The sequence below is a fragment of the Accipiter gentilis genome, chromosome 8, assembly GCF_929443795.1.
Source record: "Accipiter gentilis chromosome 8, bAccGen1.1, whole genome shotgun sequence".
Lineage (NCBI taxonomy): Eukaryota > Metazoa > Chordata > Aves > Accipitriformes > Accipitridae > Astur > Astur gentilis.
In genome coordinates, this window is record NC_064887.1 from 14,461,403 (window position 1) to 14,533,491 (window position 72,089).

At 40.0% G+C, this 72,089-nt stretch overlaps 1 protein-coding gene across 1 annotated transcript; it reads right to left on the bottom strand.

Moving 5' to 3' along the window:
• Nucleotides 1–5,928: 5,928 nt before the first annotated feature.
• Nucleotides 5,929–49,243, bottom strand: LOC126041919 (vitellogenin-1-like). Its single transcript, XM_049808304.1, has 37 exons — nt 49,204–49,243; nt 48,861–48,881; nt 48,485–48,636; nt 45,782–46,033; nt 43,433–43,594; nt 42,610–42,761; nt 39,676–39,826; nt 39,417–39,574; nt 39,138–39,303; nt 37,931–38,053; nt 36,140–36,358; nt 33,823–34,040; nt 33,643–33,740; nt 29,385–29,509; nt 29,202–29,303; nt 29,001–29,120; nt 28,552–28,741; nt 28,369–28,462; nt 28,074–28,259; nt 22,869–23,013; nt 21,073–21,292; nt 20,016–20,185; nt 19,079–19,376; nt 18,872–19,006; nt 18,438–18,742; nt 18,299–18,355; nt 17,186–17,437; nt 15,902–16,108; nt 14,722–14,864; nt 14,079–14,217; nt 12,765–12,900; nt 11,859–12,045; nt 11,340–11,437; nt 10,644–10,738; nt 10,379–10,538; nt 9,016–9,177; nt 5,929–6,047 (listed from the first exon to the last, which is right to left on the bottom strand). The coding sequence occupies exons 1-37, from the start codon at nt 49,241–49,243 to the stop codon at nt 5,929–5,931; spliced, it is 5,757 nt and encodes a 1,918-aa protein (XP_049664261.1).
• Nucleotides 49,244–72,089: the final 22,846 nt, after the last annotated feature.

Consider the following 72,089-nt stretch of genomic DNA (forward strand, 5'->3'; position numbering starts at 1 on the left):
CACTTCAATATTGTTTCATAGAATGTCTATAAAGAATGTTGTGTTTCTACTTGCGAAGGTTAAAACGATGCATGGAGGAAACAATGTGAAAAAATAATGGGGATAGGTTTGAGGGGTGCTAGTCACAACATTTCATGCATTTGTCACCACTTACTATATTTTGAAATTCATTTCATTACCTATGAGAAGATTTCAAGAGTCACGAAAGTGCCCTGAAGCTTCAGAATGAAAAGAGACTGTGATCCATTTTCCTAGTGATACAGAACAAAGATGTGGCAAAAGCCTGAGGACTGTTATTTCAGCACCCTAGTTTAGCACTATATTTGTTACAGTGACCCTTGCAGAGTTTGTGCAGGACTCGGGGACTTGAGGGTGCAAGTCTCCAATTAGTATTTTTCTCCAAAGCACTCACAATTTGCCTAAAAACGTGGCTGTGCAGTAAGAGGACCCACGTTTACTTGGACTAATAGTATGCACAAACTGATGAATCCTAGTTAGCTGCTACTGTAAAGACTTTGATTTAATTTTGCCTCTATTATGCAGATAGCAATTGGAGTAGTCCAGGACAATCCATAGAGGTCCTGGCTGTTCAAACTCCTTCTGGGCCCTGAACTCCAACCTTGCCCAAGACCAGCAACCCGCCTTTACAACAACCCCTGTGTCACTCACGGCCCTTAGCCTGTTTACAATCGCAGATGAGTGAAAGATAGGGCAGAAGAAAAGCACAGCGAGAAGAGAGACAGCAAGTCTGTGAAGCTCCAAAAGCTTCAGCAGGCTGATGTTCTAGCGTGGGGTGCAAAGTGAATTTGGAAGGGGCCCGAATAGCTTCTAGACGGGGCACGGTACACAGCTGCAGGGCTGCCTGCTTCCCCCGGGAGCTGGGTGAAGGTGCGCTGGGGTGTCTGCGTTTGTCCTGCTGAGAGAAGCTGAACAGGCCAGTGGACACAGATAAATAGGGAAGGGAAACTGGGACATCAGGGAGAAACAGGCTCCAGATAATGAAGGGAAGAGCTGTCATCAGAGCCATCTCTATGTAATTCCTGCTTCCCAAAACCCGTCTGAAAGTAAACTTAATAATATTAGGACGTATAAGTGTTCACTGTGAATTACAGCTAAGTGAACTGCAAGGGAAAAAAGAGGGAAAACCAGATATTTTTTTGTACATTAAAGCATTTTCAGGTACCAAAATAACAACCTTCTCAAACTGATTGAGGAAGAACCGTAAGTGCTATTTTCAAACAGCTTTGGATTTCCTTAGTAAACTGTTCTTCCAGCCCTGCTTGCAATGTAATTACTGCCTATCCAGCAATAACAGAAATGAGAATGTCTTAGGCAATGTCTTTTTCCTCCAGAGACAATGTGAAATGGTGTTCAGAAAGGTACAGAATTGTAATGTACTTACAGGAAAAAAAACCACATAGTAATCAAGTGTGGAGGTTAGAGGGAAAAAAACCCACCCCAAACCTTGATTAGAATTTATATAAAACTGCCTGGAATGTATCAGACCTATAAATAAACCTGGAGGAAAAAGATTTAAACCACTGTTAGTAAACAAAAAAGCCAGTAGATGGCGTGAGAGACCTTGAGATTCAGCATAAAGCTCAGATGGCTACTAATAGCTACTCTCTTCTGCAACCTCCCGTGCTGTCTCTGGTTTTAGCCCTAACTACTGTATTTGTTAGATTCCCGAGGTTTCTTATTCATCAGCTGCACTTAGATCCACACAGTACATTTATTTTTAGGGACAACTATAGTTCGTTTAATAACTCATTCAAACATACTGAGTAAAAGCCTGTCTCTGTTGAGTTTAACCATTGACTTCAGTGGGGTTAGAATTGTACACGTTATTTTTTGTTAATGCTCATGCTGCGGAGCAGGCATTTCATTTCCAGGAGGGGTCTGATATTAACGGTTTTGTCCTTTCCTATCATGCTGCAGCTCCTTTCTTTGGAGCAGAATGACCATGCTTTCCTGAGAGTCACTGTGTCATTTAAAATTAGTGAATCAAAAGAGCCAGGTCTGATGGACAAAAGGTTTGTTGTCTTTGCCTAGGATACAAAAGACTGTGTCTCCAACAGCCTTGTGCCTATCCCACTGTAATAGCAGGATCCAATTCTAGGCTTTTATGAATAATCCACTAAGGTTTAACCAAAGCTGACCGTGAACAAATTAAGTACATTGTTTTGATTTTTTCCAAATGTATAGTTATTTTACAGTTGGATGAATCTGAAAATGAAAACCTTCAACTTAGCAATAAAATATACTCATGTGGTTAGGCGATCTAGTGGAAAAATTTACTTTTCATCTCTAGAATCACTGAAGAACTTGCAAAAGACATACGGGACTATAAATTCATAAGCATTTCTGACTCCATCAAGTAGGTAAGTAGTCGTATCCTTCTGATGCAGAAAATGAAGCACAGAAATCCCCAGCCTCATGCAAAAACTGCATTACAGAGCTGCAAAGGCAAGATTAGGACTCAAGCCTGGCCTGTGCTTAGGCCTGCATCTTTTTTCTGACACTCATTTTTTTAAACAATACTGGAGTACTATAATTGCAAGGTCATATTCCTTGATTACTACAGTAAAGCCCAGAGTTCATTAATTCATATCGTTGAGAAGCACTAGGAATGAAAAGTAGAGTGCATAAAAGCTCAGACTGTGAAGTACACATTTTAATACTCGGTAGGCTACATAACTTTGGTGTGCTTTATAAGATAGGACAGGATGCTTTCCAAATGAGGTTTAAATCTGGACTGCAGATACCCTCCCAGATGGGTTGGAAATGTCTATGTGGTGCATTAGAAACTCCAGAAGAGCTTTTTTTACACTTGTACTGCTAATGCTCTTAATTTCTTTGGCAAAATGAGCTGGTTCTAAGTGTTCTGCTTTGCCGTGCCCACTGCCAACCTCAGGCTTTGCTAACTTTCATTATATTGAGATTCTCTACAGCTGCAACATCGGTGGAGTCTTTCAGTCAGGCAAAGGCATTCAGCTGCCTCAGCAAGAGGGCACTACCGAACAGGAACGGGACAGACAGGAACGCTGCCCCTTGGAAGTGGAAGTACGAAGAGCGGTGTCTCGCCCTGCCCTGCGCGGAGCAGTGGCAGGACTGGGCCTGGGTTTTGCTGGCGACTGCTTCCCCCTCTGGCTGAGCCTGCGCCCCAGCCCGGCTGTGTTACTGGTAGGGTGATGGCGAGTGAATTCCCTGCCCGCGCTCTGGCCCTGTGGGGCATTTTCACCTTGCTTTCCTTGGGTCTGGGATAGTGCGTGAGCTCGGGGTTTCTTTAGGACTTTCGGGCTCAAGCCATCGCGTGCAGCTCCTCGCTGTTGGGAGCGTTATCATCGCCTGCGAACACCACAGCCGGTGGAAAGAGCCAACAGGGGAGCTTCTGCTGAGGGAGAAGCATACGTGTGTGGTTTTAGCGTGGGCAGGATACCTTTCTCCAGGCATGACGATTTAGCAGCAAGAGACGTGGAGCTGTTCTGGTGGCTCCCCTTAACTGGGGCGCTGGAGGTGCCTTCTTGTTGGTGCAGGATCCAAAGTGGGGCTTCAGCAGGCTCAGGCCTGACCTGGCACGCTTATTGTTTTTTAACACTGTACAGTACCCATTATTATTATTATCATCATCATTATTATTATTATTATTATATATCGCCATTGTAGAATAAACTAATTTAGGACTGCTGATCAATCTCTGCCTTTAAGTTTTTCCCAACGACTCTAACAACCTGTAAATTGTTTCTGGGAGAAGGCATTTGCCTTTATGAGCTGCTTGTATTTTTTGTACTGTACATCCCAGCTTGATCATTGTTAATTAGTGTCATGCTTCTATGTAGATGACTGTGTTTTACTGCGAGCAGAATTACTTCTCTTACTAATGGCTCTTTGCTGTTACTAAATTCCTGTTCCAGTAGTTGAGCATGAAAGTTCATTTTTTCTTCTCTCACCACTACCTTTGTCTTATCTGAAGTGGTTGACTGGTGAAAGTTTCTCTTTTGTAAACAAGCGGATTAAAGATAAAGGTGTTGGATTAAAGATGACAGTCTGATCCTACAAAAGTCAATGGCAAATCTCCCATAAGCCACAGTGAGAACAATACCAGGAAAAAAAGGGCTCTCCAGGTGTAATATTAGTGTGATTTTTAAAGGAAAATTGAATGCAATAGTCTTCATCTCCCTTCTCATTTGGGGCTATCCTTTTTGCAGTGTAGTACTTCGGACGAGTTAGCAAAACACAGCTTTTGTACAGGGAATTTGTGTATGCTTTATTATGAATAAAAACACAGTGCAAGAACTTACGTTACTGGTCTTAGTTTGAACATACTTGCATGAAAAACAGCTGTTGAATAGAGCTCTGGCTATCTGCATATAGATCCGCTACACATGAAGGTTCTCAAATACAACATACGGACTACATTAAGGCTGGGTGAAGGCAAGGAGGCAGGTAACCCCCTTTTGCCCTTGTAGGTTATTCCCAGGAGAGAGGCTTAGGGGCAGAGGCAAACATGCTTGCCACAGGGTATGCACCAGGCGTCAGGGCTCAGCCTACTGAGCCCTGGTTTGAACAAACTCATAATGACTTACTTTCTTCTGGAAGTAATGAAGTGCAGTACACTGAGAAAGAACCCAGTCTTTTCTAAATTCAAGCTGGTAGCAAGCTGCAACTTGAGAGAGCGTGAAAGGAGTACTATACGTTACTCATGTTTCTGCTCTTGAAAGATTACTGAGAAATGTTATTCTGTAATTGTTCAGCTATTTAGCCTTCAATCGTCTTTCTGATAGCTCAGTTTTTAGTTAGAAAGAAAAGTATTTTCTTTAAAGACAGTTTCCTGGCAGCATTTGGGTTCAGCAGTACCTTGCCCATGCTCAAGGGTTCTCTGGAAGGACATGCTGGCTGCTAATGCCTGTTACGGAAAATGTATCATGGCTCACTGCACAGCTGATTCATGTACAAGGTGAAGAGATACCGTCCTGTTGCTTGGGGTTTGAAGGTGCCACCTATTCCTGGTCTCCTGGGGTAGGAGGGAATTGCCTTTCTGTATAGGCCTAGTGAAAGCTAGCAGATTGACACTTCACTGGTTAAACACAGTCTAACTGTCCTGCTTGTACTTTATTTTAGGTTTATGATGCTATTGATCTTCCATATTTTTCTATATACTACTTTTTTGGAGGTTTTGGAATGCTACCTGATGTATTATTGTTCCCTGAAGTTTTTGAAGGCATCATTTTCATAGATATACAATAAGAGATGGTAAACCAAAAAAAAGTTCCTATTCATACCTTTAGCTCATGAAGCAACAGCACATCCATTGAAATTTAAATGAAAATGGGGACTGTGTCACACACTATAGCTCTCTAGAAAGCTACAGTGGGAGTTTAGCAGTCCAATTCATTCCTTTGTAGAATGTACTAAGGCTAATGGTCTTGCTGGGAGTAAAATGTATTTTTTTGCAGAATGGTTCCAAGAACAGACTTTGCTCTTTACCAGAAAACATAAAAGAAAACAAATGCTTACTGTGTCTTTAGTATGCTAAATATGAAATTCTTTGCACAATGGAATGTTAGCAGTAGCTGTAATGATGTTTTCCTTTCATCACCTACTGAACATAATTTTAAGAGAGGACAGCTGTAATTATATTTCAGATAAAAGGAAGCAGAATTTCTGGATAATATTATAGTTGGTCTGATTGTTTTGTTGATAGGGAAAAATAGAGAGACCACATGAATACTTATTTAATGAACAACATATTTATTAAGCAGTGCAGACTGTACTTAATGCTTTTGACTTTGGATGCAGTGCAGTAGGCTTATTTTCTTCAAGCACATTTTTAAATATTTTACTACAGCCATTACATTCCCTTCTTATCTTTCCAGCTATTCAATTATTTGTATAGTATGTCTATAGCACACCACTAAAGCATTTAGCTTAACTACAGTCGCCAGTGCAGGTACAATCAATGTCAGCATCCACAGACTCCACAACATCCTCAGATGCAGATTTCTTGTCGCTGCTTCTCTGCCATTCCAGCAGGCTTACAGCAGTATCTGTCAGAGGAGCAAAGCCATTGTTAACTAGCATCAAGCAAATTAACACATTTCAAGGAAACACTGTTTTGATGGCTGCCAACTCCCTCATCAAGTAAAGAATGAAATCCTGCCCCCACAACTGACATCTTACTGACTCATTGACTTGGAGCAGGATTTTCATCCATGATATAATTACTATAATACTTCCCTAAAACCAAAATGAATAACATTTCATGAAGCACAAAGACAACAGGCAGGCAGCTGTAAAAGTGCTGGAGGTAGCCACCGTCTATGTAAGACCACCACATACCAATACACATCAGCAATCTCTTTTTATGTTAGTGCTGCATATCACTGTGTATTTCAGCTGACTATTTGTCGAAGTTCATTCTGAAGGATAAGCCCTTTGGAGAATTTTCAGAGGTTCATAAACTTCTAATTAAAGTTTCCCATATATTGTGAAATCTGGCAGAGCATTGTCAGTTGCAGTATTAACCTTACCACACTGCTTTATCAACAGCAGCTTGAATAAGCCATATCCCTTAATGCTGAAATAATCTAAATGGAATAATGATATTCATCCTCCCAATAAATATTCTTAGGTAGTTGGAGGTTTATCATTGCATCTGGAAGAATATTAGGACATCTATTCAGATTAAGTTTGTGTAATGAGAATGGGTAAAGCTTTCATAATTTTACCTCCATTTGTTTTATCCCTCAGTTGGACAATACATTTATAACATGCCACCTCTCATCACGGGGAAATCTGGAGAGCACTGTATGGGTTCAGGTTGTATCAGTCACTTATCTCCTGAAATGCTAACATTCTCTTTGGCTAAATTACTGTCCAACCTGAAGCACAGGTTTTGCATAACAAATGAGATAATAAATATTTCCCAGAAAGGTGCTGGAGATGCTTTTTCAAAATATATAATATGTTCAAGATGTGAAATGAGAAATGCTATAAAATGTCTGAGTTCTGTTTTTTATATACATTAATGCTTGTTATGTCTCTTACTCTTGGACACACCGTGGGTCTGATCACATTCATATCCGTGTAGGAAGTATATCTCTCGGCAAACTGGATCATGGCTGAGTAACCACAACCCCTATGGGTAGGGCTTGTGACCTGTTTGAAATGTGAACCACTTAAACTTGGAGCGACATCTGCCTCAGTCAAGATCCTAAGACTACAGTCTCACTGATTTGAGGACAACAGGGAAAATTGTGCATCCTTGTACTTCATTTTATCCTTGCTCCACTGGTGACAGTGATGGTGTGCCTCTCTTCTGAAACAGCAGACTGTCAGGTCTGACTTCTCATACAAAGAGCTGAGAAAAGGTCTTTGTTCAGTGTATGCAAATACATGTTCTCAGCTTGAGAAAGATGAGAATTTTGTTTCTGCGTCTTCTCCAAGTTGTCGAACAAAGGAAGAAAAAGAACAGTTTTTAAGGGCTGGCCTTGTATTCCTATTGATCCTTAGCCTGAGGAAAAGCAACTGCCTTGCTAAAAAAACATAAATGGCATCTTTTCCCTTCTTCTTCCTCCTCCTCCTCCTCCCCCTCTTCCTCCTTTTTCCCCTCCTCCTCCTTCTCCTCAGGAAAAATAAATAAAAAAGCCCTTGATTAGGAGTGCTGCTAGCAGACTTCCCAGTCTCTGGTTCAGTAAATGAACCAGAGAAGCCGGCAGTTGCTGTAAAAGCAGCACTGGCTGTGACAACTAACATATCTTTTTTTCTGATTTTCCTCTTTTCTCACACATTTTTGTGAGAGAAAGAGACAGCTTTATTATAGCCTAATATTCTGAGGCTGTGAGTGGCCTGGGGTGGTGACATTTCCGAGATACAGACTTGGACACACAAAAGAAATCTGTGAAACATGGATATGACAAGATTTTGGAAGGTTTTTTTGTTGAGGGTGGGTTTTTCTTTTCATAAAAGGATGCATCTATTCACATCTCAGGGAGCCATCAGAAAACTATTAGCACTCTCTCTGTGCTACTTGTTGAATAGGCTGTTGTAGATGGTTGACTATTATAGACAGATACTCATTGCAGATATTAATAACATGAGCAAAGTGCAAAGTTCTACATAGGATGTTGTTTAAAATCAGACATAAAATACTCCATTCCTCTCCAGTATTATTCAACACAGGTCCATTGGCTTCAGTGAAACTACACTGGATTATCCCAGCTAACAATGGATTTGGCCAACAATGGTTAACACAGAGAACAGACCACTTCAGTAGATACTCCCTAATGGTAGGTTTCCCTCTAAGGTATATATGTACTGTGTAACTTATGAAAAGATTTAGGAAGGAATGCACCAGAAAAATCTGTATGTTCCAGGCTGGATTCTCCTCTCATGCTTATATAACTTCAGTGTGAACCTGTGTTAGACAATGCATCACATCCATGACAAATTGGTATAAGTGAAAGGAGAAAAAGGCCCAGTATTTTTAAAAATCTGGGGCATGATTGTGTGTGTATAAAATACCTTCAAAAACAAACCTTTTTTTGGAACAATCTAGAGAACATTTCAGCAATGTGTTTTTTTCTGATGTGCAGTGGCATAGCATGGCAGCCTAATCACAGCAGTCATGTCACACTACTTGACTGACTTTCAACTGCCTGGCTTGCCCTGGTCTTCACAAAATTGCAGGCTGTAATGTGCATAAAAGGACTCACTGTTGCTTATCTCAACTTTATGGAGATCCTGAAAACGTGAAAAAATTTTATTGATCACTGCTGCCCCTTTTACCACCTCAAATGTTTTTCTCAGATGATGCTACCTGCCATCATCTAAACTAGCTTTTAGCTGGCCAGTACTGTCAGTGGTTATAGCAAATACTAATGGGATTAAAAACAGCAGCTCAGAGAGGAGCCAGAGCAATACAGGTCTGTGCGTTGGCTGTGCTGTGTTTTGTTCTTTTGAGTGCTCTGACAGAGCTCCTACAGTACGTGACACACAGAGAGAAAAATATCATACCTCTTGGGAAACAGTGGAAGCCAACCTTAACTGAAGTTTTTTCGATTGGAGTACAGTCTTTCATACATTTCAGTACTGGGTCAACAGAGTAGCACGTAGATTCCTCTCCATCAATAGTAGGCTTTCGATTCAGCTTCACATAACTGCGCTGCAGCTTGCACCCTAAGAGGAAAAGGAAAGGTAGTTAAAATTGTAGAAATAAATCCCAATCGATCCTTGCAATAATAAAGGTCCGTATTTTCTCTTCAGCTTTTATTAAAACACAGGTGCCTGACAAACCATTTTCACAGTAGCGAGGTTATCGAGATAGGATGATAATAAGTTGGGGGTTAGAGGAAAGAGTCTGAAAGGGGAGCTATTTTAAAAATCTAATTGCACAATATAACCCAAATGGAATCGTGTATACCCAGTTTTTTAGAACTACATAATACACAGAAAATAACCTCTCATGTCTGAAAGCTATTAAGAATAGATACTGGAAGCACAATGGCTACTTCATTGCATTAGGAAAAATGTCAACTGTAGTGACTGGATAAAAAAAAAAAGGCAGCATTTATATAATAACATCAAGGATAATTTTTGTATTGGATGATTTTTATAATGCAGCAATTATCTCACTAGAAAGGTATAATGTAACTTAACAGGATCCCAGCTATGACTCCGTTTCCTGACACACAGATAAGTACAATTCTGCTGCCACTGAAGTCAAGGAGAAAACAACCATTAACTTCAATAAAGTTATCTCAGGTCCAAGGTAAATGGAGACCTACAAAACAAAACTGTATTGATGTTATGGGAGGCCATCATTATTTTTCCAGCTACATGTGAGAGGAAGCTCTATTACTTTAGCAGTATTTCTAAATATTTCCCTGAGATTGCACCCTCAGGTGGTGCAGAACAAAAATGAAACTTTGTTGTGCACTCTGAAAATTTACATAAGCTTAAGATCTGATACTGCATTCATAGTCTGCAACTTGTTTGAGTAAATTAAGGGTGCAGACAACAGCTGAAACGGCTTTGATTCAGTGGTGAAAATCACACTTTTTTCAGTGGGAGCAAGATTAGGCCTAATTTTGTCTCTCCAAGAAAAAAGCTACTCAGTGTAAGAAATTATAGTAGAATCAATTATTTAACATTGAACTGCACATGAGACAAAGACTTCTGCTGTAGTATATATTCCCTATATTCACAGGCAGTGTTTTAAACAGTCAGTGGTTAATGAAGTTAAAATGGATATATATCGCTATTGTCTTTTCTAAGTAAAAGATACCTGATGCTTTAAAAAAAATATTTTCTCGCTATTGGCAGAGGAAAAGTGAAATCATATTCTCCCCAAGCATAAAGTGTTTTCAGAGCTACTCACCACCAGAGCAGGCTTCTTCTAGCAATATCCATGAATGAACAAAAGCAGAACAGCTGTGTGCCAGCTTATGATTTGGCATTAGGAGTTCATTGTGCTTTTCTCTGTCATTATTTCCACAAACTCCACAGGTCTTTCCTCTCATCCACGAAGCTACGGTAACCTATAAAATAGCACATCTTTGTAGTGAATACTGAAGTGTTGGTCTGTTACACTGCCAAGGTACTAAAGAGAAAGAAAGTAGCAACCTTGAAAGTAAGCCCAATACCTTAAGGATCACACCATCAAAAGTCACATTCTTCAGCCCGTGTGTTGGAACTTCCACACTAACTGTTTTTCCATTTTTATAAATTTTAACATTGTCTGTAAAAAGATAGTGAATCATAAGGTGATCTGCTTAATTTCAAAGTAATGGAGAAACTGAGTAGCACAAAATACATCATAATGCATTTTCCTTCACAATGGTCATTTTGCTGCTACAGTTGGAATATTTTTTTTTTTTTTTGTGGAGAGAGAAAGCAAAAATAGAAGAAATTATCTCTTCATTTGTAAAAATACCCTACTGCTGTTCCTTATTTTGGAATTGACTTTCGTATTCAGTCTGCTAAGTCTCAAAATGATAAGGACATTGGTGGTGCTCCAGCTAAATATCTGAACCAAAGCATCTAACTGTGACTATAACAAGAAATTTTTCTAAACAATCACCAACCTGTACATACCATATGTATAAGAAAGGGCTTTATTTACCTGTCAGTTATGCTGGAGGAAAGTAAGAATGTATATACTATAGGACAGAGGGACATAAGTCAATATAAATCTTAAGAAAGTAAAGTATCTAGTTTTTCTTTGAATTAATCCCGCTTGTGTTTTCTTTACATAGAGATTTTTCTGTGGAATTTATAAAAACATCTTGAAGGTCTTTAATTTCCAGGTCAGTCCTGGAAAAGTGGGTATCACAGCTTACCTTTTTCATACTCAGAAACTCCACTGTGTGATAGAACTTGTTCTTCATTGCATGCTACAAGGAGAGATGAATTTGCGGCAGGACAGATTGTGATGTTCCTTCAGAAAAAGAAAAAAAAAAAGAAAGAAGAAACTAGTGGTTAATTTAACATGTGAAAAGTAGAGATATTTGTGACCAAAGCTAGGAAAGAACCGATTTGAATATCTGAATTTTGAATGAATGAATGTTCTGTTTTCTTTCCAAAGTCTAAAATTCATTGGGACTTTAGGTTTTGAGATTCAACATTTAAAGAAAAGACAGGGTGGGGACTTAATGAGCATGTTATCAGACAATGGTGCCTTGAAGACAAGAGGAACTAAATCAAAGAGTCTTGGATGAGGATTCCTTCTGGAAATCCTGTTTCCTCAAATATCTGCTTGCAAACCAGTTTCACCTAGGAACTAGACGTCTCCCACCCCCCAACTAACTCCCTGAAACTTTATACCTAATTCCTGAAACCTCAGGATAAACCACACTTACGCTGAGGTTGTATTTATGTGAACCTCTCTTGAGGAAGACTGAGGATCAACCTTTCTTGTAGTAATGATGAATTTTGGGTGTTCAGTACAGTCTTGGACCACTATCAGGTTGCAGTTTTTATTGAAAGAATATGTACGGCTCAAGTGATCAAATGTTTTGAAATCTCCCTCTCTGACTTCACATGTGGCTGCAAAACAAAACCAGAAAAGAAATGGCAGATGTGGCAACAGCATACGTGTAGCTGCAAAGTATTGAAAGCCACCTCTGTGGGATCAAACTACCCAGCAAACAGGAAAGAAACTTCATCATCTCCTTGGCAGAAGCTTTCAATGCTGCCAGAGTCTGTAAGGACAGGATAGAACTACAGAATAACTGCCAGATACAGACTATACTAATATTGATTTTGATTACACGCTAAACACAAAACTCAAGCTAACAAGGACTAAAATGTACCAAATTCTTGAGAAACTAAAAATAGTAACTAACCATTATAAAAAGTAGTTCACATTGCCCACAGAAGTGCTAGGCACCAACCAGCTAAGACTCACATGACTCTTTTTTGAAGAAAATAAAGAGACCAGAAAATACACGATCTGTCTTGTACCCACCATCTGATGCCTCTCAATGCAGAGACGGCACCTTCTTAGAAGGGGCAAAAGACAACCTCTAGTCCTTGCAGATAGGAGTGATTCCTGAACTCTGAATATTTACATCAGTTTGAAGTCTCTTCTTTCACCTGCCAGCAAACATGCTTCTAAGTGAAGGAATGAGCTGTTGAGGAAGCGGGGTTAGAGATGCTATACTTCCCCATAAGACCGCTACAAGGAAAGGCAAGGTCCAGTCATGGCAGAGGACGGATCTGCGAACATTGCTTATTCATTAGACAAGCATGTAAGTAATATTTACATTGATCTTCTTGTGCTATTTGTGAAGCTATTTCAGGAAATAAATTCCAGGCAGTGATATCTTGAGTCTTGTAAGTTGGAGATGGGCCTAAGGGCAGAGTGAATGGTATTCGGAGTGCCTGATAGTAAAGTGTTACCTGAAAAAGCAGAAATGAAAACACATTAAGATAAATTGAACCATATTGCTCAAGATATGACTGCAAACAAAAAAAGGCTCTTGGAAAAAATTGTCTTGAAGATGTATTTATATAACTGCGTCTGTGTTAGTCTCCCAAGGATGCACCCAAACCTTAAGCTTTTGTGAGGAATCACTGTCTTCTCTTCTAGTCACACTTCTTGACTTTTTGAGAAATCGTTAAGGACATTGGAAAGCAACTGACATAGATAAAGTTTAAGTGATAATTAAGTCACTTCTTAAAAAATAAGGTAACAAGTTAAGTATCTGAGTAAGTTGATGGATGTGTCTGGAAAAGTGAACAGCATCCATTACAAGCTGAAAACTGGCATGATCAACATTGGGGTAAGATGCCTCACTGTAGCTACAAATTACATTTACCAAGAGAATCAAATTAATGCCTAGTGTGCCTACTTCTTCATTATCATACATTAAAGACCCTGCAATACTGAAGCACCATGGAAGGTTAAAGACACACTAATTTCTCTGTGTATGAATAGCTAGCTGTTATTAATTTGCCAGAGATCCATAGGGGAAATTTTTCAAAGCAGTGCATAGGGATTTGGTGGACAAGGACCAATTAATCAGTGGGATTCTTCAGATCCAGCCTGTGCAAACTGCTCTGAGAGTGTAACTAACTACTGCAGTTTGGTTAAGGCAGAGTTGTATTTGTGGCTGACATAACCTGATGGACCTGTCTCATCAAGCAGATGTGGGACTTGAGAGCCAACACAGATAGATGCCGATCACGGTTGCTATGGAGGGCGAGGTGTTCTCAAGGCCTCCATTATCTGCTCTGAGACCCCTATACATGCCGCAGAACTAGTCACACTGGGTAAAATGAATAAAGGTGTGAGTGCAGAGCAGTCATACTTGAGACAATTTGGGCCTAAGTGCTGTTCTCAGCATGGAAATAAGGTATTTGACTACAGTCTGATATTCAACTTATTGCACCAAAGCAGCAAAAAATCAAGAGTACTCCTGAATGTATTTCAAGACCCATGTAATTTAGTCAGGTATATAGCACCTTCTCTAAAGGGGAATGTTTTGCTTTCTTTTCCCTTTACATTTAGTATCAAAATGTTATTAGTTGAAAATCCATTCAATGTAAGGAAAAGGAAAATAAAAATTGACACGTACCCCAGGAGCTTTAATTACTGTATCAATTGTTCGTGGAGATGTTGCAGCTACCCTTACTATGAATTCATGAGATGGATTTCTCTGATCTGCTTCCGAGAAGCCCAACATGAGTGCTGCACCAGGAACGTATTGCATGAATCTAGATATAAACAAGATGTGACAAACAACTCAGGTAGGTGAGCAAAAGCAGTCATGGGAGGATGAGGACTAGTGGCAGTTCTGAAAAATCAGGAAGAACTGAAAAGTCAGAGAAATAATACTTTAGATCAAATTAAATGGTTGATTTTATCCAGAGGAAACACATTGGTTTTATTTTGCTCATTTTAACTGGGTATTTTTTGAGACGGAATAGAAGAGCGTTTCAGAAAAAAAAAAAGGCATTTTGAACAGAAATATCAAATCATTTAATATGGAAAAATGAAATTAAGCCTGTCAAGTTTTTAAGTATTTGGGGGATATCTTTTAATATGAAATGTGGAGAAAGTAGAGCAGATTCACAAAATATTTTTGTGCCATTGAACTTGTGTTTTCCAACCAAAAATACCCCCAAACATGTTTGGGTTGAAAAATTTTCAGTGTTTTTATAAAGCCAACTAGTGTAAGAAAGGCAAATTAACAATTTAAGAAAGAACAAATTACATACGCTGTGCTTGTCTTTTTTATCCAGGATGGAAGATTTCCCCATTGCACCTTTAGCTGTGCAGCCGGCTTCCTCGCCAGTTGGCCTGCGGTAGCCGTGGCTGCTATCCTGTAGTCCCGGCACTCCTTGCCCCATCTCAGTCTGGCCTTTATGAACAGGGAAACAAGTCACCCGAATTTCAGAAAAGAATCACAGAACCACCCTTGACCATTTCAAAATGCAAGCTTTTCTTCTTTCCTGAAACTTCACATTGATCCTTAATGTTTCCAAGTCTTTCTTTTGCTCTAAATAGGCTCACAGAGAAATTTTTACTACGTCTGGAAAAAATCTGAGGCATAATAAAAAAACCTTTTGCTAGGCTGTGCAGAACTACATGTACATGTTCCTGCCTCCAAGCAGCCCCTGAAACATCAGGTTTGTCACAATTTCCTGAGATTTCCTTAGACTTGGTAACTTCATAATCAATATATATTTTTTTCTAGAAGAAGACTGCACTTTAATTTCTATTAACCTTCCCCAATACCTCTTGATTTGAACCCCACCCTGCTTTTTTCAATACTGAAATATCATGCTGAATTTGTTAATTGCAGCTGTGAAAAGCAGAGGTTTGTAAATTGTTCTGCAAAGATCTCTTGTGTTAAAAGGCACGTGGGAAGTGCAGCACAGGGAGATGCAAAAAAAGAAAAGACCTGTTCCTTCATTTATGATGCTCTCTCAGGCATCAATCTATTACACAACTATACTTTTTCCGTCTTTTCATATAAATCCTAAGAAATACAACATTTCAAATGCGTTTGAGTTATGACTCTTTTGAAATTAATTTTATAGAAAAAACCAGCCAGATTTCCAGACAAGAAAACCATAGTAGAGCAAATAATAAATAGGTAGTAAAGCAGCAGTCAATTTTTCAAACATTTTTTATACTTCTACTGGTCATATTTTGACGTATCTTAAAAGTCAATATCTTTTTTTGGCAGATTTTGAGTGGATTTTTTTTATTTTTTATTCTTTAAATTTTATTTTTAATTCAAAAGACTGGCAAAAGATGGAAACATCTTCTGAAATTTCACAAACTTTGTAAAACATTTCAAAATATGTATGTTTTTCCAGCTTAGTTCTCCTAATCAGCAGGTGCTCTGGGCTTTTTAGATGTCTTTCTGGGCAAAGCTGCCTGTGTGCTTACCTGTGCTTTCAGAGGCAGTATTACAGCATCAGCACACGCTTTCCAATTGGTTTCAGCCAGCTGAACCACAACTAGTTGCACATCAACTTTGGCAGCATCAGAACGAACATATGCTGTAGCTTGATAACCTTGATTTCTGTTGTCACTCCTTACTGCCTGTGCCACAATCGTAATGCCAGGTGGAATTACGTCTCCCAGGAAGTTGCGCTGAAAAACAACCCCCAACCATCTGTGCTTAAGTATTTCTGTCTATTCACTGGAGACCCTACAGTCCAGTTTATATGTGCTGATAGCAGGAAGCAGCCCTCGTCCTTCATCAGTTTAGTCTGTGGTATGTATTTCTATATCCCCAATATTTCAGGATAAATTTGGTCGGAATCTTGATTATTTCATTACTACCAGGAATTTTCAAAGACATGATTGTTTTGATAAGGGATCCAAGACTCTTCCAAACTATCTTTATGCGTGTAGTAAGATTTTGTTCATTATTTTAATATTTCAAATAGCTGCCTACCGTATGTACTAGATATCTTCATAGCAGGATACACAGTCACAACGTATTTTACTCTACTATAGCTCCTTCATGCCAACTGATTATTTTGAAATCCTTCTTACTAGCAGAGTTCCCATAGACATTGCCTGCATTTGCAAGGCTATTTGTTCTATTATTACGTAGATACCTTTGCTCAGTACAATTATAGACTACTAAGTGTGTAATAAAGATAAAGATGATCTGTGCTTAATAGGACTTTACATTTACCAACCAGTAATAACCATGGAAGTCTGATTTAGTCATACTCTGCGTGCAGTCATGACTTCAGGTCTACATCTAAAAGTAATTAGGTGGACTTAAGTTAAAAAAAATCTTTAAATGAAGCCTATTTATTTTCTCCTCATTTTTACCATAATGCAATTTATTTTGCATTTTGGGCTTTCATAGGAAAAAGAAAATTCTTTCCCCTTTAACTTAGAACCCCATTCCCTTCAATATTTATAAATTCCAAATCCAGGCTTTCATATACTGCAAACACCTTTAGAAATGAAGGAAAACATTCAATCCAAGAAACCAGCAAACAAAACCCCAAAGCCAAGAGAATTTGGAAAAAATATTTTTGTGGGGGGAAAATATCTCAGCGGACTTTAGCTTTCCGTTTAGAAACTCGACTGTCAGCCTACTTCCTGAGCCTAACCACCTCAGCTGGTTAGTGTGCCACCACATCTACAGTTTCTGCTCCGCAGCCACCAAAGCCCGTCTGCTCGTTTGTACCACGCGGTCAGTGGTACCTCACGCGTCAGCCTGGACCCACGGCTGTGGTGGATGCTGACTCCTCTGCTCGGGTGGCTCCTCCTTGAGCTGTGGCCAGCATTTTCTCCATGGCGGCGGCGGCTGCTGGTGCTGCTGGTGCTGCTGGTGCTGCTGGTGCTGCCTGGGCGGCTGCTCCTGCTGCTCCTGCCACTGCTGCTGCTGTTGCTGTGGCTGCTTCCCAACTCAGAGGAAGATGACGATGAGCTGCTTGATATCTTACGATCTGGGTGCTATGAAACAAAAATAGGTGAAAAGGCTGTGACGTGGCCTCTAGTTTTACAGTGTAGACATCAGTATCAGAGCTATCGGCCTCCCTCTATAGGCAACAGACGGACTTAAACATATCTAGAGTGTTATTTTTATTATCATACGCAGACATGAAACACGTTGGGTAGGAATGTGCCTCAGATCCACCTGGACCTCTCTACTGACAGGAAGGCCACGTAGACAGTGATTGCAAATGGCAACATCACGTTGTCCAGCTCTAACGTTAGGGAAAATAAAAGCTGGTCCTTAGTAAGTGGTCAAATATATCCATATTTTTTAGAAATAAAAAAAGAGATTACAATTTAATTAAAACCACTGGAAATCATCTTCCTCTTTCACAAGCAGGATACATAATAACTTTACAGGTAACACCTACAAACGCCACTACATTATCATACTTCTGATATGTACATTAAATGCCTCTGGGCCGTAATGGATACTGAGCCTGGTTTCTGATACAATCCACATACCTGACGATTTTGCCATGATTGCCTAAGAACTGCGGTCACAGCTATTCCCATTATAAGATCCTGCTGTTCTATACCTCCCCCACCATCTTTGTTAACTTAGCTTGGCTGTATTGTACAGCATCTCGCCCAAAGGTGTCCTGACCCAAATTTGAGGATTGCGAGTGCTGCAACAACAGAAGGATGTAGTGTAATAGTATTTTAGTAATAAATCTGTTTGTTTTGGCCATTGTCAATGTTGTTATCAGACAGTATGGAACGCTCAAGTGAAATGAACCAAACAAAGCCCTCCAGTAATATGCTTGATCATATCAACTATAGCCACCATGGGAACGTGCACTTGAATAAGGGACCTACCCAATGGATGCGAGCAGACCTGAAGCGGAGCCGATATACTTTTGGAAGGTGATATTCCTGCAAAATTCCAAAAGAAGTTGTTAACTACAGCTCAGTAAGGATCACCTCCTAGCAGAAGTAAAGCATTAGAAAACCTTACCCATTCTGTAGAAATGTTGTAACTACTGTGACCGTTAAATTGGGACTTGACACGTTTCTTCTCAGCTTGTCTGTCATATTTGCTGTGGTGACGGGAAGCACCAGTACTTTCACTGCTGCTGCTGGTGCCACTGCTGGTGCTTCTGCTGCTACTGCTGCTACTCTGTGTTTTATGCTTCTGCTCACCGACACTCCGCTCTCCTTCAGCAGCGCTGGCTTGTGGAAATGGTGTGGTCTTGGACTGCTTCTTAGCTTTAGGCTTTATACCAGATGCTTTGCTACTGCTGCTGCTGCTGTTGCTGCTACCTGCGCTGCTACTGCTGCTGCCTTTGCTGCTGCTACTACTGCTACTACCACTGCTGCCCTTGCTGCTGCTGCTACTCCTGCTTTTGCTGCTACTACTGCTACTACCACTGCTGCCCTTGCTTTTGCTACTGCTGCTGCTGCTACTACTGCTACTGCTTTTGCTACTGCTACTACTGCTTTTTCTGCTACTGCTGCTACTGCTACTACTGCTTTTGCTGCTACTATTGCTGCTACTACTGCTACTACTACCACTGCTACTACTGCCTTTGCTGCTACTACTGCTGCTTTTGCTGCTACTACTACCACTACTACTGCTACTGCTTTTGCTGCTGCTACTGCTGCTGCTGCCACTACTGCTGCTGCTGCTGCTGCCACTACTGCTGCTGCTGCTACCACTGCTGCTGCTGCTGCTGCCACTACTGCTGCTGCTGCTGCTGCTGCTACCACTGCTGTCCCCAAAGGGGTAGAATTTCTTTCCTTTGGCTTTGGACTGTCTCGTTTTCAGATTTATCTGGGTGCCTTCCTGTGATGCTCTGTTGTCAGAGTCACTGCTGTAGGGGCTGCTCGTTGTACTCTGGGCACTTCTCCTGCTGCTGCTGGCACTGGACGATGACCTTCTGGATTTTCTTGTCCCCTAGTCAATGGTACCATTGGAAAAACAAAATTATTTTTTTTGTGCTCCTGCAGAAAGCTATAAGTAAAATCAGATAGAGAGAGCTATGAATCTCTCTGCTGCCTTAGAAGAGAAGATGTACGCCTGACAGCATTCTTGCAATACATCACAATAAGGCAAATTCATAATGTGTTAAACCCACACATAAGTAAAACAATACCCCAAACCCTTTTGCGTTAATGAACATGTGTAGAAATTGTTGATCATACAATTACATGTAACTAAGGTTGGTAGTGACAGTGCTGTAGCTGGGACTATCTCAGGGCAAGTAGTGTAAGTAGGTGCAGTACCTTTTTGCTACAGTTGCAGTAGCTGAGAAGAACAGACTACCTTTTGGGCCCACAACAGCTATTTTGTGTCTTAGAAGAGATTTTCAGAAAAAACCTACAAAACCAACCTGTTCTTTCTAATGTCCTTCACCTGCAGAAGAGGTGAATGCAAACAAAAGACCTGCAGAAAGACTTGTGTACCTAAAAGCCTGTCTTTTCCAATTTTTGTATACTATCTAAACAAAGGAAGCTACTTAGTAAAAGAAATGTAAATAACTAAGGTTTGCACAATGTCTCCCACAAATCTAGAAGTGGATTTTTACAGCAGTACCTGGCCATCAGTATCATCAAGGATTTTCTTCACTCTTTTAATTGCTTCTTTTCTGGAAGATACCTGTGCCTCTGGATCTTCAAATGTTACTAAACGTACCATTTTTGTAGGAGCTTGGTCTCCTGCTTGAACTGTGACTTGAATTTTTTCAATAGGTGCCTCTGTGTAAACTGAAATTGCCCAACAATGAGTATTACTGTTAGTATTAGCAACTGAATAATAGAATAAGCCAATTTTTGCTATAATTTTTTTCAGCCATTCTTCCCCAAATGAAAATATGCTCATTGATTATTTTTGGAATTGAGCAACTTTGTTAAAAAATTTCTGTAATAGCTAAAGCACATACTGGCAATAACCAAATTTTAAAATATTAGCATGATACTAGATTCTTTTCAAGCCAATAAACAGAATGATCAGCAGATTTAAGTCAAGTGAATTGGATTGTGTAACTAGATAACACTATGGGATAGCGAATTAGGCATTAGAGAGGAATTGAGGCTCAGCTCCTGAATTGTAAAGCATGACCCAATGGTTAGGCCATTGGTTTGATACTAGGAGACCTAGATTCAGTGGCCTGCTGTGCTTTTACTTCTTATGATCATGGATTAAGACATTAAGGACTAGATCCTGGCAGGGTTAATCCATGATTCACTTTAAGAGGCTGGGTTGTTAGAGTGTAGCTACAGGACACTGCGTCAGATCTGTTGCCCATGTCCAATTGCTCTGTGCTTGCATCCCAAATCCAATGATTCAGGGATGCATCAGACACACTCTGCAGGCACAGATCAGCTCTGCTTGACGCTGGCCATGCTGAGTGGCATTGCTGGGAGAGGTAGGAAATCGCTGTTCAGACGAGTGGGGGAGAAAGGGATTCCTGCTATAAGCTTAGTCTGCTGCCAATACTGGCAGGGCTGGTAGGTCTAATGGTAGTTTTAGTGGTACTTAAGATACAAAAGATATGTATGTACATATACAAATATATATGTGTATATACGCACCCCCCTACCCACCCACCCGCCCACCTGTTACTTTCTTTTTTGTGCACAGTTGTATTTACCCGGCTTGAGACTTATTCTAAGGGCGTGCTCTCCAACTAGGTAATAAAGAGGCATGTTTTTGATAAATGCTGCATGAACGCTTTTCCTCTCAATGCACACTTGCACCCCAAATGTAGTTGCATTGGAGCACTTGGACTGAACAAATGGCTCTTTTCGTGAAGAAGAGCGTCCAAAGGAAAAGGAATTTCCCGATGAAACATCTTCTGCAGACTGTCTGCCCTATTAGATAATACACATGTCAAGTTAAACTGGAGAACAGTAAGAGGATTACTTGCATGTTATGATTCGGTAATAGTTACATGTATGCTGCAGGAGGAATTAACCAGTCTATCTGAGATAGCAAAGCTGTGACATAGGACAACTTGGTTTTCAATTGGACAAAATTATCAGCTGAATGACTTGATGAGACTATCTAGTGTAAAAAGAGCTTCAGGCTATAAGAATGGAAGATTATATCACAAATTAATACTAAATATTTTATTTTGTTTTCCTGGAGTATTAGACAGTTTAGGTTTTTGATAAATCTGAGTGTGCTCTAGACTGACTGGAGTTCTTTCCTTTGATTTTTGATTGGGTCAAACAACAGAACCTTCATCTGTGTCTATGAAAATTCTGTCTTAGTTGAGGTCTGACATGAATGTGAGACTGTATGAACTAGATGGTCAAAGCATATCAGATGTTAGAAATTTCCCCTCAAAACTATGTGAATTACATGTGCTAAGCAATGCTTGCAGGAGAACAAATTAAAATTAATTAAAATTAGAATCAAATCCATGAAATGAAAACTATGATTTCCTGGAGCAACGAAGCAAATAGCTAAAGACACATAATCATAAGCTTTCATTTCATATGTAATACAGGTTTGCAATTAATTTTTTACTCAGTTTATCATGTCTCACAAGGTTCTAAACTTGTATGAGCCCCACTGAAAAACTGGAATTTTAATGCTAGTATTTTCTTTCCAAAGGAAATTCTAACGATATTGGGAAATGCTCCAGTGAGTGGAATTTTTCAGTTGCTGTTCATTTAAGAATAGCTGTGGAATGCTGAATTTTCAGGAAGGGCAGCACAGAGGCACAAAGCAGAAGAACTTTGCTTGTTCCAGGATATTGGAAACTGCTCTCACTGCCAGTACGTTTGCCTATTGACTTCTCCATAGGAAAGCGCTGTACTCATCCTCTGTTTGTCTCTTATTTTATCTGAAAACCCTTCAGAGTTGCAGGACAACAAAGAAACCAGAACAGGACAGTGTATTCCTCACCTCTGTCAGTCTTTCACTGAATGAATTGTCACAATGATGCCTTCACAATGCTGCCCATCAGAGAAAGCCTGTACTGGCTTTTATGGAGAACTGTAGCTCAGGAAGTCGTTTGACTTGACACACAAACTGCCATCCATCCTTGAATCAGGATGCGTATAAGCATTAAATTTGGCTCTACGAGTTGAGCAATGGAGTGCCTCGTGGAACATTTGTGGCTGCCCCAGGAATGTGATGCTTGCATAATGGTTGCAAAGTATTTCAAAGATTGTGGACCTATCCTGTAGATGGCAGTGTAAAATTAATTACCAAAGAAAATGTTTTTGCTTTTGAAAAAGTGTGCAAGTCTGATGTATTACACTCCAGATTTTAAAATAATGTTACTATAGGGCTATTTGTGTTATTAGATTGAACCTGACTTATTTTGAATGAAGCAGCCTTGGTCAGAGATGAATTGTACATTTTCCTATGGAGAAAAGAAATGGTGTCCCACTGATTAAAAGACCCAAAAGAATAGTCAGACACTACATAATTTACCCTGATGTTATCAGTCTCGCCTGATGCAGAATCTTCATCGAAGGATATCTTCATTATGTCAGGCACTGCTTCAGGTAGAAGAACTGGAGTCATCTTACTGGCAGCCAAATCCCCAATATTTCGTGAAACAGCAAATGTCTTAGACCTGCAGAATAAACATCAGAGGAAACCTGTATCAATAAAGCACTGAATAACGCCTTGTAGCATGTACTCAGCAACAAGCATCACACCTTGCAAATTGCTTTACAGATATTTACAGCATCTTTCCTGTGAGTTGTATTTTCAAGGACTGCTAAGAGTGAATAAAGACATGGACCAATCTCAGGGGCAGATAGCTCAGTTAGGCTTTTAGAATCACATGTACAGGTTAAAAGCGTTGCAGTTGATGGGATCTCCGAATGCCTAACACCTTGAAGAACAGCCCGCTTACTTAGAAGGCTGGCTGTGGATTACATAATTAAATTTTTGAGTCTCCTATTTTGATCTTCTCGAGTTTTAAATTTTTAAACTCATCTTCTGCATGTTCACTGCTAAACTTAGTTCTCATTTCCTTTGACATTATGTTTGGGAAAATACTGTCATAACTTCAGAAAACAACCCGGGACTGGTGGCTACTGAATGGTGTTTCCTGTGCAACTTTTGTTAAAGCAGAATTAAAGGAGCCTGAAATCATCAAAGTAAGTGAATCCAGCTTGACCTGAATTCACTGGTACTCATGGCTTGGCCATGGCTTGGCAAGACATCACAGAGAGATGTGTAGGAAGGTTAAAAGCTTATTTACCTGAATGTGTTCAGTACATTGTTTCCAGTGTTGCAGACTCTAAGAGCGTTAGTCAGGATGCAGAATGAGTCACATAAGGTGCCGCATGAGATTAAGACTATCATGGCTAAATATCCTGACCCCCTGGCTCCATACCGCATGTTCTTCATGGGAGTTTTTACAGTGCTGTGGTAAGTATGACTTTCGTTTTGGGTCAGAGAAACATCTTGAATGCTGAACACTTTTGAGAGGCGAAAACCTATTTCCCTTAGCTATTAACATTGTGGTAACTCTACCTTATTAGCTGTTTATCAGTGCTAACATCCAGCTTAAAATTTCCACGTGCTGTTTCTCAAGCATGAAGTTGATCTGCTTGCCCTAGGTAGGGCTTTTGTGGTCTGCCAATGGAGGTGGCCTTTGTGACAGTGAATGGAAAGATGGTCTGCAAAATGGTCTGTATTTTAATATGGTCCACACTGTACTAGCCTGAGCAATTCCGATCTAACCTATTTGAAAGATGAATTTGTATTCATTTGATAGCCCTCTCTTCCTCTTGAAGGCTCCTACTGTGCTGTGTGCGCTGTAAAGCACACAATTGCTCTTCATGTGGAACACCTCAATAAAACGTGTGTCACCTGTGGGCTTTGTTTTCTTTTCCATCTCTCTCTTTTTTTAGATAAGGACATGACAGCAACGCTCCACGCTGGGTGATAGGAGAACCTTGAAGAATGGAATCTGAAATAAAATATTCTCCCTAACAAGCTGAGGGGATAAAAGAAAATACAAATCAACTTGCATTTCAGATGGCTCATCTGGGTAAAGGGACAAAAAGGGAAATGGCTTTTATTTTAATCCCATTCAATAATTCAAATGACCACTGAACTGCAGGCTGGGTCTCCAAGCAGAAAGCCCTGGGGTTTCTTTTCCAATTTTTTTTTTTAGTATTTTTTATGCCAATAGTCTACTCCTGCCACCTAATGAAAGTGGAGAATCGATTCCTCTCTGTTGAGCACAGAGAGCAGACAAATGTAGCTGCATCACAGGTGACACATGTCAATGTCTGCAGAATCACACGGCACAGTAAAAATAGGCTACAAGAGCCAGCTCTGGTGCTTTAACAAGAAAAACAGTCACAAAGAAGGCCTAAAGCTATGGTATGAAAGAATCTGTTCTCTCTGATCCCACACAAGGGAGAAAAAATAAAAAGGAGATTTTCCAATATGTATTAGTGTACTTTTTGGATAAGAGAAGAAGCTGTGCTATAGTATAAGCCAAATTCACTGCAGGGGTAAGGGACAAGCAATTCAGCTGTGTTGGGCCCACTGATGTTTCAGTGAGTGTGGCCTTACGTACATCCCTAACATGGGGACAGAAGAGCTCAATGTCTGTTTAAAACAAAAAAATTCAACGAAAAACCATTTTCCCAGGTTTTAAAGCACAGCATGACATCATATCTAAATAAATGAGAAGCAAGAGACAATCCTCCAACCAGATCTTTAGCTCTCTTTCTGCTGTGGTGAAATGAAAATTTCTGCCTTTCCTTTGTATCATCCTTCTGACCTTGGTGCAAAGGTGTTATAAAAACAGAGACTTGGAGCACCACCCATTTCCCTTCTCTGTCCCCAAACGCTGTGCTGCCTTGCGAGCTCATGGTGTACGTTGGTTCTTCTGCTACACATGCTGTATACATGTTGTACACAGTGTTGTAATTTTGTAATTCATCTTATAAATAAGAAGCCCATGTGAAGCAATTTCTGCTTATCCTACAGTTAAAACAAGCAGAAAAGCCCCATAATACAGGCTCTATTCAAGATTATGTATATACTTCAGTAGCCTGTCATTATGAATATGTGATATATTTGCATTCTCTGGCAGATTTCCATATTTCTACTTTAATCACAGGGCTCTAATTTTCCCTGAAATTTATTTGATTTTTACTTCTTCCTGTAAATTTTGTTTAAAAGTATGTTTAAGTAGCCATCTGTCGTATACTAAATAATTATGTTAAAAGAGCCTTAAAAATAACTATTATTTTTAATTAAATTTAACTTTGATAGGATTGAATTGAAACACATGCTATATATTCTCTCAATGGTATGATTAATTATTTTGCTCTGATTTTTGCTATAAAGAAAGTTGAGTCTGTAATGTTATGATTTGTCTTGGGAATGCAATCTCTCTATCACCAAAGTTTTTATTATTTTTTTTCTTCAGTCTGCAATTGCTCACCTGAGTTTCTCTTCGGCTTCTGAAAATTTATATAAATCCCACAGCTATGACAGGTTATAACCTGTGTGGTGTGTAGGATATAACTGAACTTAATACTATTGAAGACTGTTTGCTTCCTGTGTCTGGATGTGAGAGATGAAGGGGAAAACAGTATCAGATCCTGACTATCTTTAATGACATGGTACTCTAGAAGGTAACCGACTGACCATCAAGACAAAGTGCCCAACACTAAAATATTTTGAACAGAGCTCACAAACAAATGAAAGAGCAATAGCTTTCTAAAACCATTTCTTTAAAAAGGGAATTTAAAGCTAACAAGGGAAGGTGTCAGAATATCTCTGAAATATTGAATTCAATAGGTTCTTTATTCTTTGGTGCATCTATGCAAAAGGAAGAGGAAGTCTATGTTAAACTAAAATTTTTGACTCATTCTGTATAGAAAATATATGTGTCCTTTCTCTCTCTATCATGCCTGCTTGTTTCTCTTCATACCTTTAAGATTTAACTTTGCTTGGTCTCTGACCTCCTCAGTGATGTGGTTCAATGTTACATTCTCTAGTTATTGCTTTGCCTTCACTTGTACTCATTGCTGTTTCATTGCTCTGTGTGGTTTCCACTGACCATTTGTTTTGTAACAGTGAACAGGAATGCTTTTTGGAGAAAAATTGATGGTGCTAAAAGTTAGCTAGTGAGTATTAGCTTTCTCATATACTTGGCATTATAGAGCTATTTCCGAGTGACTACTTCACTTTATAGATGATAATGCTGCAGGGTCTGGAGCAGGGCTTGGGCTGGAACTCATGGACTCCTCCACTGTAATCCTTTGCGTCTGATAGACTTGCTTTATGCTTTCTGGCAATGCATTTAACCCTTTTTGTGTCTGATTTGATTTCCCCTTAAGTCAAAGGAGGAAAATATTTTTTATTTTGCTTTGCAGGGAGGATCCTTCTGCTAGCATTTGTAGCTCTGCTTGAGGCTCTAAACTCTGTATCAATGTCCAATATTCTCAGTTCAGCATCCTTATTGAGTTCATTAATATCTGCCTCACGCTCTCCAACAGTGAGAGCTAGTGAGAGCAGGTGCCTGCTGTCCCTGATGACCTTGGGAGCAGACTGTCCTGGTCTTCACAAGAAACTGAACAAAACTTTTGGGCTGTGGTGCCCCAGCAGCTTACACGTAGCTAACTTTCACTCTATGAACTACTGAAACCCTCCCTCCTCTGCACGGAGAATCTGGTTACAATCACATTTGACAGAGTGGAGGAATCATCTTAGGGAGTAGGTTGTGATGTCAAATGCCTGCTAGGATGGTCTGTGACCATTGAAGGGCAAGAAAGAATAATCATTAGCTTAACTGGTGGCTAAACTGAGGAGACCTGCAGAGCTTCTCTGGGCCAGCAGCCATGAATGCTAATTGCAGCTGGATCGAGCAACTGAGCTCTTTTGTTACGGCTGTATTCCTACAGCAGAAACTTAACATTTCTGTGGATTGTATAATAGCTGATTTCTGTTGTCAGTGGTGCTTTTTCCTTTGTGATGAATTTTCGGCTTGCCTTTCTCAGTTATTTTTTCACGTGTGTGTGTGTGTGAAGGTTTTCTAAGCTTTGGTCTACTGCTTTGATTCCTTGGAAATACTCTTTCTGTTTCCTCCCTCTTCTTGTGCTTGTATTTCCATCTGTTTTCATTTGTTTGGCATCTGGCTACAACAGTTTTCCAGAGTGTATTGTAATTGCATGCACTGATAATAAATCAAGTAGACCTAACAGGTAAGAAAACCAAATGGCAGCCACAGGGAAATAAGGTGAAAACACAAGAAACACCAAATCCTCTATGCTTCAAGGCACCAAATGCAAATATATATGGGTTATCTGTTATAACTGATAGGATTCAGCTGGCTTATATCTTACCTAGTGTCTCCAGTCCAAATATATGTAATGGGATGGAAATTTTATGCCATTTATGTTTCAAACAGCTTATGGGTCTCAACAGCTGAAAAATGGTCCTAAAGAGGATTTTCAGGTGAAGACCACAGGAAGTAATGCATATTTTCAAGCAAAGCTTTGGTACATATCACTTCATTTAAAATAAATAAACTACACCAATCATTGCCAGTTACCCAAGCTGTCAGTCAAAGAAAAGATCCCTAAGCAAATGTTCTGTTTTATTTGGAAAGACTCTGCATTGCTACACAGAAAGATAGTAAGTGCCATGTCTTACCTTACAGTAATTATGTTAGTCTCATCTTTACATGGTGGAATTTCAATTTTGATATTTTTTTCCTTCATAAGGACAGTGGCAATGACATTGACAGGTACATGAGCTTTCATTTTGGTGTGTGCTTCCAGCCCTGCCTGGATCATGTGTGTGTTGATCCCCATTACAAAAGTCATCTCCTTAGCCATGCTGAAAATGTAGAATTAGGGTAAAATGTTCAGACAGTAAACAGCTGTTGAATTGTTATGGCCTCTCTCACTTGGAAATATTATTTTTTTATTTTATAATAAATATTTACCTTAGACTTATTTTGGATTGCAGCCTAATGTTGGCATTTAGTAACTCAGTCAATCTGAAATCAGACTTTGGAGGAGGTGTAATCTGTGCTTGAACTATTACAAAGAAAGCAAAAAAAGTGTTAAAAATCCCCCCCTAATCCTGACAAGCATGTTTGTCTTGGTCAAGACTTGAAATACGTTACCATTTCCTGCCACTTTTGTGACAGAAGAGTAATAGAAGCTGGTCTCCGTTGGGAACCCCGTGCAGGTGGGCACAATACGACGGATCTCAGAGGACAGTAAAGCCTTGGTCCACTGCCTCCCTACACCACTTTGAAGGCTACTGGTTATTCTCCTTATCGAAGGGATTTTTTCGTCAGGTCCATACCATGCCTGAAATTACAGAGTTCAACTTGTCTAAATAAGCAGAACTTGAATATCATGATCCATGTCATTAACAATGCCTCAGGGAAAAGTCTGCCAGCGATGATTATAGCTAATCCTGATCAAAGCTTGACCTTATTTGCCTTGATTAATACTAAAGACAAAAAACCCTCTTGAATTGAAAAGTTAAAAAAAGGTAGAGAATGTGTGAGAGAAACAGTATTTTAAAGCTTTTGATGCTCGGGTGGTGGTGTTTTCAAAATGATACCTGCAAAGCATTTTGGATGGCATTTTTATCAAGTCCACCAAAGAACAACTCTTGGCCAAACATCTTCACGTAGCCCGATGCAAAAGGTTTGTCACTGGAGAATGCCTTCCAGTCAGAGAGCTGCGTGAGAAGAGCAAGAGAGTTCTTCATAACTTTTGGGGAAGCAATACCTTAGAGATTTTCTTTTCCCTGAGAATTTACCGTTTTCAGGATTTCCTTGAAGTTATAGTCAGTCTCCCAGTCCCTGTCAGGAGAGTAACCTTTAGCAAACATCTCCTGCAGTCCTTCAACTGTTATTCCCACCTGTGGGAAGAAGTGTAAATGTCAATTGGATGATGGTTGTAAGAAGGGACGAGAGGGCAAACTGTGGGTAGACCCAATTACCTCCAAGGGATTGGCCACTCTTCCAAGGAAGTGTGTCCGCAGCTGGGACATTGCCACCGTTGGAATTAAGCTGCCCGCATTATTCAATACCAAATATTTAGCTGCCAGTCCACTCATAAGGAGCTCTGAAGAGAAATAGGCAGTAAAACACAGCACAGTTAGTTTTTAAAGCCACAGTGTGCAGACTGTATCAATTTACTAATTGCATAATTCAACTGATACAGCATGATATGAGAAAGGCCAGAAAAGCCAGCTATAAAACTGATGTTATAAACCAGTCATAAACAGAATATTCTGCATTTTGAACTATTAATGGGCAAAATTACAAGACCCCTGCTCATTGCATTGTGGTTATGTTATTTTTCCAATTGCTCCTGCTATATCCTTTACATCCGGTCAGATTCTGTAACGTCAGCTTATGAAATGCTTTTCCGAGACATCATTTAGGGCAACTTGACAAAGGGGATGAGAAATGAAAACAGATTTGCCATCCTTTGCTAATAGTTTAGGGAAAGTGATATAGATGTCCTATAAGGACAGATGGTGAGGTGTAGATTTGTCTCTCAAATAACTCAGAGGCAATTTAATACATCTAGTTCCAAATGTTGTAACTCCTTACATGAAATGCAGTAACTGTTAAATAATTGTTAACTATTGAGTGAACTTTAAGCAAACATAATTTGTGTCTATTTATTTTCTCTGCTTTAGATTTATCATCTATAATGTTCTTAGATACAGATAATCAGTGCAGAGCACAGTCAAATATTCTTCCCAGTCTTGGCACAGGTCTATACAGTCCTGTTTTCTGAGTTAAAGTAATCCCAAGGCTTTTCTAAGTTTCCCTAGGTTTCAAGAGGAACAAGGCTGACATGATATGTAAGCATCTCTGTTGTGCTTCCTTTCTTTCAGCCCTCCTCTCTCTTATCTTGCTACAGTAGTTGGAGGACTGGAAACTATTTTAGGAGTCCCTATGTTAAATTTCTGCTATCCTCACGTTAGACATAGGCACCACATACTGATTAAATCCCAGCACCACCAGAAATCAGCTGTGGAAATCCAGTACAGCCAGGATAATTGCAGAGCCCTGGAAGATCGAGACCAATAATATCAGTACCTGTACAGAAAGTATTGATGAAATGTAGGAAACATATTTTCAAACATTATGAGAGGGAGTGAGTCTTTGACCTCTTTCCAGAAAAGGAGTGCCTAAATTCTCATAAATTACTTAGCCAAAAGTTAAAGAAAAGAGTATTGTTTCGTTCACAAATGTGGGGCGTTATGAATACTCATGCCCATATTACCTCTCTAGTGCCACACTTTGTGTTTCATATAACATCTCACTTGCGAGTCAACACTTTCCCATTCTCTTCTGAATCCATACATGCAGACAGTGATCTGGATGGTCCTTTACCCTCATTTACTCCTCACGGCTGGATGGTCCTTTACCCTCGTTTACTCCTCACGCTAAGTTGTTTTGTATCACATTACTGGGACTAATTTTGATTTCTAATTTGTCAGGACAGATTCCAACTTTTCATGTATTTGAGAAACAGTCTGTTGGAAAAGCAATCCACTTAGTCTACTAAGTCTGTATGAACTGGCATTTCACTGCATTACCTTCACTGTTTTGCTGTATGAAGCTCCTGTGCTACCCAAAGTGCTAGGCACTATCTACCTACAACATACACGGTTCAGTAGAAGCTCCTACAATCAAAATACAGGTATTTATGCAAGCCAATGGATGGCAGAGGAATCAGTGAAGAGCCTTCAGCAGATAGCAAGGAGAGATGACAAAAAGCTCACATTTTAATGCTGATCCTATAGAAAATAAAAAGCAAAGCGATGCCACACTGGGACATTACTAATAAGCTGACTTGAGATTGCATGGACTGGAAACTAGAATGAGGCATGGTACTTTTAGCAAATTTGTTAAGGCTCTTTTTTGTGTTCTAACCCACAAAAATTGTTAGTTAAAAAACCCCATGGTACTTACTGATACTTAATAAGAAGAGTTGCTCTTAAATGGTTAAATGATTATACAGAATTCATTGACTTGAAGGGAGCAGGGATATTTTCCGCACCTCAGGCATTACATAGCACTAATGCTCTAAGAAAATATTTCCCAATGGAAAATCCTACTGACATAGTCAGATGATGCACTGTAGCCACTTCACTGTGATAGTGTGATGGCACCTGCATATATCCGACTAAATGTCTTGCCCCAAGGAAGAGGGAAAGAAAAATCTGTGATCAAAGCAAGCAGTCTTTGGTACCTATGAACATTAGTACACATATTTAATTACATGAATCTGTGCCTATTGAGAGTCAGATTCTGTCAGTCCTCACACTGAGCAGAACCTGGGTCTTCCCTTTGATTTCAGTAGCAGCATGTAGAGCATGAAGCACTATTTGTGGTGGCCATGTGTGACGGATTCCAGATTAGAGATAGATTCAGCTGGCATTATTGCCTGTCATTAAAAATTCAGCATCTAGCACCACAAAGATCTGTGATGCTGAGGGCACATTTTTGTTTTTATCAAGGAAATAGGTACTGCATTACAGCCGTCACTATGGAAACTCCTCTAGAATGGACTCGCTGAAACACATTTCACCTGTGGCTAATGGTGACAAACCAAATCAGAAAGCTGGAGGATGGATTCTCCTCCCACACCAGTGTAATAGAGGATTGACTTCATTTAGCTAACTGAGTTATCCAAGTCTAAGATTAGCATGTGTGAGAAAAGGATCTTGTTCCTTATTCTTCAGGATGAGAGGTTTAAATATTACATGTGGATGGTAAACAAATTTCTGACACTGGTCTTCACCAAGATGTTACAGCAGTTCACTGATGTGCTGCATTTCCAGGCAACAGCCAGAACAAACTAATCCATTTCACATAGCCTTCTGCCAGCTACCCTCATGTGTACTGCACCCTTCTTTCTCACTATGTGAAAACTCAGATAGCTTCATTTTAAAAGCAAAAATAAGAGAAGAAAATGAGTACCTAAAACTAGAAACACATATCTGCATATTACTGGAAAGTTTGTATCTATCTCCCTGAATACATTTTAAATGGTACAAAAGTTCACACAGTGCATATTAGTGACTGTATTTCTTTGGGCATTCTCTGTCTCCATCTCTGAGGCAGCAAGCATGCGTCTCATATATTACTGTGGTTGTTGTGGTATACATTATATTTATTTTTATTGTAGAGCAATTAAATGGTCATGTAAAAACCATGAAACAGGGGCAGGGCAACAATAAGATCTACAAAAGTCTTGTGGATTTCAGATGTTTCAGAGTCTCTTTTTCTATTGATTACTTTGAAAAGAATCTTTACATCTACCAGTGAATAACAAAAGTGCTAAAAACATCCAAGTCCTCCTAGATAAACAGCATGTGTAAAGAGACTGTGTTTGTAGATATAATCTCCCTAGTCTGCCAGCCACATATGCCAAATCACTGAGGCTGTCATGGTAATTTACATAGGGGAGTTGCTTAAAAAATCTCTACTGAGAAAAATAACATACATGGAAAATAGAAATAGCTACAATTTGGCCCAGCAAGAGCTGTCTTCTAATCTGGTCCTCCCCATTCTGACTACATTTTCATGTGCAACTCCCATTGATGTAACTGGTCAGCCTCGAGCTCCCATACATGGATCTGCTCATTCTAGTAAAGAATCCTGGTAGGAAGGTGGAAGAAAAATCTTTAGGCAATAAGCCTGAGTTCGCTGATCATGGGTGCAATTAATTGTCACATCTGAATGTTTTCAGAGTTTGCTGTTTCACTGGGCACTACTGTTGGGGTGAAGAGTATTTAGCATCACATTTGAATTCAGCAAGAGTTGTAGGTGTTCAGCACCGGTAGAAATTAATCCACTTCAGCCGTAATTTAGGTCCCTTCTGTTTGTTTGGTGCTGAACAATGGTATGAAATTGTTAAGTACCACTGAGACTACAGCATTTAATACAGGAGCATGTGCCTCACTGGCTAATGAAAATGGAGGGTTAGAGCCCCACAAGCCCTCTGGTAATTTCATGCTGGCAGTGTACAATGCAAAACACACAGGGACCTAAACACTCTCCAAATGCAGAGCCTGAGATTTTAATATTTTTTTTTTCCACTGAACATAGGAGAATATGGAGGAACAACATGCAGCTAACCAGCTGGCTAGGAGAATTGGGTTCTCATACTGTACAAGTTTTTTTCACACACTGACCTGCATATATTTCTCCACAAAATCTTCTGAATCTTACCTTTAAACATACTGAAGCGGAAAACCTTACTGAACTGATATCCAGATCTGTCAAATTTGGGACTTAATACTCTGATAGCCATTCTGCAGGCAGAAGCCCTGAAAAAAAATCGGTGAGCACATTAACAACTCAGTTTGCAACAAGTTTTTCATCTAGGGAAGGGATCCAGATATGCCTTACATCACTTGAAGATCTGGAGCTGTGCTTCTACCCAGGGCCCTCAGGTGAGAGTAGATGAAACTTGCTACTTGCATGCTAGGTTCCTTCAGCACAGCATCAGCTAATGTCATCAGTATTGGAAGACCTGGTTTGGTTTCAAGCAAAACCACTGCAGCTAACATTCGGACCCGAGGATGAATTTTGTGATTCAGGAAAATCTCAAGGGTAATAGCCTGGACCTGAAAATGATAGATACATTCAAATTTACAGTATGTTTGAGCATTTTGCCAATAACCATTTGTCGCCGGTCAATGATCTCTTCATCACTAGTACAGTAAAAATTTGTATTAATTATTATGGTAACGGTGTTCCTGGTTTCATAGTCTGCGGGCTGGAAGGGGCATTATGGTAATGTAGTCTGGCTTCCTACACAATCAAAGCCAAGGAACTTTGCTGGATAACTTCTACATCAAGTCTATTATCCCTTTCTGAGCTATAGCAAAATATGTCTGTAGCATAACCACTCTAGGTAAAAGAGATTTCATGGATCCATTACATACCTGAGAAGTGGTTTCAGTGATCACTTATCCCTACCCATAAAGGTATGCCTTATTTCAAATCATGTAATCTCCTGGGGCCCTTTCTGCTAAATAATAGAATAAAAATGAAATGAATAAAACCCTGTTTACCACCAGAAATCTCTATGCCATGTAGGCAGCTTAAAACCAAAAGTTTATGCAACAAATGTAATTTCCACAGCACTACTTGTGACCGATGTGTTTGACCTCAGCAATATTCAGTATCAAGACTAATTTTGTACTGGAGCCTTTGCATGAGCTGTGCTGAAGCCTTTGACCCCAACTTCAAAATGGATGTGGACGGTGTAACGCTGTTCTGGCAGCCCCTCTGCACAGTCCTGTCCTGCCTGGGACAGTGCACGTCCATGCTCTCTAATGACAAGTGTGACCCAGAAAACTTCAGCAAACTTTGGGGACACCCTGATTGGTTTTATCAATTTGAATATGTTCATTATCAAATACCAAGGGAAAAGTAGTGACAAGGATGCAGTAGCCTCTTTCTAAATGTAATTACCTTTTCAAATTAAACAATAAAAAAGACAGACCATGTATTAAGTCTGTTTAATGCATATATGGGTGTGCAGCTAGCCGCAAACCAGGCATTAAACTGGTTTTTTAATAATGAAAAATCCAGTCACAGTCATTAACTTGCTCCAGATCAATTTTCTCTAAAGAAAATGCATAGAAAATGGAACTAAACAGTGGTCTGGGTCACATGTGGAAAGCCAGGCCAAAGGGCAATCAGAGACACAGCATTGTTTTCAAACACCAAATCGGCTTTTTTTCTTCTGCAGCAGATACCTTAACTCCTACCCTTGCTATTCGCTCCTCCCCTCTGCTTTTCCCCATCTAGCTCCTGCATTCTAGTAAATTGTTTCTTTATTCTTTTGCTTAAAAGCATACCCTGGCAAACTATTGTCTGTGGATCGATATGTGCACTCAAACTGGGAGTCACATGCAAAAAATGAGTATAATGGAAAAAAACTGATACAGATTAGTAGGAGAATAGTTAGTGAAAGCTTTTATTTTACTTTCTATATTAAGAATAGACTTATATAAAACAAAAAAAAATTCAGTATCAGGAAAAAAAATCTTGAAAGTGCAAGGTTTCCTTTTAGAAGCAGATTGCTTTAAGGCAAAAATGATTGTAAAGTGATGTCTGTGGTGGATAACAGTATGCCTGTGTAACCATTGTATGGGATATCTAATCATTATCTCATTCAGGGACAAAAGTCACATTTAGTAAATGTTCTGTTTATTGCTTAAACCCACACAATGTCTGTAAATTTGTAATTAGGATGCAAACCTCTAGTATCTATTTACAATAAGATCTGGTCTTGAATTACGATTAGATGTGACACTCAGTATTAAATGTCAATTCTCTGAAAAGCTTGTTTTGTGGTTCTCTCACATACCAAAGCTGAAGTAGCACTAAGCATGTTTTGGTCAATAATTTAGCTTTCTGTCTAATGTCCTTGGAAAATAAATGTTTGCAATGGAAATACTGATTTGTCTTCAACAACAGGATAATGAATGTATCCTTTTAATGGGATTTTTGTTGCAGTCTGAAATACTAGAGGTTAATGCCAAAAGGAATAAGACATGCCAACTAAGGAATGGCTAAGTATTTAAAAAAACCCCCAATGTATTACACATATATTTGGAAAAAAAAAGTCTGCTATCCCCTCATCACCCATCACCAATTAGCAGCCTTGTGTTGGGTTATCATAAGTGCAAAGGAGGCAGCTTTGTTTCCTTACCATTTTTGGATCTTTCATGCCTATGTTTCTCAGGGCCATCACAGCAGTCGCATGGACGTTGAGTGGCAAATCTGAGGCACCAGCTGCATATCCTGGCAAAAATTTCTTGATGTGCTTGATGCTGGCTGGATGTCCTACATTCCCAAGGGCTTTCAAAGCCAGGGAAATTTCTTCTGTGCTAGACTTGCTCAATGCCTCTCCTGCAAAGCCATGAAGTAGCTGAAAAAAGAAAACAAATCTTCTGTTGAGTTCAATTCCAGCTCTTATCTATATCCCATCCCCCAGCCTATTCTGAGGTTTGACTTTGATAATTTCAGTTTGTTCAATTCACTTATTTTAAATATTTTCAAATTCTTTTTGTCCTCATGAATAGGACATTTTATTCATAGAACAAGCATACCCAAAGAAGCTGCAATGAACAGCTTCTTCATCACTATGTCTTAAAGTTATCAAGTAAGATTTTTAAAGGTAAAAATAGTGGCTAGGATCTAGTTCCCACTGCCTTTCAGGGAGAGTTGGAAACCCTGCAATAATGCTGTCTGAGTATCTCTTTCTCATGGTTGAAGACAGGTGCAAAAATGCAGATACAGTTAAATCCTTCAGACCCTTAAATAAGATTCCTGAAGATATGGCTAGTGGTGGTGCCCTTAACTTCAGCTATGACAGCCACTTTTTAGGGTGGATTAATAGCTAGCAATGAGATCATCAGGTCATTTTGCAGCCTTTGTCATAAGCAACTGGATCACACTTACATTCATGTGGCAAGATTAGAAGTAGTTGTCTGAAGGCTGAATATGAGAAAAGAACTAAATCCTAATAGATAACTGTTTTCAATGCTAACAAATGGCTCTGAAAAAGAAACTGAGTTGTTTTAGAATAATTTCAATACAGTTCCTGTGCTTTAAAATATCACATTTGAGATCCATTGATGGTGCAGAAACAGTCCATCTGATATTACTAATCAAATAAGTGGGCATTTGAAATGCATTGAATAAGCCTATACAATAATTTGCTTTGGGAAAGAATTTCCATTCCCTGGCATTGGGCTTCTCGGATTTAATTAGCTCAAGAGCATTGGTGGCAATCGTAACACAGGAGACATATGTAGGAATGTCGCCCATGCCTGTGTACTACATGACAAAAATCATTGGAGGCACACAATGTACTGGGAACACCCTGCTCTTACTGGGGATGGTGGACTGACCAGTGTCGAAGACTGAAAACACCGATTTCTCTTTCCTTCTCTATCACTGTCTGAGTGGCTGACCTCTGTAAACCATGGCATGCATCTCTAGAACTAGGAAATGCTATTTACTGCCTATTTAAATTGTTTTCAGGCCTGCTGATTAAAAGCAGTGCAGAACAGGGAGGGTATTACTATTATTAAAAGCTTAGAGTCTATGTGGATGACTGGGCTCTGCTTCTGGCTGAGAAGTGGCTGGACTACATGACTTTGGGCGAAAACCCGGGCTTTTGTGTCACTTAGTTTATTTATTAAGTATATATAAGTACCTATATTTAAAGTATTTCACAGCAGTGCCATGGGACTTCATTAATAATTGGCAATAAAGCACTCAGAGACACTCAGATAGAAAGTGCTATGAATTATGTGCTTCTTCCTCTCACTCTCTTTTGTGTGTTAATCTGAAGATAAAAATGCTGTATTTAACCAACTGGGGTTCCTTTCCCCAAAGGAAACACTGTAGTGAAGTGAAATACAGGTTTCTGAATAATGAAGAAAGAACTCAAGGCTTAATTTTTCTTTTAAACGATAAATAACAATGTGGTTACCTGGAGACATTCAGAGCAGGAGTCTGATGAAGAGCACTGTTTGTGGCACAGTGACGCATAGCTGAGATGGCAAGCCTTTCCAAGTACAGTACTTGAGCGTGGACAATGTTTTTTCACGATGAGCTGGGGAGAAAGCAGTTGTTCATTACCACCATTAATGAAGAGCAACAATATTAAAAAATATGTTTCTGCCAAATGCAAGGCAAACCCAGGCTTTTGATATTTTTGTACCGATGGATTTATAGTTATAGTTTATAGTTTACAGTAGATATTACTGTACTTGACAATGCAATCGTAAAGTAATTCCAAGTAACATCTGGAAGGCAGATCTGTTGCTTTTATAGTGTTTCAGATTTAAATCTGGCATAGGATATAATCTAAAGGGAGGAAATCACACAGTTATGGAATGGAAAAACACACATTATTCAAGAAACATTCATCATTGTTTTATAATTGCCTCAGCTATAGGTACAAAAAATGTGAGATACACTGTGAATGGACCTCAGTACAGGCAGACAAAAATATTTTGTATAAATGTAGGAGCTGACAGGAGGCACCAGGCCACTGCTCCCTTGAGTAGGAAGCAGAGCATTACCGCACAGTAACGGCTGGGCTGTCACGGCTTTTACAGAGGGCAAAACTCTAGACTGAGATTCGTGGACTCTACCTAGGGTAGGCAGAGATAACTTCCTGCATTTGAGGCTAGACTTGGACCCTGCAGAAAAGGAAAAAAATTGTAAAAATTATTAGACTTTCTCCTACATGGGCTCCACATTGGCATATTGCCCTTGATTTTGATAGATCTCTGATTTATACCCAACCTGCCAGGTCAATCAGGACAACTACGTGGACATAACAAATATGTATTTCTTACTCCCTAGTCTTTGTAGACACTCAGACATCTAATCTGATGTAACTATAAAGTACATTTGGACAAAGGGAGACTAGAAACCAGTGTTTGCAGGAATAACCTCTGTCCCTGAGGGGTATTCTACTTTTGCTTTCCTGTTTCATTCTGGATTCATTTTTGCCCTTTTGATTTGCATTCTCCTCCCATTAAGACAGTCAGGAAATAAACCCCTTTTAACATCACTGGAGTATATAAAACCTTTATATTTTCAAAGTCTTTGCCATCTTGTCAAAGGAATAAATACAACAGATGCTAAAATCAGTAAGAAGTTATTTGAGAGTGTTTAGGGAATCCTACTGTTGCTTCCTCCATCACGTCCCGAGTTGGTGTGCTTGAGTGCAGAGCCACAAGCACCGTTTGAGACGCTTCCCAGCTGGTGAGTTCTTGCTTTTCCATTTTATGCCTCAAGAACCTGAGTGCATGGTGACTGGCAACTGCAGGAATTATATCCAAAATGTAGCGCCTGTAATGGGAAAGGCAAGGACCATTTTCCAGATCTGCATTTGAACATAGTCATTCCAGAAGATCTCCAATAGAGTTTATCAGCAGAAGAATCACCGCTTATATTGCTCGTACCTGTATGCTGGCCGACTGGAGAACTGCTTCCACACTGACTCGTAATTCTCCTCATTTGCTGCACGGAAGAGGTACATAAGCTTGAGGGCTTTAGCTGGTACATCGCTGGGAAGCTGTTCAGATGTGGTGTCTACTAGGTCTTGCAGACTTTCCTCTATCTGCAGGAAGATTAAAATGCAGAAAGCTCACATGCATTGTTTCCCACACGCACAGGTTCCAACATCCAACAGAGTCTGTCTAGTGGCTGAGCTTTATTTACCTGGCTTTCCACATCTTTTATTCTGAATAAGTGGACAGGAAGCTGAAGCAATTCACTGCCAAACTGGTACTGAAGTGACCCCCGATTCTGGAATTCTTTTGGTGGGACCTCTGCCATGTACTTCTCCACGTCAGTCAAAGCAAGTTTCTGCCTGAAATGGAGAAACCCAGGGAGGTAACATCACAAGATGCAGGGTACAAACTAAAAACAAAACAGTAATTCTGCCTCCCTGCATTGCAGTGCAACTACAATTGTTTCCAAAGGGTTTTGTTATTGAGGGGAAAAGATATTTACAAACAGATACATTTGGACATGATGCTCAGAACTGTACTCTGAGAAGGCGTGCACTTACACAGCACAGCTCAGATCAGAGCCAGCCTTTGCCTTCCTTTGGGAATAACATGGCTTGAGGATTTAAGGAAGAACTGGGACGTGAGAAGCCGTGGCCTGAAGAAGATCACAGGAAATGTGTGTTTTTTCTTAAGGAGTAAATTAAGGATTATAGACAAATAACTGATGGGATGGTTTTTTCCAGAAATTATCACTTAATTTAAAGCTTTTAAGAAGTTCATAAAAGCTCTTACGTGTCTGTGCCTCCTGGAAGCTTCAAAAAGAATCAAAAATTGTTAGATACAATATGAAATCCTACAATCTTTTTACCTGCACTATTACAATTCCTTCACCATTTTGCCTGGCAAGCTGAATGTCCTGGGGACTGCAGAAGATAAAAGGTTCTCATGAAGTTTCAAATTGGATTTCCCCCCAAAAAGGCCAGATAAATTCAGGATTAGTCTTTGGAAAAGTATTCAAGTTTTTGGAAATTTTTCAAGGAGCACCAAACCTTCATCCTTTCTTATTAAGAATAATTCCAATGAGAGACTGTCTTTGTAAGCATTTGCTATCTTTGTTACATTTTCAGCTAAAGGGATGCATCCTATCCCACCAATTATATTTAAAATCGGTCATTTAGGACACTATAATAAAGTTAGGTATTTGTACTGAACAACTAAAAACATTCCAGAAGCAATATTGCTGTACTACACAGTATCTCAAAATCTCTGTAGAAAATTGGCGTGTTTATTTTGGAATCTCTATGATGATCTTCTGTATCATTTCTATCCACTCCTTCCATATGGATTGCAGAGAACTGCTGCAGAAAATAGTGTATAACTGCTTTGCAGACAAGCCACCGGAATTTGAATAGAAATCGCTACAGAATCAGCAGAGATTTTTTGTCTCTTGAAATTTTATACAATGTTACTGAATGGACATTTAGGTCAGAAAGTATAATGTCAGGTACACTTGGATAGATTTAACTCCCCCTTCCAGAACATGATGAATCTATTATGTCTTCATCTTCATCATTTTGGGAAGAGATATATCTGACTAGAATACATAGGAAAATGTTATACACTGATGAGAAGAGCAAATTAATACTAAAGATAGGACTAATATGGTGAAACAATAGTAAAACCCCTCTTGGCTTTGAAAGATGCTGGAAGAGGCTTATGTTGAACAGGTCTGAAAATTCAGCTCCAAATATTTTAAGTCCTTGAAGTTAGATTTTCTTTTTTTCTTTTTCTTTTCTTTTTTTTTTTTTTTTTTTAACCACATAAAGTGCATTGTAGAAATAACTTCTGAATACTTGGGTAACATATCTGCATCTTCCCAGCTGTCTTATATTCGGCCCCTTCTGCTGGGCAATGCAAAGGATCCAGAGAAAATGGGAAAAGTAAAGGCACTACCCTTTCTGGAGGTTCAATACCTGAGGAAGAACAGTAAGGAAGACAGTCTATGCAGGCTTGCAGAAGGAGAGTTTAAATCAGCAAGAGTCCATTGGCTCCAGACTAATGCTCACTCACAACAACCTATAATTTGATAAAAGCACTACAGTTGTATCTATCTTCACCTTGATTGCATGAGATAGTAAAGCCACTTTCACCTTTACTGTTCTTTTTTTTTTGTGCTTAGCTAAAATGAACATCTTCATCATATTAATGAAGTTAATCAGTGATTTATTGAAACGAACTTTCTGATGTTGCAGTTTCCAAAACTGTATATTATACCAATAGATTCTTGCAGAAGCTAATGGAGCAATGCAATATTACAGCAGCTGAAAAGTGGGATCGAGGTATATCTTCTGTACAGTGACCTTTACACAAAAAGCCTCCCCTTCAGTAGGGCACTCCTGTCTGCAGAGTCCATCACTAAAGCAGGTAACTAAAAATTTTTTCAATAGATGATTTTGATGCAGATGAAAAAATTTTCAAACACTGAAAGTTTGGGGGCTTGAGCTAAAAATGAGCAGGGGTATAATTTCTTAGACAACCATATTCTCATTTTGCCCCAAACTTGTTTAAGAAATATGCAAAATTTGCTGTGGAAAAGCAAATACATTTTATATGCCTTGTGCCCAATCTTTTTGCAATAAAACCCAATTTCCTATCAAGAAACAGTTTTGATGGGAGATTTGCAAGCAGCCCACTGTACTTAGGAACTATATCAGAATCGAAAGTCCTATCTAGGTTTCTTGTGAACTAGTCTCCAGGGTCTCTTACTGCATTATTATTTTCCAGGGAACTCTCCTTCAGTGAGTAACTGTCTTTCAAAGTATTTTACTGCAAATATATTAGTTCACAATTTTTCAGATGGAATTACATTTGTTTTGGCTTTTATGACATAAATCAAATATCCCTGAGAAATAAAATAGTCAAACCCTGCCAAGTTTAGCTAACAAAATTTGGATAGTGATGTGCATGCTTCAGATTTACAACTAAGAGTGAAGGTTGTTTTTATGAACTGTTTGGGATTTTATGTAATTACATACTGGCAAACAATAGGCTGTGGAAGTAAAGGATTTATTTCAGTTATGGAGTTTGACCAGATTACTGAGATGCTGAGTTAGTTGCTGAATTAAAGGCATATGTACAGTACCTTGCTTCTACTATAGCATTTCCTCCTGTTATCTCGTTGAAGGGTGCAAACTGGTGGATTTCCTCAACATCAGCTTGTGTAATTACAGCTTCATTACGTGTATATTTAATTTTGTAATTGTAAGTAGCAGTTGCCCGGGAATTCTTGTTTCTCTTTATAATATAAAAAAGCAAAGAAACAAAGAAACTAGAAAGTCATTAAACTTCTAAATTCTGTGACTAGAAGCTATTACATCACCCACTTCAACCCACTTATTTTCCAGGGCTGTTTTGCTCATCGGCCATCTGAGCGGTTTACGTGAATTCTGCATGCACACTTCCATGGGAGAGGTCAGGCATGCTGCCTGGCTCCGTTACTTTTACTGCTAAGAAGTGTTAGCTGTTTTTTCCCTTTCCCAAATATAAGTAATTGGTTATTCCCTTGAGAAGGAGACACATTTTGTGAGGAGAGCAGCAGTATAAGCCACACGATTTCTTATTTCAAAGACAGGATTATAACAAGATGCAGCAGTAGCTATCTTGAATAGCAGAAACTGGATATCGTGACTATCTTTTTTACTCGACAGAGTAGGTGAATTAACTCATGCTGATAATTAATGGTTTCCAAACCAGCTAGTTTGAGCTAGTTGAAGTGCATCTGCAGCATAGACCTCTGCTGCTCTGTGGATCCGATTTTCATACGGAAAGAAAATGTTGATAACTAGATACAGCAGATCTGACTCTTCTCTCATTTGAAGTGTTACAAAGCAAGAGATAACACTGATGCCAAATGGCTCTCTGCATAAGAATATAACATACGTATACGCAATACCGTTCTAATTTACCTGCTGGCAGGTCTGGCACGGATAAGTGTATGCTGAACCTGTGACCATTTGAACTTTCTCTTCACAACTGTTCAGGTCCTTGGATTTGGTCACATAGACTAGGTTTGCTCTCTTGTTTTCCTGAATTGCATATGTTGTGTTACAAATACCTCCAATCCCAGCCTGGCAAAGATGAGAATGTGATCAGAGAAGTTCACTCTTACACAAAGCTTCATCAATTCCCCACGTGGACTTTCCTGTTTAATTCTGTATTTTCAACATTCCTGATAGAAATGAATACCTTTTTATTCATGGTACTATCCAGAAGCAAAATTGGGATGATCGTTACTTTCATCTCTTTTTCACATGTACAGGTTTCCAGTAAGCCAAATCAGAGTTTCACTGAGAGAACTAAAATTCTCAAGAGTTTCACTGAGAGAAGATTTGGAGCCTTAGAAAGGGTGAGTTACAATTTCCAGTCAGAGCTGTCGATTATGAAATACTCTTTGAGGAATATTAATAAAAAGTGCCAAAATAATTTGATCAGTTGGAATAAAATCTCAACAGCAAAGTATTTTAAGGTTGGAGATGACATTCTGCCCTTAAAATTTGCTTTTATAGACAGCTTATAAATACCTATGGAACAGGCCTTGCAATATCAGATGATCTGTCACGATACGAACGGCAAGAATTAAAAAGAATTTCAGGATAGCAGAGTTTTGATTGTTGGTTTTCTTGAGTTTGCAGTTTTAGCTCAGATCTTCAGTAATATTTCAAGCATATATATTTATAAGAGCTCTTATATCTCCTCAGTCAGTGAGGAGATTTTTGGAGAGGAAAATATTTGATTGCATTTTAGGAGGAAGGGTTATTTTCATTATTTTTTTATTGTTATTGATAGCAGAGCCACTCCAGAGAGCAGCTCTGGGCTATGTCAGAACAGCAAAATGGTCACGTGGTGGTTAGGAGGCAAGACATACCCACTTCATCTTTAGCTTAACAGTATTCCTGAAGACACTGTGGTTCGGTAAGAGCTAGAAATAAGAATTGCCCAAGCTTTCTGAAAGACTTATACTCTGCAAATACAGGTGTGGGGCTCCTCTGCAGACTGCAGGGTGTGGTAGAGACATCTAGACTTTAAATGGGAATGTCCAGCCCACCAGGCTCAGTGGGATGGAGTAGCCTCCTGCCTAGCTGGACTTTCCAGCTCTGTGCAGTTCATGACTAGCTCAGATACCCTTACCCCGCACCCTGCAGGATGTGATGTAGATTTTTCCAGGTTAGTCCTTTAAACCCCTCTGCAGCTCAGATTTTGGGACTAATAATGCTTATCTTCCTTCACAGAGTGACTTGAGATTGTCAAGCAAGGGTGCCAATGCTCACTAATGAGTTGCTGTCTGAGAAAAGCAAAGAAAACTTGGAAAGATTCTAGAAGGTGGAGTCACATATATTGCTCAGCAGCGAGAGTAGGACATATTGCTAACTGAATTAGAAAGAATGAAGATGTAAAACTAGATATGAGAAAATAGCGCTACAGAATATGCGACACCACCACCTGGGTTTTTATGTGCAACAAGCAGCGTGAAAATATTAAATCATGTAGTTCCTTTCCCAGAAACAACTCTACTTACATAAAAATAAATTTTTTAAAAATTAAAGTTACTCCAGTCTGCATTTTCAATAAAAATAACATGAAAGTATAATAATTTCAAGGTTTTTGCTGATCTCTGAATTGAATGTAGTCTAATCAGTGTAAATATGGTTTTGCAAAAACTAAACACATTGCAATTTCTGCGGTGAATAGTAATATCAGATGATTTACCTTGACTAAAATATTAAAACCTGAAAAACAGTGGAAATTCCAACAGAGCATCAACTGCAACTGTCAAAGCTATTACAGTAATGTCATGGCTTATATACTGTTTTCCTCCGAAAAGAGGAGCTAGAGGAGATTAAAGTATATATGATTGGTAAAAAAGTCAAATTACTGTTATTTTATCTTTAATCTTGTGCTGTATGTTTAAGTTTGTTTTAATACAGTATTCAAATTTTAGGTAGGCTTCAGCTTGCACAGGAGTTTACTTTCTCTAGAATCACAAGCCACATTTTCTGAGGATCTAATACTTAAATGCCTTTTCTGAAATACTTTGATCAGGCAGACTAAAAATCTGTTATTCTGTTGTCCTGTTTAGCTACAGCTCCATCAAATGTTGTCCCATAGGAACAACTTAGTCATGATTTCCAAAGCTTCGCTGTTTCTTGTTAGTGAAGTTTACGTCAAGGACGAATTCAGAAAACGTGGTAGAAGAATCTGAAGAGAAGGTTTATTTATTTACAAAGCGACCACCATGGCCAAAACAAAAAGCTCACCTCCTGTAAGCTGTATGAATGCTGCATCTTCTTTATACTTAGCTCCAGCACATTCAGAATCCCTCTGTAGATGTTCAGACCATCATCCGAGACAGAATCAGGAGCCATAAGGTTTCCAACATGGCCATTGCTATACTCAAACTTGATGGGATTACTAAGTTGCCCAGTTAGTACCTGGGTCAGTTTGAGTGATCGAGAGAACGAGCTTGTAGGCCAGACACCATTGTACTCTGCTGCTTCGATTGAGTGAATCTAGAACAAAGGGGGGATAGAATTCCTTTTTCAATTTTTTTCAGTTAACTTTTTTCAATGCACAAAAGCATCTAGAGCTTTACTCATGTCAAAAATACATTTTTAAATAACGCAAAGCCTCTTCAAAGGGAAAACTTAAAAGCTGTCATTTAACATCGCTAGTATTGATATACAGATTTCCATATATAAAAAGAGAGTAATGCAAATGACTGTGATGATACTTCCACAGTCACTGGACTCTGTTCTGTTTCACAGATAACCTGTATTGCCAAAGGTTGACTTGTATGAAGAAATGAGGCAGAGAAGAGCTGCATGAAGCAGGTTGCTACCCAAAAGTAGTATGGAAGATCTGCAGGAAATTGCAGGGGAAAGTTAATGTTGCATAAAGCATCATTAACTCCCGTTGTGAACTCTGTCGCCTCCCTCGCTGGGGTCACAAAGCACAGACAGCAGTCAGAAACTAATAACAACATGGCTGCTGGGCCAGCCGGTCATAATTCGTTTGAGCAGTGGAGAGCGACTTATAAAGATTGTCCTTCCCTACCTGTTTTGCTGTGGAACTGAAGGCTCAGGCACTGGCCCGACCCCGGCTATGCACGTCACGCTCCAGCCTCAACCTGGGGCACATCCAGGCAAGTAGAAAGTTGTGCTAAACTATGCATAACTCGAAAGATTTCTACCCCATGGGAAAGGGGCATGGTTAGCTTAGTTTCTCGGAGGACCCTTCCCTTCCATGTATTTTGACAATTTAAAGAGACTTTTCTCTGACACCTCAGGCTGGCAATGTGATGCAAGACGCGGATTAATTCCTCAAAAAGCCACACAAACTAAATCCTCATACAGCAAATCGCTGGAGACTGCGCTTTCATATTTATTGTTGTTATTGTTGGTGGAGATCACTGCCAACCCCGGTAACTGAAGCTTACGGAGAAGGCTGTACGGAGCAAATCCCTCATGCTGCCTCTTGGACATGCTTCTGGCATATTGCATACGGGCAGGCTTGGGACTGCTCTGCAGGGTCAGGGTGAGGTAGTTTTCCCCAGCCCTTGGGGCCCAGTCAGGACTTACGCTGTCTGCTAGGTTTTGAACGCAGCTGGCAATTCTTACTTGTGGGCTTGTGATGAAAAAATTGTCAGCTGGAAACTGCTCAGGGAGCACAGCTTTTTACTGGGGCTGAATGCGAACTAGTAGGCTACAGATGAAAGATTAATTCCCTGAACCATCCCTCCGAACTCTCTAATTTAAATATAACAGCAGGAAAATAAACTTTTCCCAGAGCAGAAGGGAATAAATGTATCGTTACCTTTAGCTTAGAACTTGCCCCAAAATCTCATGGTTTTTTCGCTTTTCTTTTCTTGCCTGAAATTATTTCTGTATTTGTTTTTGAAATGGAAACTTTTCCCCAAATGCACTAGGGCAGGTGAAATGGTGTTGGAAGGTTTTAGGGAACAGGAGTCAGTTTTTGGGGAAGACTCGTCCTGAAACACCAAGAATGATTTCAGCAGGAATGGGGGAGGATGTGGGGTGAGGACAAGACTGCTTCGGCCTCCTCTCTGCCAGGGAAGCCATCTACTCACCAGTGCAGACGTGCGGCTCTTATTTCCTTGGGTTTTTTTTGCAAAAAAATCCAGCCATTTTCAAAGGTCATGGAAAAGCAATGTTTCCTGTCTAGATCTATTATAATTTGAATTTACAAAAATGCCTAGTAACAGAAGGCTAATCCAGGCTGGAAGGCTACAGCATTTACAAGCATTTATCAGAAAGTCACCAGTCTTTTTAATCTGCAGTTTTCAATTTGCCAAATAAAAGCTTTTAAAAAGGTCATTTTTCTTCCACATATACAGAAGACTAAGTGGAGTTTGTGTCAAGCAATCGAGGGGTGCGTTTCAATACACTCATTAGAAGCATGTATAGGCTTCTGTTAAAGGCAAAAATGTTTTTCACATAATCAAAACTCTTAGTAATTACTCAGTATGCAGTAAAAATATACAATTGAGGATGACAAAGAATGTCATTTGGGACCCTGCAGAAAAAGGAGCCACCAGATGACATTAATTATGCTAAATATTGAATCACATCCAGCTACTGTAGCATGTTTTATTGCTTTTCGTTTGCTGGTTACGAAATCAGTTGATTAAATAATCCTAGGTTGTACAGTTTGGAACAATCGGATTGATCCGGTAATAAATTATTGTGCATTTCAAATTACATTCCACTGTCTCCCTAATCACAAAGCAGAAGAAATCCTTCAAGTCCAAGGTTGGCTTGAGCTGAGAATTACCTGGCAAAGTGCAAATAGAATTTAGGGCACTGCATAAAAAATAATAGTGTTAGTTACATTCTCCCTGAGTAAGCACAATACATGATGAAACTTAATTACTTCCCAAAAGCTTAAAAAGGAAGTCAAGTATGAAGAGAATTTTACCTTTGAAATTGAGTAAATTTTCTTACCCTAATAAGACAAAGTTTTGGCCCAATACCACTAATTTCCACTTTACTTTTTATTCTTATTCCAGCTCTTGCAAGTCCTTTCTCTGGAAGTCCACTGAGAAGCATGCTTTCATAGTTAAATGTATAAACCTTGTTTTCACTGAAATCAGGTTCTGCAAAGAAATGGTTCCCATAAAACATTATAGAGACTGTACAGAACATATTAAAGTACCTGTATTAGAATGTATGGAACAAAAAAGATGAATTTGTTCATTTTTGCATTGCACCTGAACAAAATTAGCTGTTGTAAAATTATATTAAACATTGATATACTTTTCAGATTCTATTTTGAATTTCACTCATTATAATTATATTAGCTGATAGGAAAATTACTTACGGTAATTAAGAGGCTGGCTCCCTGAAAGAGAGGGGGAAAAAAGAGTAATGAAATGACAAAGCAAAAAAAAAAAAAAAAAAAAAGCCACCAAAATGTTAATGTATTTTAGTATGAAAGGCTATATCTCATCTTGTACATATGGCATAACTCTTTCTAATTAACTTTGTTTCTAGTTCAGCACATAGCCAAAAGCCTTTTTTTCCTAAACAACAAAAAAATTGTCATAAAATAATTGTTTCTATAAAATGTTAAAGTTCATGTTTGTAAGTGAACTATATTTAGATTTTGAAACCTTTTCCTGAATCTATTATTTTAAATTCATCAAAGCAGATAAGTTACTTACCCACCAGGTTTAAAACCAGGGCTAACATCAAGCCCCTCATGATGGGGATAAAGTAAAGGTAAACAGGCTGGGTTCTCTTTTATAAAGGCATGTGCTATCACATGTTTCTTTTGGCATGTTAGTTTGACAGATAAGTGTGTTTTAGAATGTGTATTGATCAATCAAAAAATAAACATTTCTGAGGTCATGAATGCTGACAATTTCAAATCACCTCATGATTTCAACTAACTCACTTTCTGTGTGAAATACAGATTTCATTTTCAAAATATCTTGCTTGCTAATTTTTCCCTGTTTCTCCCCATTGTAGTTATACAGTAAAACAATAACTAAAATTTAAAATTAAATAAAAATAGTTCTTCAATCATAACTGAAATTATTTAGCTTTTCTCCAATCATGTCTTCAATCTCCTGATAATTTGCTCTTGCTAAGGGTCACAGCTTTGGAGACACACCTTGCTCTGTGACGTTGAAACTCTCCTTTTAAAGGAGAATTTGTAGATTGATTTCATAGATTTAGGATTGAGATACCTTAGAGGTCATAAACATGCAATGAGAAACTGTCTTTCCATGGTATCTATCCTGGCTGTCTTCGCTAGCATATCTTGTTACTCACACCTGGGAAGACAAATCTTGTCAGCATGACCTTCACATTAGCTTCTGGCTAATGGTCAAAGTTTATACTATGAAAACAGGTGGGAAATGAATTTATTTGTTTATGAGAAGAACCTAATAAAAACCAACTTACATTACAAGAAGGACCTCAGTGAGTTGGGAGCGTCAGTGGGTTCTCATGGAGCTTTGGCTGCTGCCACTCTTGGGAAAATATATCCAGAATTTCCCACTTGTAGTACTAACATTTAGACCAGTCCTTAGCAAAACCAAGTCAGGAGGGAGCTTGCTCCCTAACCTCGCTTATACATATTTTTTGCAAGTGTTTAACATTTACTTTGAATTTAAGCTTGTCTTCTGGTCAAATGGTAAATTAAATATCACGTAAAAAACCCACCTGGGTTCAAGGGTTACCGAGGGGGCAGGAAGGAGAGCTCAGGAATGTATATCTGGTATCTCCTTGAGGCTGCGAAAGGTACAACATACTTGCAAGTAATGCACATAGTCAGGCAGCTAGACTCTGTCCTCCAGGAGGAGAACAAGGTTTTCTCGGCTGTTGCTGCTCCTCAGGGAGGAGAAGGGTGAAACCTGAGCACGGGTCCTGAGGCCTCCACCACTGGGCCTGAGAATATATTTACCACAGGCTCCGTCAAACAGCCCCTTTACACGATTACTTCATCTACCTGGAGTGATGCCACCCGACGGAGGAATAATGAGGTTTATTATTGTGCCAGTGCACCTGAGCTGGAGTCAGGGATGCAGCCGCGTGGCCCCTCCGCTCCGCTGCTGCTCCCCGCAGCCATGCTGGCCCGACAAACAGGGGAAAGCCAGACGCCAAACGAGGGCTGTCTCGTTTGGGCACCTTCGCTACCCATACCTCCAGAAATCTTGAGAATTTTAATATTGCAGCTTGCTTTCACAAAGGGAAAGATACGGAATTGGATGAGTAGTCAGACCTTCCTTGAAATGAAATGTGTGTCTAGTAAAATATTAAAAAATGTACGATAGACATATGAACCGTTACAAGAGATTAATAATTGGATTGTTGGTTCAGTGTGGGTTCAGATGGTGAAAAATTAAGTGCACATGGATTTTCCCTGATGTTTTCTTCTAGGGTGCTAACTTGTGTGAGATATGACAAGATGCACCATGTTTGTGGACCCTGTGAAATTCAGCGGCATACCTTGTCTGGCACGTATGCACTGCCAAATGTAGTTAGAAATGCCTTACAAACGGTCACTTTTTTTTTTTTTTTTTTTTTTTTTTCAGCCAGAATGGAAGTAAATGCACAGCAGCAGTGTAATACTGTAAGTTGTAACATGTAAAACTCTCCTGCTTCAGTCACCCTGCTTTTAAGGCACTGCTCATCAGTGCCACAGCTTGACCTCTGCAGTATTACTGTGCTAGCGTGCCCAACTAGCCACACTTCTGCAGGACAGAAGGTATAAGAAAATATGTATACATTATATGCAGAACTATGTAAGCAAAACTATCAATTAAAGCATTGTTATTAACAGCATATTGTCTAAGGGACACATACACATTAAAATGGAGCTATAACATTTTTCAGGTTTAACAAAAGGCTTTATAATTAAGGCGTAACATGAATAGATTTATTCTAACTGGGTAGTGAAAATACTGCATTTCTTTTTTTTTTTTTAATGGGGAATGTTGAGTTTAAACTCACAATCGGCATGTAGACAGACACCTGATAGCTTGACAGTTAGCTAAAATAATTAAGATTGTGCAGGCTGCCGTGTTCTCTTCATCTGCAGCATGTCCTCTCTCTTTTTAACAGCTCCTCTCTACCCAGGCTTGTTTTCTTGGGGGTGAGGAGGAAGTGATCACAGAATTGTTGTACCCATTATTACTTTAAAGGGACAACTTGATAAATTCAGTAAGTGGAGAGGAGACACAGCTAGAGTTCGAGGGTCACAGCACTGGGCTCTAATCCTTTCTCCAAAGCAGACATGTCCTTCCAGTTAGCTCTGAGGGAATAAACAGGCAATCTATCACTTTAAGGAAATGGATAAAAGGAGGAAAGGTGAGAGCCACACTTTTTAAAGCCAATACGATTTTTCTTAAACATTCAACATATCATGTTAGTAAGCAAGAAAATACATGAAAAATAAATAAAACACAATTAAACAGGCCCTCCACAAACAACTTTCAAGTGCCTAATTTGGTTACAGAGGAAGGAACTTTAACGTGGGCATGGGCTTTATATACAACCTGTATCGTTTCTGGTTTTTTCCTTTTTTTTTTTTTAGCCATAAACAATGAAGAAAAAGAATTCTTAAAAAGCAGTGGGAAATACCTTGGGATTTATTTTTTTTTTTAAAGGAAGGAAATATATGGTGTTGAGTGTTACAGAGAGCATGATGTCTGTATAAGGAGTGCAGTAAGATGAGGTAGACTGCTTTGAATTTACAGGGCACTTGCACCATAAATGAAACATGAATACAGCCTAATTAACCTGATTAGAGCTATTGCTTCTACACTGCAATTGTCTTTACATAACACATTCTGCTTGAGTAACAGAGTCTTATTATCTGCTGTTGTACTGCTGCTGTGCTCTGCACTCTCCTTGTTCTGTATTCACATTGCTGAATTATGGTGCAGTGATGCCATTTCCATCCTGCTAATATATAGCCTAACGACAAAGCAGGGATTAGCAAAACAGCTCCCAAGCAACCATAGCAGGTTAAAATAGATATAATCAGTTGGCTAAGCTAAGTGATTTTTAGCCTTCAGTTTTCTTTGTTTCTAAAGATGAAAAAAAATTACTTAAAAACTTGTAAAAAAAATTCACACCTATTTCATATTTAAGATTCACTCCTTGATTTTTTTTCTCAGAATATTCAGCATTTGCTATTGTAGTATAGCCTCCAAGATAATGTTTGATATTCTCTCCAGAGACTCTGGACATTGTCTAATGAATAAGAATGTGTTTTGGGTTGGGCTAAATTGCCATATGCTGATTCTAGTACATTCACAAAGGGATTTTGTTACATTAGCTTGCTTTAAAAGGTGCTTTTTGTTTTTTTGACTTCCATTGCTTTTACTAGAAAGAAACCAACAGGCCCAGTTCCCTGCTGTTATCCCAGTTTGATGCTGGCACACCACCAATGGAGTGATAACTGTAAGAACTGGTTGCAAGGTTTGCAAAATGAAAAAAGGTAGAAATGCTATTTATATTTTATCTAGCTTTTGGTGTATGCATGGTTTGAAAGATGCTGTTGGTCTAGATTTATAGTATAGCTGTAGAATTTTGTTTTGATAAATTTGTTTTTCATTAATATATGCTGTTAAGCCAAAGCCATGTCTGCGCATTTCAATGATGTAGTCAGTGGGACTGTTCCTGACGCCTAGCATGGACTTGCCTGTCATTTCCAGAGAAAAGAATGAAATAAAGAAAAAGGAGAGTGTGAAATCCAACTCTGACATTCTCAATCTGAAAACAGATTGTTTTGGTTCAACTTAGCTTTACTAAGATGCTCAAAGGGTTTTATTTTCATTCAAATACGGAAAACACTTTCTGAAGCCTACCAGTCCACCATCATTGCTATCATCATTGGCTCATCACACTGATGATGATTGGCTAATGATACTGATTGGCTCAGCATACTGATTGACTGGCTTTAGGATTTTCCCCTCCTTTCAGTATATACTATTTCCCAAGTCATTCAGTAAGGTTAAATGTTAGACAACTTGCCATCTGAGATTTGAGTCATGGCATATTTGAGGACTGGTGTTTGCTATGTAATTCCATTGCACTAGAAGATAACTTCCCCAAGTTTATCTTAACCCTAACTTAGACTTCATGGTCACAGAGTGATTAGCTGCCGTGGCATTGGTACTAACGGGAAGTCAGGTAGCCCTGAAATTTAGCTTTGTCACGTCTCTACCTCAGTCACCTTGGGGATGAAACTGTGACTGCACATATAGGACAACGGAGAGCTGTGGGCCGCATTAAATGCTGTTCTACTGTAGGCTGAGGTACTGCTTGTAATTGCATGCTTGTTTAGAGCAATCGTGACTAGAAACTTATCCAGAGGGAAAAATACTTGTGTAACGTTTATTCTGATGTACTCTGACTGTATGAAATGTGGGCACTGCTGCAGGGAGGTGAGGAGATCCCAGGCCATCCCATGTGCCTTAGGATGGGTGGCAGGAAGAGGGAGCATACCTGGTTTAGCAGACTCAGCATCAACAACCCTTTTGCAGGAGATGCTGTAAGCACATAAAAAAGTTGCCACTTCAGAAAAAGACCCATGATCCTCTGTAATCTTGTGTGAGAATACTTTTCTATTCTTGGAGGAACAAGACCTGAGCCATTGGTGGGAGAATCTTAGAAAGAAGAAATTCTCAAGTCTTTCTTCTTCTTTACATCAGGACAAGTGTTAGGGCTGCAAAACTTCAGTTGGGCTTAGTATTATTTTTCTTTTAAGTGTGGAGTTGTACAAATATAGAATAGATTCTCAGAATTGCTACTTATTTTGTCGTTCCACCCAAAATGTGCAAGATTCTTTATCAACAAAGGGGAAAGCACTGACTTTTTTCTCCAGAAGCCAATATTCTCAGGTATAATGATGATTATTTTTCTGTTTCATAGACCTTCATCTTAGTGACTTATTCTCTTATACCACAGAACCACTGCAAGAAAATGATGTATCTGGATCATCACTTTCTAGTGTCAGAGTATCAGAAGGCTTTATGGCATCAGGAGGAAGCTCAGTATGAACTTACTCTTGGTACAGAATATATGAGGTGTGTGATACCTTAGTTTCACAGCACTGGGTCACTGTGACATTAGGTCATGGGTCAGATAAAGATAAGCAGTGTATTATTCCTAAGGAAGGAGCAGATAATACTCTGCCAGTTCAAACAACAGGCATTGACTTTACCCTCAAAAAAAAAAAAAAAAAAAAAAAAAAAAAAAAGCAGCAAAATCACCTACTAGTATTTAAGCAATGACTTCCAAAGATTAAAAGGTCTAATCATATAAAAATAAGAACACAATTTTATTTTTAAGTTACTGTGAAAGTTAGTTCAGTAATAAATTGAGCACCATATGTTTCATTACTTTGACAGAAAGTTGCTACATGATTATTCCCACTACAGCATGTATTAATCATAATCCCATTTTCTGTATAAGACAATTACAGTTTAAAATATTAAATGGAGCACTGATGTTCATATATGTTTATCAAGGAAGTGTAGACACACTACAGTGCTATGATTCCACATTGCCCATAAACATCAGAGGACAAATTAACTCTTGAACACACCTTTGGCTAAGACTATAAAGAATTAATTTCTTCTCCCTAATATAAAAAATGAAGGCTGAACAAGTTTGTATATGCAGGAGATGTGGGATCTGGATGCAGATCCAGGCCTGCAATTTTCAGCTGACTGGTGTCTTACACAACTGCATTTTCTCCCACATTGCAGAAAAGTTCTTACCCCTTTGACTGGGAAGAATTCTAACAGTCTTACAATAAAGACTGTCTTTTGCTACAGGAAGAATTTAACATGGCCAGAACACTACAAATGACGTTCTCCAGTGTGGTATGTGCAGCCTTAACGTTTAACTGCTCAAATTCTATTTTCAAGGCTTTTGAGTATGAATATAGGCAAAAGTTAAAGGCAAACTCTGGCTCACTACACTCTCTACCCTGCACTGAAGTTAATTGTGTCTGTTCATGGAGTTTAACTGGAGCTATATCTAGTATATACTGACACTAATTTGCTCTTTGAGTAATCACTGTAACTTCAGTGTAAACACTTAAGGAATAAAATAGTTCTCAATATGAATAGGGCTTGAAAATCTGCATTATCCTAAGTACCTCTCAGAACATTTAAAAAAATTTCTTTAAGACTTTATTTCAGAAACCATCCGGTTTCTTAACTGTTCATTAATTTATTTTTTTATAGTAATATCTAAATTTGTTTCTTTTTGCTCATCTCTGGAGAAAACACTAGGAAGATTGTTATTTTCTTGGTGTTCAAAGGCAAATGACTGGGAAAGCAACTTCTGAATTTAATTTTCAAGGAATTCCTGCACTGATCAACAAAAAATATTGGTATCAAAACTGAAATTACACGTAATTATAATTTTTTTTTAATTCTTCAGGGAATGCAATGGAATGAAACCAGAGAGATTCCATGGATATTTTCCACAGGTTTTTCTTGTTGGCTTTCCTTTCTCCTCTGAAAATTTAGTTGTGATTCACTCACAGGCTGAAATTCTTCTGGGATGAACTGATGTAGCTCAGTCAAATTACATGGAATTGAGTCAGTTTACCCCAGCTGTGTATCTAACCCAATATTTTACAATTTTTAACATAGGAAGATATTTGTTGATGCTACATTCTTATTTTTCTAGAGGCTTTCTAACAACAAATTCCTTTGAACAGATTATTAGTGCATGAACCCCATAATTGAGTACTTCTGCTGCAAAACATAAAGAAACATAAGTATTATCTAGTACATAATTCAATCATTCCTATTGATTTTACCAGAATTTCTGGACACTGTGACACTTAAAATGAAGAGTGGAAGAAGTAAAAGTAAATGGAAATTTGGCACCTTCTTCATTTGAAGATTGATTTAAGACCTTTCCTACAGCCAGTAAAACTGTCTGGATTCATACATCTGTGAGTTTTCTGAAGCGAACATCAACTTTACCACTCCATTCTGTGCTTGTGCACTTATAAATACATGCAGTATATAACCCTATAAGGTATAATAAAGATATGCATTTAAACATATGTATTTATTTTAACTCCTAACTAGATATACAAACATTCTATACCACTTGCGTTCTTGGTCTAGCCACCACGGGCATCTGCTCTTCAGTACAGGTGCCTGTGGCTGCCATCTCACTCAGAGTTAGAGCAGAACTGCCTATTAAGACAGCCAAGACTCTTAACACAAGATTTCTCTCTTTATAAAGCTCAAATCTCTTTCTTGGTGCATTAAGATTATGAATGCTATGGTGCACTCATAAGCGTTAAAGATTTTTTGAAGTCTGTCCCTGTTTAGGCTCTCCAGACAGCTCCTGGGCTTTCTATAGCAGCAGTGTGCTTGAGTCACTGTTCTAATAGATGATGGCCGTGCCATTGTTGAATGTGGAGTCAAAAGATGCTATCATTTTAGGTAGAAGTGTTGATACTAAATAATTCAGTGTCTTTCTGAAAGGTAGCAGCCTTATAACCTTTCAGTTCTCCTCACCAACCAATCTACAAAGAAATGTTGCTAGGAGAAGCTATGGAGGACTGTGGGAACAGCTCGTCTTCCAGGCATAAAAGTAACTGCTGGTAACAACAAAGGGAAATTAAAATATGAGACGTACAACTGTAAAAGAAAATATGCTCTACATGAAAGCACATCAGCAGCTCCATCTGTAAATTTCCACTCACCCAACATGTTGGGAAATGTATAGAAAAAGATAAAAGGGAGTGACAGCAGTGCATGTACCAAGACTTAGGCAATGTCTGAAGAAAGGGTAACAAATGCTCGGTCTTAATGAAGCATGGAAAAGAAACCGATCTCACAGTACAGTTTGAAAAGCCAGGCCAGTCACCTGGGAAACAAGAAAAAAGGTAAAACAAGCAAATAGGCTATCAGCTCAAGCCTCACAAAGCATTCACGAAATAAAACTACCATAGACTTGTAAGTCAGTGGTTAATAGGCTCTAAAAATATAGAACTGTCTCCACTACATGTGGAACTACAAGTATGTGAGCCATAGCACTGAAGAAGATAATTACTGAAGCAGCAGGTTCAAAGTGTGTTGAAATGAAGACCATGAAAGGTATTTCAAGAGACATTTCTCTGACTCCAAAGAGCAGCTTAGTGATGGACTTGAAACAGACAGCCTTTTCATCCTGAAGTTATAGCAAATGGGAGTTTGTTGCCATTTAATAGGTAAATTGCCTCTTGCAGGAAGGGCGAGACGTATGGACAGATCTTCAAAATGGGCCTGGACTGAGCCTATGGACCTCTAGCTGTGAGAAATAAGGTGCCAAAGACCACGACCAAAGGCAAAACGAGGCCGTGTGCTTCTTCAGCAACAGTGGGAAGAATGATCACTGGAGTGGTCTTGAGCTGCCTGCTGTGAAAGGTGGAACAAGGGGTGAGAAGACTTTCGGCAACTGTATGAAAGGCCAGGTTCAGGGAAGCAGCCAGTTTTTTTTCTTAACTGTCACGAGAGTATTCCCTGACCCTGAGACATAAGAGGAGGGTGCTTTGCTAAAGAGCATGAGGCACACAAGAAGCCGACAACAGCTTCGGATTGATCTGGAGAGAGGGGAGAGGTGTCGGACTTCCCAGGGAGGAAGCGGTTCAATTTCTTGTCATAGCACTTTGCCCTCACTGTCACTCATTTTGCTCTGGAGCCTTATAAGATCTTCGACCCAAAACCAGTGTATTTGTCCCACTAATGATACTTAATTGGAAACCTATTGCTTTTACAGAGAGACTCTTAGGTTTCCTCAATAGGCAGATTGAAATAACATGAGGGAAAAAGGGATTTAAACTGAAACACACAGGTGATACCTTGTCCATTTTATTACCTCAGCATTAAGTAGTTTATTTTTGGCTCTCTGTCTTGGGGAAAAATGATTTGGATTTGCCCTTGTAAACAAAAGAAGATAGAGAGGTTTTAAACAGTTTAAATAAATACACACCAAAACCTACTGTGGAAACAAAAGAGAATAATTTGAAGCTACACAATAAAAAAGATAGATATAGATAGAAAATTCTACTTTTGCATTTTGAAGCCCATTTAAAATTCTTTAGATGAGAAGGCTGGAAAAAGGTGTCTACTTCAGCCTCTTATCTGAAGCCAGGAGCAAGTGTACAATGCAGAAAAAAAGGAACAAAAAATAAACTTTTTTTTTTCTCTTTGATCCCTCCCTGGATCCTTCAGAACAATATGAGAGCTTCAGGTATTTTCTTTTTCTTAGTCTTGCACTTCTGGAAGACCCCTGAATTTCATATATTCTATTTTCCCCTATTGGCTTTTCTTTCTTATCTAGAAAAGTTATTCTAACATCTCTCACCATTTTCAGGCTGTCTGTTGCTTTGTGGTACTGTAGACACAGTCACTCTGTCCCAAACTCAAAGCTGAATGAGAAGCACAGTGCAACAATACCCCTCAGATGGTTCCCTCATCTCTTAAACAGCCCATGCTGCAGTTCTCTCAACCTCTCACTAATTTACATTGGTTCACAGCTGTACTTAAACTGTACTAGCTATGAAGAAGATTGAATAAAACCAGAGGGAGATGACTACTCCTCTTAGCTCTCCAGAGAATGGAAGGGGAGCTCCTTTAGGTGCTGCTGCCTCCTCCTGTGGTGCCCTGACTATGCCACTGAGACAGAAAGTTAGACACTGACCTTGCCCCTTCTCTTCCCTCTGTGCACTCACAAAGGGACGTGGGAGGTACTGTCTTCCCAAACCTCTCACAAAACTAGTCTTGTTTTGACCATAGGCATTGCTAATAAACAAATAAGCACCACCACCCACCCCCCCTCAAATCCAACCAGACAATCCCCCAAAGATCAAAGCAGAGTTTTTTGTATAAAACGTTCTCTGTCTTCCTTGTGTGTATACTATACTGACCACGTGTGTTAATGGCTGCCATAGGGATGCTAAAAGGGAAAAAAGCCCAGCTTCACCTCAGTATTACAGCCCAGCTTCACCTCAGTATTACAGCACAAGGGATAAAGAGAAAGCAAATATGTAAGATGACAGTCCAAGGACCCGATTCACTTGCAGCAACTTTGCTGTCAGTAATTCACGTGCTGTGGTGGGAGGAAGGTGCTCCAAGGAGGGATGTAAGGGGAGACGAAAGAATGCTGAATTATGAGCTCCACTTGTACAAATAAATGTTACTGTTTGCTTGTAAAGTACAAGAGACAGCAACACTTAAGGCATATCTGCTTGAAGGAGGTTAACAGGGATGCCATCTCTCGCCAAATTTCTGTTTCTTACTCTATTTCATTAGGTAAGAACTCTCCAGCAACAATTTGTCTTAACCTCATTAACAATCTCTGACAACTGCTTTCTCTCCAGCTTTCCTTCCCCCAAATTCTCATGATCAAGAAAGACACAGTTCACAGTTTTCTATTCCCCGATTTTATTCAGTTATTTTTTTATTTTTTTTTTATGAAAGCCTGCAGTATGTAATGAACGATTGCTGCCAGGAGCAGACTGCAAAGTGTCTATATGACGATTATGTGAGAGGTTCATAGTCTTTCACGTTCCATAGTATAGAAGTGAGCCTTTGGGGCACCTCAAAAAGTTTTAAAACACTTGATTTCATTCAGGGAAGAATCAAAGAGTTTCACTAGAAGAAATTGTCTTTGCACATATAAAAAATGAAGGTTTCTAAAGGGATCTTTTAGTTAGATGACAGAAAACCTGCATTTTGTAATACCGCAGGGGTTCTTTTAATAAGTCACTGAAAAGTTCCATTTGACAAGTTAAACCTTGAATTTTTTTTCATACTTATTATGGCCAAGGAGGTGCTAACCTAATACAATGGGCAAAGGAGTGTTATCACAATACAATAGACCAGACAGCGTTAGTACAATGCTGGGCAATAAGGGATCTCACTATAATGAGTGAGAGAAGCAGTGTCTGCAACATAAGAAGCATGCTTCAGAAAAGAGAAAAGAAATGTGTTTGTTACTGGTCATTTTATAGCTGCAATTGTATCCCAATGCAACGACCTCAAGATGCTTAAGAGTTTTCTTTAAAAAGTAGAACGATCATTTCAAAGGTTCACAGGCCAAAAGAGACCATTATGTTACCTAAACTAGCGGCCTCACTAACACAGGCTATAGATTTTTGCACAATGTTGCCTCTATCTAACCTGATCATTTGGAGTTGCATCACAGGTGTTAGGTTGGGTCTTAGTTTGGCTCTCTATATCGCTCACATCGATGTACTGTGAGGACTGTGGAAGTATTTAGAGGACAAGATGAGCGTTAGTCCTGGCTTTCATTTAACTATATTTGACAAAAAGTTGCATAAATTCAGTCTGAAATAACTTATTTTTCTGTACTTTTTCAGTACTTGTTTCCATGATCTTTATTATATTCTTGGTCCTCAAGTCACTTTCTTCCGTTCATAGTCTCTTCCCAGCTCATGCTCAAATTTCAAGGAGCATGAGCCCTGGCATTAGGATAGTCCTATAGAAAGTATGAAGGGTGTTTTGCTAGAAGAACATTCCCATCCACCACATCATTCTAAAGCACAACATGGGCAAAGGATGCTCAGAAGAAATCCATATGATGTGCTATTTGCAAATCTCCACAGGTATTTAGCAAACTACACTCAGCAAATTTGTGACCTACTTTTTCAGATTGCTTAGAACCTAATAGTATCCTTGCTGCCAATCAAACAGCAACTGCAAATATAATATATGCCCTTGATCTGGGAGGAATAGAACGGTCTATGGATAACTTGAATAAAACTTGGGCAAGGTGTAGCAGAAAATGACATGGGTATGAGTCTGAATTTACAGCACAGCTGTATGAATGCTTGGCTGGGGAAAAAGTGCTGCTCATTCACTTGATAAGTGGCCAGAATGAAGTATGTGGGGTAGAATGGTGACATTAAGCATAATTGTAATATACATTGATACAATTTGGATCATTTAGATATGTGTATGACAGGCATCTGAAAGTCCAAGTAGCACCTTTCCTGATTGCCAAGAAGCTCTAGTACAAAGCTTCATACAGAACAGTGACATGCTTCAAAATACCTGTCAGTAATCCTAACATATGATGCACTAACTTTTCTGATGTAGGTATCAAAAGGAGGAAAGCAAAGTACGTTGGAGTTACTTGGTGCAGTACAGTTTAAGGAGGAGTGCACTTCTGGACCTGATTTTTTAAACATATTTAATAGTTTAGTACTGAGGAAAAAGGGCATTCTTATCTAGCACGGAAAAGCTGTAGTAGTATATAAGCTTGAATTCAAACATGACAAAACACAGCAAAGTTACAAACATCACTAGAATGAAACAACCCTTTTGGCTTCAGTAAGACCCAATTTACAGGTACTAAGAAAAAGAGACTGTGAAATATTTCTGAGTTCCAATAGCTAAAAAGCCTGCAGGAGTCAGAAAACTTGGTTTTGTGGTTGAGGCAGTGGATACAGCCTGAGAAGAACTGGTTTCAATTTATGGTTCCATGTTGCTCTTGGAGCAAATCACGCTTCATACAAAATGTGGATAGTATGTCATGCCTATTGGACTATAAAAGTTTTAAGGCAGGGAAAATCTCTCACTAGGTGAAGACTCGGCATCTACCTCAAAGAAATATCTAACTTGACTGAGAGGCTGAGGTATCCCTATACTAGAAATACCAACCAATAACAAAACCAAATATTGCTGTCTCTTCCCAGCCTCCCCTGGTTGCTGGAGTTTGTCTCAGATGTGAGATTGGGTACACGGATTTTCTTCTGCACTTAGCTTTGTTGTGATACTGGGGGAAGACAGCTCTTGCTTGCTGAAGATCAGGAAAGCTGGCAAAGAAGAAAATGAACCAGAGAGGTGAAGGAAAACAGAAAGAGGGAGGAGGTAATAAAAGAAAACGAGCTGGTGAAGATATTCTAGTGGGCAGATGCTGAAGAGCAGTTGCTCCTGAAGACCACTGTTGAGACCAGGGAAGACCTTTGGATGAGTGATGGTTGAACTAATGCTATTGAAATGGAAGACAGGGTTCTGGCAAAATAGAGGCAAAGGCTCATGTGAGGCACACATGCTGTATGAATGGCATTTCTTTGTCCATGTGTTTACCAGCCAGTAACAAGGTCTTTCCAGGTCTTTTTTGCTTAGTGTCTGTAAGGATCAGTGCTTATCCCAAGCGATTTCCACTCCATAGTCTGGCACTAGCTAGAATAGAAAGTTCTCAAGGAACTAGAAAATGTTGTTTTCACCTCAAAAATAAACCAAATATAGGGGTAATGATTAAGGGGAAAACCCCCTGATTATATAGTCAAGTATCCACAGTTCAGAAAGCAAGTACAAAGCATAAGAAACAGCAATGATGAGGGCTCTAAGACTTTTCTTTCTAGCCAGCACTCAGTGCAAAAACTAACCCTTGCTCTGAATTCTCTTCTCCTTTTTCCTGTGTTTGATGCTTCATGCAGTCCTCACCATCCTACATTCTCTCATGCTTTCCTTTCACAAATCCCTGCATCTGCAATACTGCTGCGCCTTGCTTTAGGAATAACCAGGCACATGGGATGAGGGCTAACGGTTTTAATAGACATATATGCTTTTTGTTCAGAACGGAGAGAGCATAGGTTAGAAAATGAACTGACCCTTCTCTATCAGCCTTATACTTTTCCTTCTGTAATGGGCATTTGGGGTATAATGTAGTGGGAAGACATGTTACAGATGGGTAAAGCATGGTGAGAAGTTGGTTTTATCTGCCTCAAATTAGACATGGAGAAAGAAAGGACAGCAGTTTCTGGACATTAGGAGGAAGGTTTGTTTGGCAGAGGTTTTGAAACTTGGTCACATATTTTTCGTTTAACAGCTTACAAGATAGTTTATTATAAGATTGAGTGAGTGTTTATGATCTGTGTTGGAAAAGGACTATAGGATGAAAGTTGCTGGTGAAAGTGGTTTCAGCTTATGTCTGAAAAGGCTGGCAAGGATGAAGAAGGCACTATTTAGCTTGGCCCTTAACCATAGAGAACTGGACACTGACAACCGTACATCTACTCCATGGCTCCTCCTGGGGCAGAACAATAGTTGCTACCATTTCATTGCAGGAATTCAGCACACAATAATTACTTCACTCCTGTGCTTTCGGAGGAGGACAGCAACTTCCTTCAGTTTATACAGGCATATGCATTTATTGCTAAGGGAATCTAGCTTCCCATTAAGTGCCTCTCAACTCAAATAGCTCCGATTGTTCTGTCTTAAAGATGTGAGACGTGCTTTTTTTTGGTGAAAGCGTGTAGAAAAAGACCTATACTCCCAAAGACAACTTTTCTTGCTTCTTATTCTTTAAAGGCTTTGCAAAATATTCCTATTTAATAACAGTTATCTTTATGTAGTAGCTGAATCTTTTCATAAGCTAATAGTTGTAAAGCACTGTCTACTTTGCTTAATGATACTATTTTCCCAATATAAAACAGGGCTAATGGGTGTCAAATGTGAAAGCAATATTCCTGCAATTTATCACTTAAGCCTTCTTTCACTCTTTTGGGGTGAATTGTTGTATTTTTAAAGGGAAATTGATTGCCTTGAGTGAATTCTTTTATTCTTCTACATTAACAATTCATGAATGAAGCCAATAGCTGCAACACAATCTTCAGTTCCTTGTCCCACCAATAACCTCAGCTGTATCCTGGAGGGTAAACTCACACTGCATCAATCAACGGTCTTCGTGGTCTGTAGCATAGCCATGTGAACTGTGGCTTACACTATGTTCTCGTTTGCTCCCTTGACTTCTGGCAGTTGGGAACTGCACAAAAATGAATTAACTGTTACAAAGTTTCCTGGCATGCTGTACTTTACATGATTGGAAAGTTACATTACTAGAAAGAACAAAGAATATAGACATTTACTCTGAGGTTCGAAACCAAATGTCAATGGTCAAATGATCCTTGTGCACCTTTCTTCTGTACTCTCCCCCTTTCCCTGCCATTGTTAAGCATTGGGCAAGTCCAGTTAAAAAGATTCTGGGAGATTAAAGAGATCTCACTTAAGAGGCATTTTGGACTACTTATTAAAGAAAACCCCCACAAAAAACCTGACCCCAAAACAGCACTATAAAACTGAAGTGGGAAAGGCAGAGGCCAACAGTTTAAGAATACATTAAGGTTGCACCTGCAAATGAGTTCATTCACTTCTTTCCATGAGCAAACCTGGTGCTTCTATTCCCAAAAGAGATATAAACACACAACATTGGGCAGGCAGACATCCAAATGCCCAGACTGTGTAGCTGTGTGCCTACAAAACTCATACGTAGAAAATGGAAGCTGTGAATGTGGACTTCAGCCTAACTTGTGAAGCCAGAGGTACCTGTTGTGGAGGTAAACTAATCAAAGTATGGTGTAATGGCTGGCTTTGAGTCACTGGTAAAACTTATCTCTGGCATGCCCCTCTCCTTGCTGCTGCTGACTCCTCTCTTGAAAGCCATCTGCCCTTGAGCACATTTTAGAGTCACATAATGGTTTGGGTTGGAAGGGACCTTAAAGATCATCTAGTTCCAACCCCCCCTGCCATGGACAGGGACACCTTCCACTAGACCAGGTTGCTCAAAGCCCCATCCAACCTGGCCTTGAACACTTCCAGGGATGGGGCATCCACAGCCTCTCTGGGCAACCTGATCTAGTGCTTCACCACTCTACCAGTGAAGAACTTCTTTACATCTAAATCTACCCTCTTCCAGTTTAAAACCATTACCCCTTGTCCTATCACTACACACCCTTGTAAAAGGTTCCTCTCTGGCTTTCTTGTAGGCCCCCTTTAGGTACTGGAAGGCTGCTATAAGGTGTCCCCAAAGCTGACTCGCTCCAACAGGTCCATGTCCTTCTTATGTTTGGAGACCCAGAGGTGAACACAGTACTCCAGGTGGGGTCTCACAAGAGCTGAGTAGAAGGGGGAGAATCACCTCCCTTGGCCTTCTGATTATGCTTCTTTTGATGCAGCCCGGGATACAGTTGGCTTTCTGGGCTGCAAACATACATTGCCAGGTCATGTTGAGCCTCTCAAGTCCTTCTCTGTGGGGCTGCTCTCAATCCACTCAGCACCCAGCATGTATTTGTGCTTGGGGTTGCCCTGACACACATGCAGGACCTTGCACTTGGCCTTGTTGAACTTTATGAGGTTCGCATGGGCCCACCTCTCAAGCCTGTCAAGGTCCCTCTGGATTGCGTCCCTTCCCTCCAGCATGTTGACTGCACCACACAGCTTGGTGTCATCAGCAAACTTGCTGAAGGTGTGCTCAATGCCACTGTCCATGTTGCCGACAAAGATATTAAATAGTACCAGTCCCAATACTGACCCCCGAGGAATGCCACTCATCACTGGTCTCCACTTGGACATCGAGCCACTGACCACAACTCTGAGTGTGACCATCCAGCCAGTTCCTTATCCACTGAACGGCCCATCTGTCAAATCCACGTCTCTCCAATTTAGTGACATGGATGTTGTGCAGGACAGTGTCAAATGCTTTGGACAAGCCCAGGTAGATGATGTCAGTTGTTCTTCCCTTATCCACCAACGTTGCAACCCCATCATAGAAGGCTACTAAATTTGTCAGGCATGATTTGCTTTTAGTGAAGCCATGTCAGCTGTCACGAATCACTTCCTTAGTTCCTGTGTGCCTTAGCATAGTTTCCAGGAGGATCTGCTCCATGATCTTGCCTGGCACAGAGGTGAAATTGACTGGCCTGTATTGCCCAGGTGTTCCTTTTTTTTCTTTTTAAAAATAGGGGTTATGTTTCCCCTTTTCCAGTCAGTGGGAACTTCCCTGGACTGCCACGACTTCTCAGATATGATGGATAGTGGGTTAGCCACTTCAACCTCCAGTTCCCTCAGGACCTGTGGATGCATCTCATCAGGTCCCATGGACTTCTGCACCTTCAGGTTCCTTAGATGTTCTTGAACCTGACCTTCTCCTACAGTGGGACGTTCTTCATTCTCCTGGTCCCTGCCTTTGCCTTCTGTGACTTGGGCAGTCTGACTGGAGCACTTGCCAGTGAAGACTGAGGCAAAAAAGCTGTTGCATACCTCAGCCTTCTCCATGTCGTGGGTAAACAGGTCTCCTGCTTACTTCCAGAGAGGGCCCACATTTTTCCTAGTCTTCCTTTTAACAGTGACGTACCTATAGAAGCTTTTCTTGTTGCCCTTCACGTCCCTGGCCAGATTTAATTGTCAGGGCTTTAGCTTTCTTAACCTGATCCCTGGCAGCTTGGGCAATTTCTCTGTATTCCTCCCAGGCTACCTGTCCTTGCTTCCTCCCTCTGTAGGCTTCCTTTTTGTGTTTGACTTTGTCCAGGAGCATCTTGTTCATCCATGCAGGCCTCCTGGCATTTTTGCCTGACTTCCTCTTTGCTGGGATGCATCGCTCCTGAGCTTGGAGGAGGTGATCCTTGAATATTAACCAGCTTTCTTGGGCCCCTCTTCCCTCCAGGGTTTTATCCCATGGTACTCTACCAAGCAGGTCCCTGAAGAGGCGAAAGTCTGCTTTCCTGAAGTCCAGGGTAGCGAGCTTGCTGTGTGCCCTCATCATTGCCCTAAGGATCTTGAACTCCACCATTTCATGGTCACTGCAGTCAAGGCTGCCCTTGAACTTCACATTCCATACCAGCCCCTCCTTGTTGGTGAGAACAAGGTCCAGCATAGTACCTCTCCTCGTTGGCTCCTCTATCACTTGGAGAAGGAAGTTACCATCAATGCATTCCAGGAACCTCCTGGATTGCTTATGCCCTGTCATGTTGTCCCTTCAACAGACATCAGGGTGGCTGAAGTCCCCCGTGAGGACCAGGGCTTGTAAACGTGAGGCTGTCCATATCTGTCTATAGAGGGCCTCATCCACTTGGTCTTCCTGGTTGGCTAGCCTGTAGCAGATCCCCACTATAATGTCACCTGTCCCTGCCCTCCCTTTAATCCTGACCTATAAGCTCTTGGCTGGCTCATCATCCATGCCCAGGTGGAGCTCCATACACTCCAGCTGGTCATTGCCATAGAGCACAACACCCCCTCCTCATCTCTTCTGTCTGCCTTTCCTAAAGAGCCTGTATCCTTCCATTCCAATACTCCAGTCATAGGAGCCATCCCACCATGTCTCCGTGATGCCAATCAGATCATAGTCCTGCAGGTGTGAGCATGTCTCTAACTCTTCTTGTTTATTCACCATGCTACGTGCATTTGCATAGAGGCATTTAAGTTTGGCCCCCGATGAAGTTGATTTACTGGCTGGAGTGGCTGGAATTCCTTTGTGCTGCTCTTCAGGTGCTCTTCTGCTGACCTGTGATCCGTCTCCAGGCTCTGGACATCTATCTATAGCTGGCAATGGCATCAAGCTGGTAGGAGTGGGATGGATTGAGGTTCCCCTCCCCTGGCAACATTAGTTTAATGCCCTCTTCACCAGCTTGGCAAGCCTATGACTGAAGATGCTCTTCCCCTTCTCTAACAGATGGACTCCATCAGCTCCCAGTAGAGTGGGTTTCTCAAAGCGAGTCCCGTGGTCTAAGTAACTAAACCCCTGGTTGTGGCACCAGTCCTGTAACCATTTGTAGAATTGCCAGATTTGACTGGCCCTTTCAACCCCCTTCCCTGTGAACGGGAGGATTGATGAAAAAAACTACCTGCACTCCAGAGTCCCTTACCGCTGCTCCCAGGGCTCTGTAATCCTTCTTGATACTCCTCAGACTGCTCCTGTCTGTATCACTGGTGCCCACATGAAACAACAGCAGCAGATAATAGTCAGAGGACTGCATGAGGCTCGGTAGTCTCTCGGTGACATCCCTGATACGTGCCCCCGGTAAGCAGCACACCTGTGCAAGAGAGTGCGTCAGGCTGGCAAACGGGTGCCTCGGTACGTCTCAGAAAAGAGTCACCTACTACTCTCACCCATCACCTTTTAGTTGCGCTGGTTGTTATACAGGGAGCAGATCGGGCTGCCTTACTCAGCTCCAGCATCTCTCCCGATGTGATGGGTCTCTGCTCTTCGGTCTGCAGAGCGGTGAAGCGGTTCTGCAAGGGCACCTCAGGCTTCGAGGGAAGTCTCTTCCTCCTGCAGGTCCTTGCCATTGTAAGTTTCCATTCTTCCGCATTATTTGCCCCCCACCCTTCTGTGTGTGCCAGTGGGGGAGTTTTTGGCGTTTGGAACCAGCTATCTGAACCCTTCTCAGCCTCCCCAAAGTTACGCAGCCTTCTCACCGCCTCCTGCAGCTCGGCCACGTGCTGCAGGAGATCCCCCACCGGGGCACTCCTTCTGCAGGCAGCTCTGCTGCCCGTCCCTGTCCCAGGAGAAAGGTCCAGGCCCTTCCTGCAGTCTGAGGCCTGCCCTGCAGCCTCTCCCCTCAGCAGCGGCATCTGGGGGGAGGCATCGGCCACCGCTGGGGTAGGAGGCGCGGACCCCCCGCCGGAGCTGCAGCCTTCGCTCTCAGGAGAGTGCCCGCCGTTCTGCCTCGAGGGTCAGGTAGGATGAGCGCCCTCGGCCTGCGCAGGTGGTCACAGAACGGTGCCCAGCTGCTGGGTAAGGTGGGCTTCCAGCCTCTCCACTCGGACAGCGGAACGTCCCTCCTTCGAAGAGGTGCCCTCCCGTGCCAGGCCCTGTTTGCCTGCCCTGGTCTCGGTGCTCCGGTGGGCTGCCCTGGGTGGGAGTGGGGGGCGGCCTCTGTTACTCCTGGCCCTGCCCACGCCTCGTCAGCTGCTCTGTCTTGTGAAAGCTGCAGCTCCTGGCAGGTCGACGCGCTCTCCGTTTTTCTCCTTTACCAGCATTTTTTGGCTCTGAGTCTCTATGTAACATGCGTATGCATGTGCGTGTATGTCCCTTTTGCTGTTGTGGCCCCTCTCCGGCCAAATTTGTTGTCTCCGTATGCTGCAACCCATCCCCACACACCCACATACAGCTCCTGAACTGGAATGTTGCTGGTCTGCACACCCCAGGCTGTGCTAGAGCAGACTGCAACCAGGAGTAACCCTTCGACTTTATGGACACCTGAGCACATTTACATACTCTGCAAAACATGACTAGTGTCACCACATAAGAGGTCGCCTCTAAAATGTGGGGCTGATTTTCAGCTCATTTCTACTAGATCTGTACTAATTTAAACCTGTGAATTAGCACGTGTCTTGAGACGTGTATACACACACAAGCTGTCTATTTATGATTTTTTATAATAATTTTCATTATTTTTCTGTATTTCCCTATATATGCTGCTAACTCTTTTCATCAGACACTTATTTGTAGTACAGATTCATCATGGCACTAGGTAAGGCTGGTTATACCAGTCTGCACAGCAAAAAAAATACTGCTGGTTTACAAAAACCCAAAAATCTGAATGTCTTTCATTAGAAAAAACATTTTTTAGGTGACCAAAACCCAATAAAACTTAACGAACTGTTACTTTATTTTCTCAGTAAAATAACAAATGAAGACACAATTAAGTAGCCCACCCTTGTCATCGAAACTATATTTTAGAGAAGCTGCTGTGGCTTCAGTTCTGCAGCATTTGACCTCCTTGGGACAGAGGAGATACAAAATATTTTTATTTGTTTGCAGACTGTAAGATAACAAGCAGTACATCTGAAAATACAAACCTGAGATGACTCTTTTTACAAATGATCTTGGGAGAAGAGGAACAGGTACAAGAAAAGAAAAAAAATGAAAGAGGCAGAGAAAGGAATGACAGAGGTGCAGGCTGTATGAATAAAGAGCTAAGAAAAGACCTGTGGAAACAATTGATTTTTCTGATTCACCACTGACATTTCGTAAAAATCCCCAAGGAATCTGATGTCCACCTGAACCTAATTTTTTTTTTCCAGAATTATCCACAATTGAAACAAAAATGGCTTGGTGTTAAATAAAAATGTTTAATTTTATCTGAATTGTTTTTTAACTTTGATTTGATGTATTTTCTGAGACTTTAAAAAATAAAATAAGAAGAACTTGAAAACAAAGGATTTAATTCACAGGGACTTAAGCAGCACTGCTAAACTGGAAGAAAAAGAAGATGTAATGATGGTGCCTTTCATAAAATGGAGCAGGAACAAGGTCTGGGATGTGGAAAACCCAGACTTAGATTTCACCTCTACCAAAGCTGCAGTACAGAAATTAATCTAGCTCTCCTTTCCTATCCTCATGTAATTTATTCAGACAAACATTCAATCACATTTTGATTACATGTTCATTATTCAACGTGTTACAAAATAATGTCTATAGACCCCAGCTGAGATCAGGGTCCCATGTACACCAGACACCGTTAAAGAGATGACCTTACTCCACATAATGGAGAGGGATCTGCATCCTGTTCTTAAGCTGTGGCAATACACAGAAAGGCTAAAGGTTTCTTGTTTGTCCAAAGCAATCCCTGGAAACTGAGGTCAGAAATCCCAAGTCCTGGTTCAGTGACTTTTCTGAAATGTATTCCACACGACATGCTGTAAAGAGTCTCTCTGATGGCCCTCCACCCCTTTGCTTCATGAATTGGTAGTACTGAGACTCCAGGAAAGCTCTGACCAGATAACCTTGATTGACAAAATGTTTTACATGGACAAGGGCAAGGTAAACTTCCCCAGACTAGTCTGCAGTGTCATAAATGTTTGCAGGATTGACTGTTCCCTCCAGAGGCAGCCCCATGCTTGTGTCCTTGCTGCATACAAATGAAGTGACTCCACAGCACAATCGAGTGCATATGCTGTGGTGTGACCTCCTGTTTGGTGACATCCGTCAGTGAAATGTTCTGTGGTAACGGCTGTCTGAAAATCATCTGGTACATGAATTTTTACTCTGATTTCACTAAAACCCAATCAATAAGGGCACAGAGCTTTAGTGTTCTCAAATACCTCTCTGTGAATAAAGTAAATGAAATATTTGTGCAGACTTTTGTGATTCGTTTTGAAGGGCCTGACCAGAAATTGGAATGTGTCAAGGAGCTAGAAGGAGGGGACTACTGACAAGCAGCATTGCATGCACACGAATGGCAAAGTCCTCTCTTCTGGGTAGAGGAAAAGGAAAATCAACCCACGTATGAATAAACACTTAGAAAAAATCTTGAAAGATTCATTTGGCATATGTTAGTATTGCACTCTTTGATGCTGGACCCTAGTGAGCATGTAATTCTGATTAAGTTAAAGAAGCATTATAGACAGGTGTTCAAATATAAGTATGTATCCCAGCTATACCTATATTTGCATAGGAACTTGTGAGAAAAGCTCTCTGAGCAAAATACTTGTAAGAATATTATGGGAGAATTTTGTTTTTCCTGTGAAAAGTAAAACCATAAACCAGTTCAATTACTTTTTAATTATGGAAAAACTAGGTAGCAAGTGGAAACAATTGCTTGCTTTGTATTCTAATAAGAAAACTGGGGCAAATCAAATGAAATGCAAGTAGTGGTTTCAAAACAAAAGGAGATTCTTCTTTACTGAATGTGTCGTTAAGCACAAAGTGCCCTGGCTATTGAAAAGCTTACGTGACAAATCGGAAAGCTTCTGAAACAAATAGCCATTAAGGCTAATACAGAACTATCACACTTGGATTAAAAAAGACCCAATGCCCCTGGTGG

Coding starts and splice junctions, on each gene's coding strand:
- LOC126041919 (XM_049808304.1), bottom strand. CDS start 49,243: ATGAGGGGCTTGATGTTAGCCCTGGTTTTAAACCTGGTGG. Junction 39,575..39,675: donor TAAAAGATGTGGAAAGCCAG/GTAAATAAAGCT, acceptor ATCTTCCTGCAG/ATAGAGGAAAGTCTGCAAGA. Junction 28,260..28,368: donor CAATCCAAAATAAGTCTAAG/GTAAATATTTAT, acceptor CTACATTTTCAG/CATGGCTAAGGAGATGACTT.